The sequence below is a fragment of the Mauremys mutica genome, chromosome 8, assembly GCF_020497125.1.
Source record: "Mauremys mutica isolate MM-2020 ecotype Southern chromosome 8, ASM2049712v1, whole genome shotgun sequence".
NCBI lineage: Eukaryota > Metazoa > Chordata > Testudines > Geoemydidae > Mauremys > Mauremys mutica.
The window spans coordinates 5825864-5897952 of record NC_059079.1 but is presented as its reverse complement, the minus strand read 5'-3'; the positions used below and the strand labels follow the sequence as shown (position 1 = coordinate 5897952).

Sequence of the window (72089 nt, the reverse complement as noted above, 5' to 3'; positions counted from 1 at the left end):
TTGGGCTGTATTAGTAGGAGCATTGCCAGCAGATCGAGGGAAGTGATTATTCCCCTCTATTCAGCACTGGTGAGGCCACATCTGGAGTATTGCGTTGAGTTTTGGGCCCCCCACTACAGAAAGGATGTGGACAAATTGGAGAGAGTCCAGCAGAGGGTAACAAAAATGATTAGGGGGCTGGAGCACATGATTTGCGAGGAGCTGCTGAGGGAACTGGGGTTATTTAGTCTGCAGAAGAGAAGAGTGAGAGGGGATTTGATAGCAGCCTTCAACTACCTGAAGGGGGGTTCCAAAGAGGATGGAGCTCAGCTGTTCTCAGTGGTGGCAGATGACAGAACAAGAAGCAATGGTCTCAAGTTGCAGTGGGGGAGGTCTAGGTTGGATATTAGGAAAAACTTTTTCACTAGGAGAGTGGTGAAGCACTGGAATGGGTTCCCTAGGGAGGTGGTGGAATCTCCATCTGTAGAGGTTTTTAAGGCCCACTTGACAAAGCCCTGGCTGGGATGATTTAGTTGGTGTTAGTCCTGCTTTGAGTAGGGGGTTGGACTAGATGACCTCCTGAGGTCTCTTCCAACCCTAATCTTCTATGATTCTATGACAGCAGAGAAAGATCTGGGGTCCATCCATACTAGCAAAGTGGCCCGTTGCTGCTGCTGGGTGGTAGCAAAGGTTCCCCCTTATCTGGCAAGGAAACCAATTTAACTGCTAGTGAAGACAGGACAAAACTATTTCCAACACATTACAGAAGGGGAGGCTGAGGCATGGTGGGCTGGGTGAGCTAACATCCATTCTCACAAGGGCTACCTGCATCTGCCCCCGGACTCTAGCACTAATGAGCTTTCCTTGGATTATCATTGACCGGTGGTGTACTTGACAGGTACTTGTCCAGAGTACCCAGTCATATAAAATTCCCTGACAGCGAATAGATAAGAGAAGGTTGCACTAAGGTAGGGCTTCCCAAACTCTTCCATTCTGGGACTTTCCTCCCATTTAGAAATATGCAGAAGAAGTTGCAGCCTCCAGAACGCGTGCATGACAGTGACGCTTGCTGGTTTCAATGGAGGTAGTTCTGATCCATGGAATGAGAGGAGAACCAGACCTGGTGATGTTCCACTACAGAACAGAACCAAAACTATAACTAAATCTAATTGGTGTAAGAACAGGTTAAAAAAAAAACCTACTAAACAAAGCCTTGGGGCAAATATACCCTCTTTTTGCAGAAAAGTCCCTGTATTACAAGGACTACTAAAAAATTATCATCTATTCAATGCTGACCTTTTAATTTTCAATCCCAAAGGTACTTTCCTCTTCAACTGAAACTTTTGCAGCTGACAAGCTAATTTCACTGGTGGAGAGATCTGTGCTTATTTTCCACCTGCGACATCTATCACAGAATGGTTCCGTATGCTGCTCTTTTGGTAGGCGTGTTCGCTGAAGAAGGTGACACGTTAATGTGAGAAATGAGCTTCTCTTTGAGAAAGTGAAAAGTTCTGATGTTTTTTGTAACCGCTGAAGAAAACGATCTTTTTTTTTTTATTTAAATGACAGTAATTTGGCCCCATCTTTATTATTCCTTTGTTTCCTTCCTCCAACTCTTATCAAAGTTTATATTTAAAGGCTACATTAGAGTGTGCATTAATTATTCTCTCCGTTTCAAGCTGATAGATGACTTTTCTGAGCCTGAGTCTGCAAAGCGCAGAATACTTATTATTTATGATGATTTTATTATTTGTATTGCTGTAGCTCCTAGGATCCCCAGTCATGGACCACGACCCCATTGTGTTAGGTGCTGTACAAACACAGAACAAAAAGACAGTCCCTGCTCCAGCTGAACATAAGCTCCCAGTATTACACTGTGGCCAAAAGAGCTAATGAGATCCTGGGATGCATAAACAGAGGAGTCTTGAGTAGGAGCAGAGAGGTTATTTTACCTCTATATTTGGCACGAGTGCAACAGCTGCAGGAATCTCGTGTCCATTTCTGGCTCTTCCTTCTAACAGAGAAATATAACATGATCCAGTGGCTGGAAGTTGAAGCTAGACAAATTCAGATTGGAAATTGCGTGTACATTTTTAACAGTGAGCGTAATTAACCATTGGAACAATTTACCAAGGGTCATGGTGGATTCGCCATCACCTGACAATTTTTTTTGATCAAGATCAGATGTTTTTCTAAAAGATCTGCTCTAGGAAGTTCTCGGGCCTGTGTTGTACAGGAGGTCAGACTAGCTGATCACAATTGTCCCTTGTGGCCTTCGAATCTATGAAGCTGTGAAAGACCTTAATTCCCATTACCTTCAGCGAGGCCTTAGCTTCTCACAGAGTTAAGCCAATGGGAACATCTATGGTTATTTAAGATGGGATTTAGGAGAAAGGGGAAAAGTACCCAACCCACACAATTCAACAGTTGGGAAGGGATGTGAAATTAGGGTTTCCACCTCATGGGGATTGGGAAGAACTTTCCCCTATGGGAAGGTTTTTCCATCATTTTCCACTATGGGGGTTCTTTCACCTTCCTCTGAAGCACTTGGTCCTAGTCATTGGATGCCCACTCATCTGGTCCAGTATGGCAGTTCCTACATACCCATCTATGCCTATTTGTTATATCAATTGAATTACCTGATATTTTCTCTCTCAGGGGACTATATACCCACCCTTGCAGAGGGATGGATCTAATAGTTTGTTTTTTTTTCATGTATCCTCCCCCTACTCCTCATTAGAGGAGGGGGCTACGATGATACACGATGGCTCAAATTCACCACGGGCCATTAACTTCAATGAACTTCTACCTGCTTATATAAGGACATAAAACTGCCATACTGGATCAGATCCATGGTCCATCTTCTCCAGTATCCTCTGTCCATGAGACAAATTTGGCCTTACATACACTGTTTGGGACTACATCCCAACGATCTAGTGGCCGGGCATATAGGTTCCTTACTTTCTTTTCTCTTGGTTATTGGGCAAACATAGTGCAGAACCACCTTCCCTGTTGTATGGCTATTCAGGATGGCTGGGTAAGAACGGAAAGGCTTTTGTGGAGAAGTTTCTGGGTTCCTGATGCTGTGACTTTTCATTTTACCTCTTAATGGTTGTGTACTTATTTCTTAAAGGCCACTTTCAGTGCAGTCCCAGTATTCTTCTCAAGTATCACAGGGGTAGCCGTGTTAGTCTGGATCTGTAAAAAGCAACAGAGAGTCCTGTGGCACCTTACAGACTAACAGACTAACAGCATACTGTTGCTTTTTACAGTATTCTTTTCGTGACCTGTAAGTAATGTAAAATGCCCTTGCTGGGACATGTGGTGATCACTGTTCTGTAGAAGTAGCAGCTGTTCCAGCTTCTCTCTTGGGTAGCTCTTGCCTGATCTCCTCAATTCATGTGCACTACACCTGTGTTAGATTTAACAAATAATAGAGTCAATAAAAAAAGGAACTTAGCATCACCAGGCTCTGCATTCAAAGGTGTCACCACTTAAAAATTAGCCTCCCACTTCTGTTCTAAGCAACTATTGTAAACGTCTTTCTTTGACATGGCTCCTGTCCCTTGAGCTCCCAAATTCATTAAAACCATCACCCTCAGCGTAATGCTGTCTCTTTCCAACACCCAAAAGGAAGTCTGTAGAGCATTACAAGCAATCCACTTCACTCCAACCATGCAATGAAGCATGCTTGTTGCATATCCTCAGGAATAATGATATATTACATGTATATAGCACCTCTCATGTCAAAGGATCCATTTCACAAACTACCAATGAATTTCAGACTCTATTGAACTAAAGTACGGTTTTGCCAAGTCAAGAGGGCCCGAATTTCAAACTAATATATATATCCAGCATCACTGAAATGCAGCCACCTCTGGGATGGAGGCGGTAGCTCATTGGGGAGGAACATACAATGCACAAAGTGAGAGAGTGGAAAAATGTTGGCCAAGGATGCTAGGGCAAACCGCTGCTCTTATGGAAAATGCCACAGGGAACCTAAGGTAGTTGGACACTCTCTTCTAATTCATTTTAGTGGGAATGGAATGTCCAAATCCCTTACACAGCTTTGACAATCTCAGCTCTACTATTCATGCCAAGGAGATAAGGTCTCAGCATTTTACGTCTCATTCTCTTCCTCCCAATATTTAGCAAGCAACAAAAAGGCGATGACCTAGAGACTCCTCCTGTGGAGAAAAACAAAATATTTCTATTACCTATTTAAAAGGAGCCACCAGGGGGACAATGAGCAGTCATATGTATATCCTTGCTCGTATAGCCTGGACTCGTTGGAGTAGAGCAGACGCTTTGAAGCCAGTGGCCATGGACTATTCCTGGGAATACAGAATTGTAGGATCAGGACTGTAGTTGTTCAGGTGGAATACCTAGGATGCAGTGCATGGAGACGGATAGTGGGAAGTGAAGGGAATCATGGAGGTATGTATGTGTTAACTGTGCGTCAGCTCATGGGGGAACATCTAAGGAACTAATGGAGGAATGGGAAGGAGGAAAAAATAATCGGACATGTGACTTAGTTTGTTTCTAGGTTCTTGTCTACGCGGCAAGTTACCACGCAGCAAGCCAGGGTGTGAATCTACAGCACGCCAGCTTGCTGTGCAGTAAGGTCTTGTGTGGACCCTGCTAGAACACACTGAAAGTCCCAGAGTGTAGCTTGGTTTATTACACCATAACTTTCACTGCACTGAAGCAGAGACCAACAGAACGTTACTGTGCCCTGCTGCACTGTAGATTCATACCCTGCTGTACCGCATAGTAACATGACATGCAGACAAGCCCAGAAACTGCCTTCAGTGTCTCAGGTTCCAATCCTGAAATCTTTACCGCAAACACCGGAATTGCTGTGGTCCCTCTAGCCCTGTATTGTGTCACCAGCTGACGAGTACAGGCTGCTTCAGAGAAAGATGCAACAATCCTGCAGTAGGCAGTTAGGAGATAAACACCTGTGAGGATGGTTCCTCCTGACCCCCATTTGAGGTCGACTCATGTCTTGGAGCAGAAGGGTTAATAGTCCTTCCAAAACTCTTGTTTATTTTGTTAAATATGTGCTATTAAAACCCCTGATATTATCTCTTATCAGAGGGGGTGATTGACCACTGGAGCCAAGGGAAGTCGTGGACTCTCTATCTTTTGATGTCTTCTGGTACCTTTCTGGAGGAGATGCTTTAGCCAAACATAAGTTACTAGGCTCCATACAGGGGCAACTGGGTGAAATGTGATGACCTGTGATGTGCAGAACATCAGACTAGAAGATTTTATGGTCTGTCCAGGCCCTGAACTGTAGGGATGACTTTATATGAATCCTATATTCTTGGACATCCCAATGTCCAATCCATTGTTTAATCCTATAGCTCTATATGAGTACTCTCTATTTTTGCAAATAATGCCATTCAAGCCAAGGCAGCGTTCATATGAAGAAGGTTTGGTCATTGGAGTGAGGTTAGCAGGATTAGACCCTAAGCATGGCCAGTCTGTCCCAGGGTAGCCGGTCTCTGTGGAGAGACTGAGCCTGGTGACCCTGGGCTGGAGCAGGTGAGCCGACTCCAGCTAATTAAAGAGGGCTGCGCTACACCTGGGCCTATAAAGGGCTGCTCGTAGGTAACTGAGAGGGAGGACTGAGATAACTGAGCCCTAGGGAGCACAGTCATGGTGGAGTGGAGCTGACTCCTGTGGTGAGTAACGGGAGCAGGGGCTCAAGGAAGCAAGCCCCTGGCTGCAGCTCCAGGAGGGGAGCAGAGGTGAGGAGCTGGGTGACCCTGAAGCCTGGGGACCAGGTATTGAGTTAAGACTGTGTTCTGTTCATTAACCATTGTAAAGGAATAAACCTCCTTGACTGAAGCTGGACATGACAGCACATGTGTGGAGCTGGGGGGCCGCAGCAGCCCCCGGGGACACAGTCCTGTTATGCAGTGGGAGTGAAATCCTGGCCTTGCTGAAGTCAATGTCGATTTTTTCATTGACTTCAGCAGAGCCCAGCTTGGGCCCTTGGAATTAAGATATTCAAGGCAGCACTGCTGAGCTTGGACAAGCCACCAAGGAAAACCAATTTGTTTTCCGCGTGTCTAGCTTCTCCTAGCAATGCCATTGTGGAGTGGGGAGCAAGTCATTGTGCATTTATCATTTCCTTACAAATTGGCTGTGTACCCTCCCGTTCCATCTGTCGAAGCTCTTACTCTGGGAGGGAGTGTGAATTTCTCTGAACTTGTGGCTATTTTTAATGTAATCAGCGGTATGTTTAAGCTCTCGGCCCCTTCTGTTATCCATGGATAACTGACTCTCCCCCGTCTTAGAAATCATAGGAATGATTAGATTAATAAAGGCCTCTTGTATGCAGTGGTGGTGTAGCTGTGTCAGTCCCAGGACATTCGAGAGACCAGGTGGGTGAGATGATATCACCTCATCCACCTTGTCTCTCTAAAGACCTTTTGAACCATCTAATCCATCTCACTGCTATTGCAGGATTGCTGCCTGCAATATTTTTTCTAGTGCCCAGTCTAGTTTTAAATATCCAAAGCACAAGCTCTTCCACCAGTTCCCATGGGGGAGACTATTACATAACTTAATAAAACTCATCATCAGGAAACTTGGTTCTCTTGAGATTCAACCTAAAACTTCTCTTCTTCCATATCATCTCATTATTCCTCGCTACACCACGTTCCATAACCATATACAATTGTTCTCCCTTCTTGGTGTCCTTATACCTTCCAGTCATGTGCAGTGATAGAGCTGATCAAGTAATGGATTTTTTCACTGAGGGTTGTACTGAAAAATATGAAAATGTATTTGATTCAGTTTGAACAGAAACTGTTCTTTCCCCCCAGTTTTTCTTGCCAAAACCAAAATTTATTTTTGTTTTTTCTTAATTTCAGATTTTTTGGGGGTGTTTTTGTGTGTGTGTGTGTGTGTGTGTGTGTGTGTGTGTGTGTGGTTGTTTTTTAATTAGGTAAATTCCAAAACGAACCACCATTTCAAAATGAAATGCCAAAACATTTTGTTTTGGAACTGTCAAAATGGAACATTGTTTTTCTTTACTGAAACTATTCACCAAATTCAACCCAAATTTGCAAATAGTTCCAGTGCCCTGGAATATGCTTTTTTTGGCAAATGTACTATTTGCTGAAAAAAAAATCACCCAGCTCTAATCAGTGATAATGAGTCACTCGATTGCCAGATCAAAGTTGCTCACTGATAACCAATAAGGAAGCTTGCTTCTAAGGGAAACAGCTCACCTTCTGAGGGCTTTTCCCCTTGAGAGAGACTCTTCTTTGATGGAAAGGTGTGCACCGGGGTATACTAGACGTGAACTGCATCTGGGCTGTGATGAAAGCCAGAGGCCTTCCTTGTTTCTCAGTATGCAAAAAGAGTTAACTTTTATTAGCACCTGCAGAGGAGGTTTATAGAGTGGAATGGTGATGGGGACTGAAGGCTAGTTCAGTGGAAATACAGGGAAGCCTATAAGAACAGGTAGCTGGCAAGTACAAGGTTGGAAGCTGTATAATATGTAAAGTACAACATCCTGTAGCAACAGACCTGGATTGCACTCTGGGGAGATTGTCCCCATTGCTGAATGAGAGATTTCTTTTTTGCAGCTGAACAGGTAACTTCACTTCACCTTCAAAGAGTTTCTGGAAAAAACACCATGGTTCCTCTTCAGAATATAGTGAATTCCAACATTCAAGCCATATTTAAAAAAAAAAGTTACAAACCACTGGAGACATGTTTGATTTTCTTATTTCACCATGAGCATGTGTAAGGAGAAGTAAGCCTGCAAAGAAATTTCAGGGCCAAAAGGATTGAAACCCATTACACAGCCAGAGTCTCAAGTTGCTGAATGCTTCCCAGCAAATCTAAGATCAAACTTTGCTGTGGAGCATAATAATGGTATTTACGTGAGTTGTATTTGGAATGTGAGATAAAGCTCCATAAATAGGGAGAAAGCAAAGAAAAATTACACATGATTAGCACAGAACAAGCTCCTGTCAAGTCTAGCAGTACGGAGCTGACACATGCTAGGCAATCAATCATAAATTTAGCTCTGAAGAAGCTGCCTACCCCATGAAGCAGGAGAGATGGTGAATTGACAAGAATTTTTTGTCATTCCCTTTAGAAAGACAAGGCGAATCTCCTACCCTCTGAATATTACATGTCGTCTTAATACATTGGGGCTTTCTTCCGGCTAAAGGCTTGTTAAAATGTGGGTGCAATGAAGGGCTGAAAGGCTCAAGAATCTGGGATGAATTGTTCATCTGTAATTTGCCCGTTCAAATTCAGGTCAGTGATGATTGCAAGTTTCCACCATCTAGTAGTTGTTTGGTGGCTTATGTGTCTGATGCTGGCAGATCAGGTGTCAGCTCAGGCCAAGGCTTCCAGGCCTTAACTGAACACGGACCATCACAAAGCTGGAAACCAGTCTGGCTCAGTGTGTTCATAATGCTAAAACAGGTACTAGATTTATAAAAATGTGTTTAGACTTTATGAAATGCTTGTTGATTGCTCCATGCGTCACTCACTTATATCGGTATCCCATGTTACAAGGTAATATTGAAATGTTTGCTCTGTAACTATACATTACCAGTCGGGAGAGAAGCATTACCAAGTGGGAAAAATATTAGTTTGCCACAGGAGGTGTTATTGCCTGGCTAACAGAAGAAGGCACCAGACAAACCATGGTGGAACGTCAGAAGACAAAAAACTTCGATTGCTGCCCCTCAAGACCCATGAAGAGGAGATTTTCACATGGATTTAACCCATGAACGCTGGGGGAAGGGAATAAAAATCCCCAACAAGAAGCAACTGTATCTTTTATGCTGCTTGGAGTCTGAGGGCAGATCTACACTTAAAACGCTGCATCAGCGCAGCTGCGCCCTGTAGTGCTAACGTGAAGATGCTCCTATGTCCACACCCCGAACGACATCGTTATACTGATATAGCTCTGTGGTGTATGTTATATCCTTGGGGCAGCCGGTGTAGGAAACAATCACTTGAGGCCAGAGAGCAGGCAGCTAACCAAAACCTCCATTTTATTTACATATATACAGAGAGCTCCTCAGCCGGTTGAAACCGGTTGAGCTAACCCATAATAATCTAACTCAGTTGCCATAGCAACAAAACCATGACAACCAAATACACAACATATTCCTCCCCCCCTAATAAGAACATCCCCTAAATAAAACACACACTAGACTAGAGAAGGAGGGTAGACTGCCTCCATTCCCGGCTAAACCCTGGGGATTATTTTGCCCCATAACCGTGGGTTTGCCCTAGCTAAAGATCCAGCCGATGAGGAGGCCTTCTGTCTCTAGGTGGATTACGGCGAACTACTGGTGTTATTGCACCCGAAAGCACTAGGGGCTCAGGGTCCGCAGCACGAACAGGTGAGGAGGTGCTATCAGCTCGTGCTGGGCAAAGGGGTATCTCAGCTGCCGGCGGTAATGGAGGAGAACAGTCAGAAACAGGTGACTTGTGATTCGATCCCTCACCAGAAGAGGTGAAGTCAGACCCCTCAACTGCAGATAGGTCCTGAGGACTGGCATGACCTGGCAACAGCTGATCTACATGTCGCCGCCAGGTAAGATTCTCTGCAGTCCGGACTGTGTAGGAAACAGGTCCTGTTTGAGTGATGACTGTGGCCGGAACCCATTTAGCTCTGGAAGTATAATTCCGAGCCAAAACTGGCTGTCCCGGGCTAAAGGTTCGGTCTTTTGCTCTGGGTGCCCGTCTGATGACTTGATATTGCTGCTGATGTTGCACAATTTGTCGGGGTTCAGAAGGTTTCAGCAGATCAAAGCAAGTGCGCAGCTGTCGTCCCATCATTAGAAAGGCCGGAGATGCGTGGGTCGTAGCATGAGGTGTGTTTCTGTAGGAAAGTAAAAAGGTATCCAGACGCTTTTGAATGGAGTGTTGTCCCCTTGCTGATTTCAAAGCGTTTTTCATTGTCTGCACAAATCTTTCAGCTAATCCGTTGGTGGACGGATGATATGGTGCTGACGTGATGTGGTGTATCCCATTTGCTTTCATAAAATTTTGAAACTCCTGAGAAACGAACTGCGGTCCGTTGTCGCTCACAAGTTGTTCTGGCAGACCAAAACGACTAAAGAGTCCTCGTAGTTTTTTGGATAGTACTCTCTGCAGAAGTGGACTGCATTATAGAGACTTCTGGCCATTTAGAATGGGCATCTACTGCCACCAAGAACATGCTTCCTTCAAGGGGGCCAGCAAAGTCAACATGAATACGTTGCCACGGGTTTTCAGGCCAGTCCCATGGGTGTAGGGGTGCCCACTGGGGTGCATTCCTCACACCCTGACATGACATACAAGCTTTTGCCTTCTCTTCAATAGCGCTGTCCAGTCCAGGCCACCAAAAATAGCTTCGTGCAATTTCCTTCATGCGCACTATTCCACAGTGACCGGAATGTAGCTGTTCTAACATCTGTGATCTCAGTGGTGGTGGAATAATGACACGTCTCCCCCACAACAAACAACCAGATTGGACCGATAACTCCGTCCGCTTGGACATGTAGGGAACAAGGTCGGATGAGACCGGAGAGGTTTGTCGAGATGTTCCATGCATCACCAGGTCCATAACGTGGGACAATACTGGGTCAACGCGAGTTGCCTTCTTTATCTGAGTAGCAGTGATGGGTGTATTCTCTACCTGTTCAAAGTAGAAGATTTCCTTGTGGGCACTATCTTGGTGTTTGACCGGCAAAGGCAACCTTGAGAGGCCATCTGCATTGCCGTGTAGAGTGGATTTCCGATATTTGATTTCATATGTATGTGCTGAAAGTAACAATGCCCAACGTTGCATACGACTAGCAGCTAATGGGGGAATGCCTGTGTAAGGTCCAAAAATTGATGTCAGAGGTCGATGGTCTGTGAGAAGAGTAAATTTTCGCCCAAACAGGTACTGATGAAACTTCCGAATTCCAAAAACAATTCCTAATGCCTCACGTTCGATTTGGGCGTAGTTAGTTTCTGCTTTGCTTAGAGTGCATGAAGCAAAAGCAATAGGTCTCTCTTCTCCTGAAGGCATAATATGTGACACGACTGCTCCCACTCCATAAGGGGAGGCATCGCAGGCCAATTGCAGTGGTAAGGATGGATCAAAGTGCGTTAGAACTTCAGAATTTAGCAATGCATCCTTAGCTTTGTTAAACGCAACATCACAGGCTTCAGTCCACTTCCAGGCCTTGTTCTGCCCAAGGAGCTCATGAAGTGGTTTTAGCAGTGTGGCTAACTGTGAGATGAACTTTCCATAATAGTTCAGGAGTCCTAGAAACGAGCGCAGCTGGCTTACATTTCGAGGTGGGGGAGCCTCCACAATAGCTTTAACTTTTGCAGGGGCCTTATGAAGACCTGCAGAATCAATGATGTGTCCCAAATATTCAACAGAGGGCTTGAAGAATTCACACTTGTCTTTGCGAACTCGTAGGCCATACTCTTCCAGTCTTTGTAGGGTAGCCTCTAAATTCTTTAAGTGATCCTCTTCATTTCTTCCAGTGACCAGGATATCATCCAGATAGCACTGAACTCCTGACAAGCCACACAAGATCTGGTCCATAGCCCTCTGGAACAGGGCGGGAGCAGATGTTATTCCGAAGGGTAGACGACAGTATCGATAAAGCCCCTTATGAGTCACAATAGTCAACAGCTCTTGGGACTTTTCATCGACGTGCATCTGTAAATATGCTTGACTCAGATCAATCTTACTGAACTTTTGTCCCCCAGCCAGGCCTGCGAAGAGGTCATCGATGCGGGGAAGCGGGTATTGCTCTGCACACAACACTGGGTTGACAGTGACTTTAAAATCACCGCAAATCCGGAGAGAGCCATCTTTCTTCACGATTGGAACGATAGGAGTGGCCCATGAGCTATGGGTAACTGGTATTAGGACTCCATTGGTGACCAGGCGCTCCAGGTCTGCTTCAACTTTTGGCCTGATGGCATATGGCACAGTTCGGGCTTTCAGATATTTTGGTGGACTGCCAGGTTTAATGTTCAATGTCACAGTGATTCCCTTCATACTTCCCAAATCATCTCCAAAAACAGCAGCATGTTTCCTTAGTATAGGGGTTAGACTGGTTTCTTCTTTAGTCATCCGGTGCACTTCTGCCCAGTTCAGTTGAATCTTCCCAAGCCAAGACCTACCCATTAAGGCTGGGTAGTTACCTCTCACCACAAACAATGGCAATTTAGCCACCTGTCCATTGAGCTCCACCTTAACATCAATAGTGCCCAGCTTAGGCACAGCTTCTCCCGTATACGTCTTCAGAACAGTTTTTGTTGCCTTAAGCGGAAGATGCTGTAGCTTTTCTTTATACACAGTCTCGGAGATCAGTGAGACGGCTGCACCGGTGTCCAGTTCCATGCGTATACGTTTGCCATCCAATAACGGGGTTACCCAGTATTCATGTGAGCCCATTGCCAAAGACAAAACATGCAGTGGCACTTCCTCTTGCGATGAGGTGTCACCTTGATCATCCTGGGTCTGCTCTAGGGTATGCAGGGTTCCTCTTTTTGTCGGCCAGACCACAGGCCTCTTTTTCTTTTGTTTACAGGCACACTCAATGTGTCCCTTTTTGCCACAGTGTCGACACACCAGGTCCTTACACCAGCATTCTGATGCCTGGTGACCCGGCTTACCACAGCGGTAACATTCTTGACTCTGCACAGTTTTGTGGGTCGGTTCTTGTGACACTTTTTGCACCCTAGGGGGTGCACCGATGTATTGTGCCTCCCTTGTAGCCAGTTCCATGGAGACAGCAATATCAACAGCCTTCTGTAAGGTAAGCTGAGCCTCTGTCAGTAGGCGCTTCCGTATAGCTTCACTGCAGAGGCCACACACTAACCTGTCACGCAGGGCATCATGTAACATTTCTTTAAATTCACAGTGTTCTGCTAGCTTTTTTAAAATGGCTACAAATTGTACAACTGTTTCATCTTCCTTTTGGTCTCTTTTGTGGAACCTATATCTTTCAGCAATTACCAGTGGTTTTGGGGAGAAATGAGACCCCAGGATTTCCACAATGTCACTGTAAGATTTAGTCTCAGGCTTAACAGGGTGTAGTAAGCTGCGTAGCAGAGAGTAGGTTTTAGCCCCTACAACAGTTAAGAATATTGGCACCTTCTTCGCTTCTGTAATGTCATTTGCAATACCAAAAAGCTCAAAACGCTCAGTATACACATGCCACTGCTCTGTATTCTCATCAAAAGGCTCCAGGGGCCTGGTCAGAGTAGCCATGATTTTTAGTTTCACTTTCACAGTCAGTGCAAACAAGCAGCTTTTTTTCTTTGTTTGGTCTTTACCTTGACTTCTACTTCCTTCTGTTACTGGAGCAGCACCGGAATCCCATCCTCGTCGCCAGTGTTATATCCTTGGGGCAGCCGGTGTAGGAAACAATCACTTGAGGCCAGAGAGCAGGCAGCTAACCAAAACCTCCATTTTATTTACATATATACAGAGAGCTCCTCAGCCGGTTGAAACCGGTTGAGCTAACCCATAATAATCTAACTCAGTTGCCATAGCAACAAAACCATGACAACCAAATACACAACAGTGTAGACCTGGCCTGAGGGGAAAAGATTACTAACCATAAGTAAAAGATCCCCAGTTCTTGGCCTGGCTTCGCCCTGTGGGACATATACAGCTTGCTTATTATAGAAGTCTCTACTACCTTTTGAAACTTAGGACTGTAACTCATTTGTTTGTATAGGTTTTTTTGCTATAACCTTGTAAATAACTCTTATTTCTTTTCCTTTAATAAATTAACTAAAGGTTTATTAATTTAGGATTGGTTACAAGTGGGGTTTTGTTTTAGTTTTTGTTTTTGTTTTTTTGGTGTAAGATCTGAAGTGCAATTGACCTGGGGTAAGTGATTGGTCTTTGGGGATTGTTGTGACCATTGTTGTGATTTAGGTGGCAAGATAGACTGGAGTACCAAAGGGGGCTGCCTGGGACTCCATGTTAAGGCTGTTACAGAACTTGAGGAGTTCACACCTGATGATCGGTTGGGGGAACTCTGAGTATGAAATGCACAACCAGTTTGGGGTTTGTGCCCTGCTTCTTAACAGCCTGACCTGAGGTTGGTATTCAGGCTCTTAAGCCACTGTAGGACAGCCTGGCAATGTGAAATAAGTTCATGATCTCAGTCCAGGCTGTACTAGATAGGAATTTCCATCACGGTAACCAGCATGGTTAGCACTAATTAATACTTCTTTTGAGAGTCTTAGCAGAAAGGCCAAGGCTGAACGGGTCACAGACACTCAACTTTTCACAGCAGCCTTGCTGGTGGTAACCTCCATAACAGCACGGGTCCCTGAGAGTACATTGCCCAGTTCTCCACCACATTCTGCACCATCTCTCCATTGAACACAGAGCCCAATTCAAGGTCTCTGTGCCGATGGCTCTTCCCATGGAGGGCTTTGACTAGTGGAGGAGATGTTTATACTGTAGCCGGGTTTGTGAATGGCAGCTCATATAGACATACCTGTGAGAGCTGTACTCTAGCTAGCTTGTTAAAAATATAAGTAAGGATGCCACTGTGCAGGCTTCAATAGCAGCTTCACAAGTGGGTGCATACAGAGCCTGTAGTCCAGTTGTAGTCCACTGGGAAAATGAAATTGTAGACCCATAGCATAAGGCTTTAGAAAGCAGGAAACAGAACTTTCACAGACTTATCTAGATGGTGAAACTCTCCCATGAGAGAAGAATGAGCATGGTCCTCATTGCCTCCAGAACTAAAGAGCTCAAACTGTTTACACTTAAATCCATATTTAGTCTCCTAAACAAATGGCCTAATTTTTTGAGCTCCATAGAGTCAGTGCTCTTGAAAACCAGGCCAAACCTGTCTGGGTGTCTTATTATGGATGTAAGTGCCTGGTTTTAGGCAGCCAGAGGTTTGAAAATTCTGGCCATCCATTTTTTTTGTATTCATTCTAATCATAATAGATTGGCCAATGTGCTGTGATCCAATCAGACTGCTGAAATGCTAGTAAAATCCAAATCTAATTTTACTAATGTTCTCATCTTTGTTTAGAAGCCGGTGGTTCCTCACATGGAGGATCTGTTTCTTCTTGCTGCTGTCCACGGCATGGTTTAAAACCCAACAGCTACCTGCAAAGCCATTAACAGAGTGAATAAAAAGGAATGGCCCTGTGAAAAATTAGTTATTTTAGTGTGCTCGGTAGATGGCACCTTAGCCAATGAACATAATTGTTCTTTCTGGTGCCATTTTATAAGATTAATTCCTGGAATATCAACACATAATGATTTCCTGGAAGCAGAATCCCCTTTTTAGGAGGGAACGTGCTTTGAAAAGCTACTGAAAGCAAAAAATAAAGCCCAAAGAAGACACCAAAGAACAGTTCCTTTCTTTTATTTGTTAGAAAGGGTTAGAGCAGGGGTTCTCAAACTTCATTGCACTGCGACCCCCTTCTGACAACAAAAATTACTACAGGACCCCACGAGGGTCTGAGCCTGCCCGAAGCCTGAGCCCGCCCGTGCCCCGCCATCCCGGGTGTGGGAGAGGAAAGCCAACGCCCCACCTCCCCCTGTAACCTGAGCCCTGACGCCCAGGGCTGAAGCCCTCGGGCTTGGGCTTGGGCCCTGAGCCCCAGCAAGTCTAAGCCAGCCCTGGCGACCCCAATAAAACAGGGCCCCAGCCCACTTTGGGGTCCCGACCCACAGTTTGAGAACTGCTGGGTTAGACTGATGCCATGTCCACCCTACAGGTGCTGCAGTGTTGTAGCTATGTTGCTGAAGTGCCGGAGGATAGACACGTCCTACAGCGATGGATGGGATTTTCCCTTTTGATGCAGGTAATCCACCTCCACGAATGGCGGTAGCTAGGTCCAAACTCTACCATTGACCTATCTGCTTCTACACTGAATTTCTTACACCCCTGAGCAACATGGCTAGGTCGATCTAAATTTTAAGCGTAGACCAGGCCTGAAACTAGTTTTGCCTTGTGTAAGGGGCGGCTGTGCAGCTGGGTCATGCCAGAAGGCGCTCTGGGAAGGAATTGTGCCTGAGGGACAATCCCCTCCTTGCTGCTGGAAAAGGAAGGCTCACCTCCTCAAATGTGTTTTGGTTCCTAAGTCCTACTGACTTCAGTGGAAGCTAGGAGCTGAACTACCTTTGAAGATCTGGGCTGAAGTAACGTACTGGGGTCCCTTTATATTGATTGCAGTGTATAAGTACCTTCACGGGGAGAAAATACTGGCCGCTAACAGGCTCTTTAATCTAATGGAGAAAGGCAGAACTGGGAGTTAAAGCCAGACAAATTCAAAGAGAAATAAAGCACTGCTATTTAACGGAGAGGTACAAAGTACCCAGGGATCTGGTGGATTCTCTCAAGGTTTTTGAATCAAGACTGGACACCTTTTTGGAAGTATGCTTGAGCCACATTTTGGGGCTCAGTGCCGTAGTAACCATCTGAAATTCTCTGGCCTGGGCTATCTACACAGCAGCTCAGATTAGATGATCTAATGGTCTCTTCTGGCCTTAACCTCTATGACCAGGGTGTAGCTTACTTCCCCCTTGTGCCAGCTCCATGATGCTCGTTGGGCCTGGGGGGGATTAAATGTCTCCACCCACTCCCCCATCCACATACCTAGGGGAGCCAAAGGAATAACTGGTGTGCAGCCCCTGAACGCTTGGGGCGTTCCCCTGTGTCTGAGCTGCAATGGGGCGAGTGCCAGGGTACCTACACAGGACAGTGGTGTGGGGTCTTGCTTTCTTGTATGGCTCCATTAGGTTGTGTAACAACCTGGCACAAACTATTTAAAGGAGGGGGGTAAATAAACAAGAAATCTACTATATATACCTGGAAGGAATGTACTATTGTCTCCTGCTAATCCTTCAAAATAATGAGGCACAATCCACCCAATAAAGAGGGGCCAGCACAAACCCTATGCACCCCAAAGAGCCATTTAAGTCCTGATTGATTCCTGTGCAAAGGGCACCACAAAGCCTATTCATTGTTTAAGCTTCAACTGTTGAACCTGTAGCATAGGGGTGAATTTCACTCTGATTCCCATTCAGGTGACAGGATATCTGAAGTGCTGACTGTATAATGTCTGCAAAAAGAACGAGTACCTGTGGCACCTTAGAGACTAACACATTTATTTGAGCACAAGCTTTCGTGGGCTAAAACCTACTTCATCAGATGCATGGAGTGGAAAATAGAGTAGGAAGATATATATTCACAGAGGACATGAAAAAATGGGTGTTGCCATACTAACTATAACGAGGGTAATCATGCTAATTTCCCTGCCCCCCACCGCCGTACTGTTACTTACACCTTCTTGTCAACGGTTGGAAATGGGCCATCCTGATTATCAGTACAAAGGTTTTTTTTCTCCTGCTGATAATAGCCCACCATAACTGATTACCCTCATTATAGTTAGTATGGCAACACCCATTTTTTCCATGTCCTCTGTGTATATATATCAGGGGTCGGCAACCTTTCAGAAGTGCTGTGCCGAGTCTTCATTTATTCACCCTAATTTAAGGTTTTGCTTGCCAGTAATACCTTTTAACCGTTTTAGAAGGTCTCTTTCTACAAGTCTATAATATATAACTAGACTATTGATGTATGTAAAGTAAATAAGGTTTTAAAAATGTTTAAGAAGCTTCATTTAAAATTAAATTAAAATGCAGAGCCCCCCGGACTGGTGGTCAGGACCCGGACAGTGTGAGTGCCGCTGAAAATCAGCTCGTGTGGCCCTTCGGCACATGTGCCATAGGTTGCCTACCCCTGATATATATCTTCCTACTGTATTTTCCACTTCATGCATCCGATGAAGTGGGTTTTAGCCCACGAAAGCTTATGCTCAAATAAATTTGTTAGTCTCTAAGGTGCCACACATACTCCTCGTTCCTTTTGCTGATACAGACTAACACAGCTACCACTCTGAAACCTGTATAATGTCTGTGGAACGCTATGTGGAATGCATGACCACAGTTTTCCTGTGTGACTGTGAGAAAGGCACTTAACCTCTGTCAAATGGGAATGTTTTCCTCCTTACAAGAGCATAGGTGCTGACTCCATGGGTGCTCTGGGGCTGGAGCACCCATGGGGAAAAATTAGTGGGTGCTCTGCACCCACTGGCAACCAAGCTTCCCTCGCTCCCCAGCTCGCCTCCTCCCCACCCCTAAGCGTGCCGCGTACCCGCTCCTCCACCTACCTCCCAGCACTTCCCCTGGCCACCGCCAAACAGCTGTTTGCACACTCTGGGGGGTGGGGGGGGGTGAGGGCAGGAACGTGGTGTGCTCGCGGGAGGAGGTGGGGAAGAGGGGGGGCCGGGGTGGGGATTTGGGAAAGGAGTTGGAATAGGGGCAGGGCAGGGGTGGGAAGAAGTGGGGCAGGGCTGCATGGAAGGGGTGTAGTGGGGGCAGGGCCAGGGGCAGAGTGGGGGGTCGAGCACCCAGGGGAAAGCGGGGAAGTCGGCGCCTATTTACAAGAGTGTTGAGAGGCTTAATGTGTTAATGGTCCTGAGATCATTGGATGGTGGGTGTTTTAAGGCAGCCAAGTAGCGTTACTTGGCAGTTGCTTCTTGTTGCTCCTTACTTTAATCTACTTGTATGTTTCTTTTCAATTCATATGGGCGTTAGCTCTACAAAGTTTGTGTTTAGTTGCTTTACCCCTCTAAAGGGCAGATTTTGTAGTCGCTGAAACAGATGACCTTTGTAAATATCAACCTGAGTGAACAGTAGCAGAGCTCTTTAGCTCCAGTGCTATTTGTCCACAAGTCTCCAACTCCCCTGATCGTTCCTATATCGGGAACTACTCACCATGGATAACTGTCTTCCCTCAGGCCTTTTTAACTGCAGAGAGGTGGACTGGAGCTTCTTAATTTAGAACTGGGTCACTGCAGAGCTCAACTGCATTGAAACAGGACTTGCTTACTGGCTGCATAAACACAGTATGTCCTCTTCTGATTCTTGTGATATATATTTGATACTTATATCTGTTAGTCTTTAAGGTGCCACCGGACTCCTTGTTGTTTTTGTGGCTACAGACTAACACGGCAACCCCCTGATATTTGATACTGGTTTTTATCATTTAATGATGCTCCTGTGTGCGGATCTGGAGACTTCATATTTCATCTGTTCTGCAGGAAAATAACATCTTTTTCATTTGTCAGGAATTCCCTGTTGTTCAATGGAATTCACCCTGTAATGTAGAAGATCCCCATCAGGCAGGTAGAATTTCAGTGGAGAAATGTAAACTATATTCTTTTGTAGACCAGCTAACACAATATGGCTTGATCCTTGTTTTATTATTTTAAAATGTAAGCTCATAACAACAAAGTCCTTATCCCACAGTATTTATACAATAAATTCAAAAGCAGTTTGCTTAATTTCTTCTGCCTTGGTCACTGCCGTTGTGATTCTCATGTCCTATGGCTGCAATGATCACAAACGAAGAGTTCATCTTGGTCTTTGAATGGCAAAAAGGACCCCAGGACGGGGGACCGAAGCCAATCTGGGGAGATGAGGAGGGATCTTCGGGAAATTAAGAAGTTTGGCAAATTAGAAGAGTGTAACATAGGAAAACTTTGTCTAATAAAATGTCTGTGATTATATTAGCAATGGGTTAAGAAGGTGAGGTTTGGTCGCTGATTAGTCACTGGCTACTGTTCAGGGTTGAGAACATAAGAATGGCCCTACTGGGTCAGACCAAGGGTCCATCTAGCCCAGTATCCTCTCATCTGACAGTGGCCAGCTGCCAGGTACCCCAGAGGGAATTAACAGAACAGATAATCATTCCCTGTTGCCCATTCCCAGCTTCTGGCAAACAGAGGCTAGGGACACAATTCCTGCCCAGGAGGCAGCAGAAGGTGCAGGTTTTCGATTTGTAACCTACAGCACTGAAATGTCATGGTGTCCTTCTGAGATTCTGGCCCAGATTGAGATTTCACTCATCACTGTGTGTCTCGGTTCCCCTAGATCTACCCTTGCTCAATCCCTCTTTCATGCTGAGATGAGAGGCCTAGAAAAGTGCGCCCCTATGGTATGCAAGGGGTGCAGATGTTGACATCTTGCCCCCATTCCCATGCAGTGTTGCTGCTCTGGTTGCATTGCAGTCAAGGTCCTACATGCCATAGGAAGGGACAGGAGGCAAAGGAAGGGGTAGAATTTGGTCCACTAGCAGTAAATCTAGAACAAAAGCATTCTCGTCACCATTGGTGGAGATGGCATTGCACCAAGAAACTGGGGGACTAGAGTGGTCTTGTTCTCCTCAGAGAAGTTACTCTGCCTTCAGAGACTTAGATGCACTATGTAGCTTATGGAGATTTAATAATGGTAGCGATCAGATGCAGAACACAAAAGATGGAGAGCTTGTGACAAAACACAAAAGATTTGTCAGTTGGCCACAATTGCAGCTTGCCTCATAGTTTTAGACTGAACCCAAGGACAGATGTAGCTTGCAAATGAGGATACACTGTGCTAATTTTATATTTAATGTTACTTTATTTTTCTTCTTGTTCTTAATCTGATCTACTTGGAGGGATATTTGGTCTACATGATTTCTGGAGACATAACACAACTCCCACTGACTTTAGCCATACAGCTGTAAAGGCAAAGATGTGGAAGACTTGTGCTTTGTGTTATCGGACAGACTGCTGACATATGCAAGCACCTTCCTGGATCCTGAGGCTGAACTGGAAATCGCTAAAAAACCTGTGGTTTATGTAGCACACCAGCTGGGAGTATGTGAAATGAGAGAAAACAGATAAAGGAGATATGCTTCAAAATATCAGCTGTGTGATGCGTAGGGGATGCCACATGCATAAATATAACACAGTACTAACTTTCTGTGAAAGTACTTGAGCCAAATAGATGTTCTTGAATAAAAGATTTCCATGAGATAAATGTCCTTGTTATGCTCTATTGTGTAACCAGAATAAACATTCACTAAAGTTTAGACTAAAGTATGAAAAGTTAAATTGATGCTTGCATTTTCAGAACCTGACTGGACATTTTCTGACACTTTAAGCAGCATATCCTGAATTTTGTTTTCTTGTTTCTTGAAGGTTGCAGGCATTTGTCTGCAGATGAGACTTTTGGACACTAGAAGCCACACTAGTGCCTGCCACGCAGATGACTAGAGCCCTCATCTCCCTCCCCAGAGCTGGAACTAGAGCCCTGGAGTCGGTGACGGTGGCTGAAGAAGAATCTGGGGACAGCAGCACCAGTGCTGGAATTTAGGAGCCTAAATACCTTTGAGGATCTGGGTCAAGGTATCAGGTTCAATACTGGTCTCAGGTTTCCTCACTTCTGCGCTGCAACAGGCTGCCTCATTATTTATTTGTACTGTCCTAGCACCTGGAAGCCCCAGTCACAGTCCAGCACCCCATTGTGCTAGGTTCTGTACAAACATAGAACCAAAAGACAATTCCTGCCCATAGGAGTTTACAATCTAAGTCTAAGACAAGAGATGATAGGTGGATACAAACACTGACAAAGGAGTACAAAGAAACTATATGGTCAAGATGACAGGCAGGGGTCTCTGCACGGCAGCAGCCTCACCATTTTTTTTTAGGCTTCACAACAAAGAAGAGTTTTAAGTAGGGTTTTGAAGGAGAATAATGAGTTGGTTTTGTGGATGCTTACGGGGCACTCTTGACAAGTACGAAGGGCAGTATGGGAGACAGCACAAAGGTGCTTCTTTCAAAATGTAACAAGTGGGCCATGGAGGCTTGCATCATTGGCCAAACTGACCTCTGGATACTAAGTAGGAAAGCGTATGTAAGGTGGAGAGTGAAGACACAAGTAGCTTATGTTTGATGTGATACAGAAAAGGGAGCCAATGGTGGGCTGCAATGAGGGGTGGGGACATAGTCAAAATGATAGGCTAAGAGCCCCTTGCCCCCAGCATCCACTACAGCAGTGGTCCCCAACCTTTTTGTCTGGCAGGTGCCAGACGAAGGACCACTGCGGCGGTGGTGCACCCACCAAAATGCCGCCGAATTTCGGGAGCGACGCCTCTCAATGACATCACTTGTCGACGGCAAGCGTCGTCATTGAGAGGCGTCCCCACCGAAATGCCGCTGAAATTCGGCGGCATTTCGGCGGGTGCTCTCCCGGGGGCCAGGATGCAGGCGCATTAAGATGCCCCCGCGGGCGCCCTGGCACCCGCGGGCACCGTGTTGGGGACCACTGTACTACAGCCTCCTCCAGGAGCTACCTGTTGCTAGATGCCCCAGAAATTCTTCCCCACCCTCAAGAAAGAGCTACAGCACTTCCTACCTACAGATGCCAGGGGATGCTTTGAAGGCCAAAAGTCTAACTGGGTTCAAAAAAGAACTAGATGAGGTCATGGAGACTAGGTCCCTCAATGGCTATTAGATGGTCAGGGCTGCAAGCAGGGCTGTCCTTACCCATACACGAAGTATGCAGCTGTGTAGGGCACGAGGAAACTTGGGGCACCAAATTTCCCGGTGCCCTGCGCAGATGCATACTGCTCCAGCCCCTGCCCCAGCTCTTCCCCAGACTCCCTGCCCCTGCCCTGCCTCTTCCCACCCCTGCTCTGCCCCCACTCCACCCTTTCCCCAAAGCCCCCGCCCTGCTCCATCTCTTCCCGCCCCAGCCACACCCCTGCTCTGCCCCAGCCCTGCCTCTTCCCACCCCTGAAGACTGCATCAGGGCTGGGCCTGCACGCACCGGTGACGGGAAGTACAGGGACCTGGCCCCAGCTGGTGAGTGCTGGGGGGGAGAAGGAACCTCCCCCCCACGGAGGCCTGGGGCTACATCCTCCCACGTGGAGGTGTGCCCCACCCCCCAGGCGGACTGCGTAGGGCCCCAGAATAGCTAGGGACGGCCCTGGCTGCAAGACCATGCTGTAGGTGTCTCTAAACCTCTGAGTGCCAGAAGCTGGGACTGGACGACAGAGGACGGATCACTCGATAACTGCCCGGTTCTGTTCATTCCCTCTGGGGCACCTGGCATTGGCCCCTGCTGGCAGACAGGCTGCAGGGCTAGACGGGCTGTTGGCCTGACCCCCGCGTGGCTGTTACGTACTCGCTAGCAGAACTACCTCCCCCTGCCAACTGTCCCCAGCGACCCCTGAGCCCCCACCTCCAGCCCCAACCACGGCCTGACCCCATGGGCGGGCAGGGCAGGGCAGGGCAGGGCAGGGCAGGGCGCGCTCCCCAGTGGCTTCGGGTGAGCGGACAAGCCCCTGCCAAGCTGCCCGGCGACTGGTTAAAGGACACGACCCAGGCGGGGCAGAGCCGTCGTGCAGCCTTGGGGCCCCAGCCGCGCTGCCCGTGGGGAGCCCCCCCCCCATGGCTCTGTGCTTGATGGACCCCCACTGTCCCTCACTGGCCAGCCCGGCGGGGCTTGAGCAGCGCCCAGGGCCCTGTCACCCCACTAAGCCCCACAGCCTGGGGGAGGGCGTGGCCTGTGGCTTCGACTGGCTCCTCCCCCAGCCTCTTTTCCCTCCCGGAAGCACTGCGCTTGCGCGCAGCTTCCGCTCTCCCCTTCCTCAGAACGCCTTGACTTGAGCAATTCTCTCTCCGCCCGCGCCGCCGCCGCCGCCAGCGATTGCGCCTGCGCACGATTTCCCCGCCGGTCCGCGGTGCGCTTGCGCACACCTCTACCCCCCCTTCTCCGACTTCCGCCAGTGGTCTCCGTCCGCCGTGCGCCTGCGCTAAGCTGCTTCCCTCCCATCCTCCTCTGCGGCGGTGTCCTGGCCTTAGCGGCGCCCCTCCCCCCGCTGAGGTGACTGAGAGGGACGTGCTCCGGCAACGATGGAGGTAAGGGGCGGGGCTCCGGAGCCCCTCACAGCCTGGGGCCCCCTCCCCCCTCACAGCCTGGGGCCCCCTCCCCCATCCCTTGTCCCCCATGGGCCGCGGGGCGCCCATGTGTGGGGACTGGGGTCCCCTCCCCCACCCCTTATCCCCCCGGGGTCCCCTCCCCCACCCCGTATCCCCCCTAGACTGGGTGCCCTAGTGTGGGGGCTGGGGTCCCCTCCCCCACCCCTTATCCCCCGGGGTCCCCTCCCCCACCCCGTATCCCCCCTAGACTGGGGTGCCCTAGTGTGGGGGCTGGGGTCCTGTCCCCCACCCCTTATCCCCCCGGGGTCCCCTCCCCCACCCCGGCTCCTCCCTCGACGGGGTGCCCTAGTGTGGGAGCTTGGCCCCCTCCCCCACCCCTTATCCCCCCTAGACTGGGGCGCCCTAGTGTGGGGGCTGGGGTCCCCTCCCCCACCCCTTATCCCCCCGGGGTCCCCTCCCCCACCCCTTATCCCCCCCTAGACTGGGGTGCCCTAGTGTGGGAGCTGGGGTCCCGTCCCCCACCCCTTATCCCTCATGGCCCCTGGGGTTTCCTCCCCCACCCTTTATCCCCCCACAAACCGGGGCACCCCAGTTTGGGGGCTGGGACAATCAGTGGAACTGGAATGGGAGTAAGGAGGGAGTGGGTTTGGCTTTCACTGCCGCTGCAGAGGTTACAACAGCCTGGCCGCTGGCTGTTGTTGGGCTTGGCCACTAGTGTCCAGGGTGAGGAACAGAGCTAACAACTGTTCTTGGGAATATTGGACTCTACTAGCAAAGTTAAGGTTTGGGTTTTTCTTCTGATCTTGGAGAATTTCAGCTTTTGTTCTAAGATAAACATCAGGGCTTCACTTAAAGTACGTTGTGCACCCCTTTCTTCCCCCCCCCCCCCAAGAGTATTCAGAACTATTGCAACTTTTGAAGGTGTGGTTTGCATCCACTGCTATAAACCTGCATCCCAGTATTATCACTTCAGAAGCAATACAATAAAACGGTAGTTATGCTGTTCAGCAATATAGCTGAACATTTGGGAGCTGAGTACTATGTGAAGGAGTTTCAAGTCTTGGAGCCTCACCTTTGCAAGATAAAACACCATGGAAGACTCATATTGCTTAGTGTATAATTACTCCATAAGAGCATCAAACTCAGGGAATTCTGTACTTTATATAGCGAGAGACATGCTGTGATCAAATTGATGTTTCCTATTAAGAATATATTTGGGACAGGTGGGGGGAGATGGGGAAATATACCTGTCCCTGTGTTTCACTGTTAAATATTTACTGTGTTTTTTAGATATTTTAATTGGGGCTGTCTAGCAATTAAAAATATTAATCATGATTAATCACATGATTAATCGTGCCATTAAACAATAGTAGAATACCATTTATTTAAATATTTTTGGATGTTTTCTACATTTTCAAATATGTTGATTTCAATTACAACACAGATTACAAAGTGTACAGTGCTCACTTTATATATATTTTTGATTACAAATATTTGCACTCTAAGAAACAGAATTTTTTTCAGTTCACCTAGTACAGTACTGTAGTGCAATCTGTTTATCATGAAAGTTGAGCTTACAAATGTAGAATTATGTACAAAAAATAACTGCATTCAAAACAAAACAATGTAAAACTTTAGAGCCTACAAGTCCACTCAGTCCTACTTCTTGTTCAGCCAGTCCCTCAGACAAACAAGTTTGTTTACATTTGTAGGAGCTAATGCTGCCCGTTTTCTTGTTTAGAATGTCACCTGAAAGTGAGAACAGGCATTCACATAGCACTGTTATAGCTGGTGTCGCAAGATATTTGTGCCAGATATTCTAAAGATTCATATGTCTGTTTATGCGTCAACCACCTTCCAGAGGACATCTGGCCCGTAAATATCTAGCAACGCCGGTTACAAAAGTGAATGCCTGTTCTCACTTTAAGATGATATTGTAAATAAGAAGTGGGCATCATTGTCTCCCATATATGCAAACAAACTATTTTGTCTTAGCGATTGGCTGAACAAGGAGGAGGACTGAGTGGACTTGCGAGTGCTAAAGTTTTACATTGTTTTGTTTTTGAGTGCAGTTATGTAACCAAAAAAAAAATTACATTTGTAAATTGCACTTTCACAATAGAGATTGCACTACAGTACTTGTATGAGGTGAATTGAAAAATACTGTTTCTTTTGTTGTTTTTACAGTGCAAATATTTGTAATAACAAAATATAACAGAATATAAAGCATACAGGGATCACTTTATATATTTTTATTTATTTATATATATGTGTGTGTGTGTGTATATGTATATGTATATATATGTATATGTATATATATATATATATATATATATATATATATATATATATATATATATATGCTATAATTGAAATCAATGTATTTGAAAACATAGAAAAACATCCAAAATATTTATAATAAATTTCAGTTGGTATTCTGTTATTGTTTAACAGTGTGATTAAAACTGCAATTAATTTCAGTTCATTTTTTGAGTTAATCGTGCAAGTTAACTGCGATTAATCGACAGCCCTAATTTTAATCCTTGCTACTTGGAATTCAGTATTTACTATATTTTTCTTCTATCTTAAAATTAAGACTTGCAAACCCTCTGAAACATGTTGAAAGGCTGTTTAGTTTCAATGCAGGTATCTCTTAGAATTTTTACCAGATAATTTGTTCTTTTAAAGCAGTATAAGACGATTCACAGCAAATGCACGACAGAAACAGTATACTGTTAACAACTCCTGCATGGAAGTATGCTACTATCTCAAAAGGCTGTTCAGTAGCCAAAACTTAGCTCTAGCCACTCTGATGCTAGGAGCTCTTGTACATGTAATTTAAAACAATAGTGATTAAAATATTTTTATATTTCTGCTCAATTAAATGGCCTTAAAAGCTTTTTTTCAAATAAAGAAACTACATGTAGAAGCTCATCTGAGTTTTTCAGTGTATGTTCTGATGACTGAGGAAGTAAGGAGTGCACTTTGACATTCTTCAAAAATAAGTTCTTCTTTATCCCTTCTAGATGCCGGATATTGTGAGGCAAAATAAAATTGCGGAACTGAAGAACTTCCTCTGTTCTTCTAAGGTAAAGCATATAGAGTATTAACATCACTCTTACTGCTGACAAGTTTCCCATTATGTTTGATCCATGCGCCTTCACACTTGCACGCATTCTGAAGTTGTATATTTTCAGTTTTGGGGAAAAACTTGTTCCAGTATGCAGACAGTTTAAGAACTCTTAATTTTAAAAGCAATATTTTAGCTAACTTTAAAAGCATTCTTAAGCTTTCTTCTGTCAACCTAGCTACCGCCTCTGGGGGAGATGGATTAACTGCGGTGAGCCCGTCTTGTCACTGTAGTGAGTGGCTATTCCGAAATGCTACAGCAGTGCCACTGTAATGGTTTAAGTGTAGACCTAGCCAGAGCCTGTGCCTTACTGGAAAAATATTTTGGGCATTGCTGTCATTCTGATTGTCTGTGGAAAGAATTCTGTAAATGAAAACAAGTTGTTGTAATATGAGAACTGGCTCAAAGGTAGCAAGTGTGTTTGTACACGTGATGTGGGCTACAGCTCAGATTAACTCTAATTTTAACTGAGTAAAGACTTTGAAAAATACAAATTACAGAAAAGGCATCATTAGTATCAGTATTGCAAAGTTTGAGTTGGCTCGCTAGTAAATTTAGACTTAATTTTTAAAAAAATACATGTCAGTACCATTTTGACTTTCTCCCAGTTCCAGATCCCTTGGGGGCTTATAAAAAAAAAAAATGTTGGTGATTAAACTGCAAATAATTGGAACAAAATTTATGAAATCTTGCTGGTTGGCCTTAAACTGAAAATTTTCAGCTCAGATACTAAATTAATACTCAGTTTTAAATATTAACTAGATTATTGATTAGTCATTATGACTCCATAGCTGAAAATTAGTTATGACAAAGGTAACGTGGTGTTACCTTGGTTACAAATTGTCAAATGTAAATGGCTATTTGGTATTGGTATTTTATTTCAATACAAGTATTACTATCTATCTTTACTAGATTGTATACAAGCAAAACAAAGCTAGTAGTGGCTTTTACCTAAAATATCCAGTACTGTATTTTGAAAACTACACTATTTTAAACTCCAGGATTGTCAGAGAGGGACATTACATATTGTTTCAGAATTACTCTGCTGAAAATAATGGTAATTCTATTAATGTGTTACTTTCAGGAACCTGTGTAATTTCTTGTCACTATGGTAAACTGAAATTGTTTCATCTACAGCAAGTCTAAACTCTCAGTGAATATTTTAGTCACTACTTACTGCTAAACTAAACCTCTTCGTTTTTGTAAAGAACACTGAACTTTCATAATGTAAAAGTATTGGAATATACAAATGATAGCATTTGTTTTTAAAAGAAGGGTCTAATTATGGTAAGGGAGAATTCCTTTACACCATAGAAAAGATCATTATTGCTTGATTGAGGCAGCATACCCTAAAGCATTCAAGTTGGAGCTTAACATGGTTCGTTCTTTCTAAATAATCAGAATTAAAAGTACAGGAAGGTAATACAAGGAAAAATCACTTTCTAGCACTTAGTAATTTACAACCAATAAATATTTTAACTGTAGATAGGGCTGTCTACACTACCGCTTTTGTCAATGTAATTTATGTCACTCTGTGTTGTGAAAAAAACACCCCTCTGTGCATCACGAGTTACACTGACAAACGCCGCCGGAGTGGACAATGCCATGTAGGCAGGAGAGCTTCTCCCATAGCTACCACCACTCGTGAAGGTGGTCTTATTATGTCAATGGGAGAGCTCTCTCCTGTCGGCATAGATAAGCTACACATGCGATCTCACAGCTGTGCCACTGTAAGATCGCTAGTATAGACATGGCCTAAGGAAGGAAGTATGTTGTATAGCTTAACTTCCAGTAAGAAATATCATATCTGATTCGAGGGAGTCTCTTAAGAGCAGGAAATAAACTACTAATAGGTGCATGAGATTTTAAAAAGCAACCAAAAATCCAAAGTCCACTTCCTAGAAAGCTTCCATCTCTGGTTATATTTGAGTAACAGGAAATTAGCTGAGCAAATAGGAGTTCGATGATTCATTCTGAGATCATGAAGAGCGTTCCCTAAGCAATCAAATGGAGAAAAAAATCATAATGCTAGTCTTTCATAAGTGGCTGTCAAAACTTACTTACCCTGTATATTTTTTTCTGTAATTTAAAACAGTTCAACAACTTTCTGATTTGAGGATCAGAGAAATTGACTTGCTTAAGTCAAATTAAGTACTATTACTGTTATCTTGTCTTTTGGAACTCAAGAGGAGTTATTTCAAACATAACTTTGCAACTTAATTCGTACAGAAACATGATGAAGAGTGCTTATTTCCCTTGATCAATAGCATTAAGTAGCCTTTCCTGTTAGTCCAATATATTTACTTCTCTGAAGGAAACTGGCAAGGAAATGATCCTCAATGCATTGAGCAACTGATATACCAGGGAACCCTTGCATGAGACTGACCCTCTCATATTCATTTTCTGCTGAATGAAACACTGGTTGCTGTTATACCTTCTCATCCCTAATATTGATTTGCCTTTGAGTACAGCCAGGTCACTGGTTTTCCCATTCCCCCCCCCCCCAAATAAATAAACTTAATAGTTTTCAGTCTTATTTTTAAGTTGCCTCAAGTCTTGCTTCTTACCCTTGCTAACTGATTTATTGTATTACTTTGTGCAAGTCACTTAACCTTACTTTGTTTGCCTCTTCACCTGGCCAATAGGAATAATTACACTTGCCTACCTGGCTGATATTCTGAGAACACTTTTAAAAAGCTGTATAAATGACTATGTCAATATAGATATATTTCCGTTACAAAAAAATCAGTGGCAATAAATTTTGTGGTAAAAGTACATGACCTGCTCCCAAGAGGAAATTTAAACTTTAAAAGCAACAAATATTTTTGTCCTATATTCCACTGTGTTCTCTAACAGCGTTCCAATAGTTATCATGGAGAAGTAATAACAGATTTGAGATGGGAGGAATCCGTTTTAAAAATCAATCTGTGCTAGCCTGAAAAGTGTGAGATTGACCCATTGTGAGAGGACTTGACTCTCCATGCCACAGAAACCCCATCGTTACCTTGCAAGAGAGGTGGGTAGCTGAGCAGCGATAGGGTTGGCCTCTCCATTCAGTGTACACTTGGAAGATGGGCGATCAAAGGCAGTGTGGAGGCCATTGCAGAGGAAGTGCAGAAGTCAGGCCACTGGACTCGTTCTTATGCTGATTAAGTATAGTAATTCCTCGCTTAATGTTGTAGTTATGTTCCTGAAAAATGTGACTTTAAGTGAATCGATGTTAAGTGAATCCAATTTCCCTGTAAGAATTAATGTAAATGGGGGGTGGTGGTGGTGGTGGTGGGGGGGGGGGGTAGGTTCTATGGAAATTTTTTTCACCAGACAAAAAACTATATTATATATGTATACACAATATAAGTTTTAAACAAAATTACTGTACACAGCAATGATGATTGTGAAGCTTGGTTGAGATGGTGAAGTCAGAGGGTGGAAGAGGATGGGATATTTCCCAGGGAATGCCTTACTGCTAAATGATGAACTAGCACTCAGCTGAGCCCTCAAGGGTTAACACACTGTTGTAGAGTGTGAGGCTACATTAACAAGGCAGCAGGAATGGAGGGAGGGGAGACAGCATGGCAGACAGAGAGACGCACCCTGTTTGTGTGGGGGGAGAGAGAGATGTGCATTGCCCCTTTAAGTATGCTGACACCACACTCTAAGTAAATTGCCTTTAAAAAGATCAGGAAGTTGAGACAGCAGCTGTGTCCAGCTCTCTTGGTCCTGTTGTGTCTCCCCCCTGCTCTATATGGAGAAGGGATGTGTGTGGGGGGGGGGGCAGCGGGACACCCTGACATTAGCCCTCCTCTTTTCTCCTCCCCTGCACAGCAAGCAGGAGGCTCCCCCAGCAGCTAGAAGGCAGGAGCAGCACAGGGCTGTGGTGGGAGGGACAGCTGAACTGCCAGCAATTGATTGCCTGCTGGGCAGTTGATGCACAGGAAACTTAGGGGAGCGGGGAGCCGATGGGGGTGGGGGGCTGCCGGTCCACCCTGGTTCCAACCCCCCACCAGCTAGCTGCAACGGGCTGCTCTTCCTTCAAGCAGTGGACAAAGCAGGCAGCTGCCAAACAGGGAGCATTGCACAACTTTAAATGAACATGTTCCCTAATTGATCAGCAACATAACAAGGAAGGAGGTTAACTAGGACGACTTTAAGTGAGGAGTTGCTGTAGCTCAAAACCTCCTGCAGCTAGGGTCACTAGACTTCATTAATGGCTATGGCTGGGCTGGATTGCAGCTGGCCATGGTAGACTTTTCACAGAGTCAGATTACTTAGACTTCATGTAGATTTTCAGAATTTCATCCCAAAATATATTAGTCTTACATTTTGTCAGGAATGTATGTGGTATGGGATATTTTTCTGGCTCATTTTTCATCATGCTGTTTAGGTCACCAAAGTCCAACACTAACTATGATAGCAGAGGCACTCCCTACACCACCCACAGGCAATTTTAATTACTAGAGTGATTTACCAAATTATTAATATAGATAAGTGAACAGTAGAAATGCCTTTTCTCTGACAGAATTCAAAACGTATCTTCCCTCCTTCTGTGTCTCTTTGAATTGGAGCAAGAGACATGATTTAACACAGTGCTGTAATGAATAATGTGATTTCTAATAGGTTTCTTTCACTCTGAACCAGTTCACCTCTCTACATTTGGCAGCCTGTAATGCACTTAAGCGTTTTCACAAGTGTTTGTAATAAAGTAGCATTGCTCTTCTGTGACTTCACCTAGTTAGCGTGTTCCAGCAAGATCAACACCTGCTAAGCGAGTCCTATTTGGCTGACACTTGCAATTGTGGCTTATGTAGGTAACTTTCTGGGAAGTGAGGGTCTTGGCTGAAATTCTATTGTCCAATGTATTGTTGTGCTTATTTAACTACTTACCTCAGTAGGCTGAGAGCGTATTGTTCCAGGTATTTGTTCTCTGCATTGGCTTTTGATTTATTTCCAGGTGAAATTCAGAACATTGGTTATAATCTATGAAACTCCAAAGAGTCTGGCTCCAGATGACTATTCATATTCCTCTATTTCTCTCAATGCCTTGCCATGACAGTTGTTATTTGGGGATATTTTACTGTTGGTTGCTAGGGATAAATTGTTGCGCATTGGTGACCCTGCTTTTCAACAGAAGATCCCTAGCTGTAGAAATTGCTTACTCACTGTCATGGTCTGTCAGAGCCTTCAAGATTGGTTACAAGGCATGTCTTTACATAGTCATTTTGGAGGCTCTTGCGCCTGTCACCGGGGCATTTTCAAATGGGAGGTGGAGTGTGTGATTCTCCTTAATAAATACCCCTTGATGCTGTGGCAATTGGAATATAATGTTAGGACTCCACTTAATTGTTTTATCAGTAATGTAAGGAATGTGCTGAGAGTGCAGGACTGATCCTCAACTGGTGTAAATTGTTGTAGCTCCATTGAAGATAATAGAGCTATGGCAGTTTTGTATCAGCTGAGGCTCTGCCCCAGAGTATGCAAAGGTTGTCTTTCTGACTCTTTCTAATTTGTACATGTCTATGGAAAGTGAGAAGTTGTACTCCTAATCTAAAAAGGATAGTAAATTTCCTTGGGGGAAGTTGGCTTTGTGCTTGAGGACTGGCCCAAGACTTGGGAGATCTGTGTGCAATTCATTTAAGCTCACTGTGCATTAGCTCCCCATCTGTAAACTGGGAATACAGCCTCTTTCTGCCTTGCTTATTTTTGGATTGCAAGGTCTCCTCCTGCTGTGTGTCTGTACAGAATCTAGAACAACAGGACCCCGATCTTTGGAGCTTTTAGGCACTATTGTAATATAAATAACAAAGATAAATGATTTGTGACTCTGAATATGCTTTTGTTTCTTTTTAGTTACAAAATAATACTACTTCAGCAAGTCCTGTTTTTGAAGCAAATGGTAATCAGCCTGTCTACCCAAACTCCCTTCTTCCAGTGAAGTCAGTCCAACACAGACCAGGTATCCACTTTTTATCTCTCAAATTCTTATACTGGTGTCCATCGCTGTAGTACCCAACTTCCCCCCAGGAGTTAGAGCTAATTATATATCCCTGTCTTTCCAACCCAGGTGTTTAGAATTAAGGCTTTTTTTGTTTGGGTTTTTTGCATGTGTGAGAGAGGAGTACTTACTTGTGGGGAAGCTATGTCAACAGTTAGGTTTCACTGTGTCCAGAACTTAATGCACAACTATGGTCATTTTAATCTTTTCTGGTGATGTGTTCTGCGTTCTTGTTCCCGCCTCTCTGAAATTCTGCCTTCGGCACCCATGAGTGCCGTTCTTCTTGTCAATGGATTCATTGATCCAGTGGAATGGAGGTGTTGTAGGAGGCCATAGTTGTGGAAGGAGAAGGCTTTTCTCTTGTATCCAGGACCTATCCCATGGAGGACTTTATTGTATGTATTTAACATTGGCTCTAATACTAAGTAAGTTTACCTGTGTGTAGGTAATTACTAGGGATGTAAAAGGTTAACCGGTAAGCATCAGTCTTATCGGTTAACACACCTTAACCGTTAACCCCGGGCCGGCCAGCCAGCCTGCCATCCCTAGCACTTACTAGAGCAGCAGTACTTGAGGCTTAGGCAGAATTACTGCTACAAAATGTATTCTGCCCTTAGCTTTCTCCATTGTCCCTTGATAATACAAGGAGGAGAGCTTCACCTCTTTGGCTCCAATGAGAGCTGCAATGCCTAGACCCAACAGAAGGGAAAATGAGAATTTGAACCACAGCTTCTCTCAGATTCTCTCATCTCTTGTCAGTGGGCATAGTATGTCTTTGTTTTCACTGTTGACAGAAGGCCTGAGAGTGCTCCAGCTGAAGTCAGTGGAAGAATTCCCATTGATTTCAGTGGAAGCAGGAGCTAGTCTATACTGTAGACGGGGTTTTAAAAAGTCCTCTTACTGGTGAGTAAGAAATTTTTGTGGTTGAATGTTAGCTTCTGCTGAAACTAAATAAATTCTAGCCTTTGTGACTAAGTGTTGTGTAGGTGTTTCAAGTCTAGCCTGTATGTAGGAGTGGCCCAGTATGTCATACCAGTGGTCCAGCTATTTCAGCATCCTGGCATTGACTGTGGCCAATACCAGCTACTTCATTGGAACCCTCCAGTAGGCAGCTGTGGGATATCCTGCCCCCAGAAGTTTCCTTTTAACCTTGATAGAGGCTGACATATGCTCTGAAGCATGTGTCTGAATGTCGCCTCATATTATGAGAGTAAGTAAATCTGGAACTTGTGTTCACCCTATCTATTCTGCTATTTTTTGTATATTTATTATTTGTCTACTTTCTAAGGTAAACAATCCAACTCTTTTCAATCTCTCTTCGTATACATTTGTCCATGCTCCTTATCATTCTCGTCAACAATCTATGAACCCTCTCTAGTTCTGCTGTATCCTTTTTGAGATGAGTCTGCAAGAAGAGAACACCGTAATGTGGAGGAGGGCATTCCTTCGACCTGTTATTTTCTATCCCATTCCATTTGCATCCTAACATTTTGGGTTTATTTGTTTTTTGATTACTGCTGCACATTGAGCAGAGGTCTTTATTGAGCTATCTGCAGTGATGCTGAGAGTTCTTTCTAAATTAACTAGCAACTCAGGAATTATTAACTACTAACTCAGTGTAAGTTATTCCCTCTAAGGCATATAACTTTGCATTTATCAACAGTGAATTGCATCTCCCATTACGTTGTCCTCTCATCTAGCTTGGTTAGGTCCCTCTGAAGTGCCTCATTCATCTGATGTTGACTAGTCTGGGTTTTGTTAGTGGTGAAGCACTGAAGTGACGAAATTCACAGTTGCCAAATCATTAATAAGTTATATAGTAAACACCAGGCCTAGTATAGAACTTTTTTTTGGCACCCTGAGGTTAATTTCTTGCTGCGATAAAAACTAATTTCTTCTGTTTTTCATTTCTTAAACAGTATATAAACAATCTAGGGAAACTCATTCAAATGCCCAATAGGCAATTCTTTATGTACCTGACTGGAAAATGGCTGGTTATTTTTACTCACCCATTACTCTTTCAAGAGGTCAAATATTCTGCTAAAAATGACAGTTAAAAAAACGAGTGAATGAATACACTCAGTGTATTAACTTAGCATTCGTGTTCTACACCAGCGGTTCTCAAACTTCCTTGCACCATGACCCCCTTCTGACAACAAAAATTACTACACACCCCCCCCCCAGAGGGGGGGACCGAAGACTGAGCCCCACCGCCCTGGGCGGGGAAGGGGCCAAAGCTGAAGTCCCAGGACTTCTGCACTGGATAGGGGGCATGTAACCTTAGCCCTGGGCAGTGGGGCTTGGGCCCTAGCAAGTCTGAAGCCCAGAGCCAACACCAGCCTTGGCGACCCCATTAAAATGGGGTTGCAACCCACTGTTTGAGAACCCCTGTTCTAGACCCTCTAATACCAGGCCCAGGATCAACTGCTGGGAAGATGGGGGGAGTCATGTCTGTAGGAGAAGGTTAAACCTCTGAAACCGTAATATAAAATTACCATTAATTGGGTGACAGAGTTGACTGTTCCCATTAAACTATCCAGATTTCAAGTGTAAAGGCTTGTTCTTGTTAACACTTACTCCAAAGAACACTCCATTAAGGAGGTGAGGCCTCAGAACAAGTTGCTGGGATAAAGGAGTTTTCTCATATCATTCAAGTTGCTACTGAAGCCTAAGCATAGAAGTGGTTTATCAAACGAGTGACTAATGAGAACAAAACTGCACTGAGCTTCCTCCTTTCTTAAAGTTTCAACAGAAAAGGAAACTAGGTGTCGTCATACAGCGGTATCCTTATCAGATCACAGGCAGAACAAAAAGCTAATTAACACATCTTGCGTCCCTGTTTGTGCACAAATTTAGTACAGAACGCAAGTTGGAAATGTCAACTTTTCACTAATTCAACTTACATTTAAATGACTAGTTTACTTTCTGGTGTGAGGAACCGTCTCTTTGAAGCTTACGTTTTAGTCTCATTGCGGTGTATCTAAAGTAACATTGATCAGAAGATGAGAGACTGAAAGATGATTGTGGCTTTGAGTGATGCATTAAGTATTTCAATGAGTGGCATTAAAGGGACACAGATTTTTCACCAATTTCCAAATCACTCTAGTCTGAAAATTTTGTACACAACATATGGCAGTTATAAGTGACTCCCATAATTGCCATCACTGAAAGGTGTTGGCAGGAAAAATGCTTTTCTCTGTGGTTCATCTTATTTTGTGCCTTTGACAGCACTTTGTGTAGTCTGTCTTACTCTTAACTTGCATAGCTTCTTATTCTGAAAAGACCTTTACAAACATCACTGGAGAGCAGAAAAACCCTTATTTAAAAATCAGTAATAATTCAAAAGATGTTATTTAGTGGGTGCTTCATTAGAAACTGGAGCCTTTTTAAAAATTGGTTAATTAAGAAAAAAAGATTTAAGTTGACAATATCCCCTTAACATCTACTTTGCTTCCTTTTGCCAGTATGCTCAGAATATTACCTTCTACAGGGATTTCTGTTTTCTGTGGCACAACACAGCAGTATGTTATGTTTATTAAAAAAAAAAAAAAAGTAAAACAGTGAATTATTTGCATTTCATTCTTTAGGAATCCTACCTACAAGAATTCTGGAAAATGGTTGACAAGGTTATGGCAAAACAGTGCTTAACCGTTTGAACACTGATTTTAGCTAGCATGGTATCTGTCAGCATGGATAGTCGTCATTAGAGGCATGGAAAAGCTTACACGTGCAGAGATATTGAAAAGATTAGGCCTGTTTAGAGAGGAGACTAATAAAAGGGGACATGATACAAAAGGGAAATCTGATGCTCCTAGTTACCCATTCTCATAGTACAAGCACAAGAGGCTGGGTTGTTTTTTGTACACAATGCAAATTAATGGCAGAGAGTGAGTGAGGTTATTGAGTCCAAACAAGGGCACAATAAGTAGGTAACGAGGACTAGACGCTGATAAGGATAAAACCCACAGTTACATAACATGAGAACAAAATATATAACGGGTATGAACACTTGTGTTTCAGGGCATAAGCAAACCATTGATCTGTGTTCAGAAAGAAACATCCCCTATGGACAGGTTATTGTGTAATGGTTTGTTATGGCTTGCACATTTCTGTGAAGCATGTCAACTCTCAGAGCTGGGGAATGAGCTGAAATGGAACAGTAGGCTGATTTGGTATGCTAATTGTCTTGTTTACAAGTCTAGTCTACGTTCCTCCATTTTTCCCACCAGTCTGAGAATCTGTGCCTTCCTGTTCCTTGACTCTCCCAATTGCTGCTATGGGAACTCCTTTTCTTTTTAAACAGAAGGACTTGGAAAAAGTATAAAAAATGTTGTAGCTCTCTGCGAACACCTGTGTACTTGCACTGAATCCTGCTAATCCCCAGGATTTTTGTTAGGTGATGGTAGCATGCAGGTGGCTCTTGCAGCAGTCTGAGCAGTGCTGCTTGCAGGGCTGACTTTGTATACACCATGGTAGCAGGAATAGGAGCTACTTTCACAGTAGATGCATGATAATTGCTTGTATTTCTACCTTGTATTTCTGTCCTACTTATCAAACTAGCACTACTTCGTGTGTGTGTTTAATTAGCATCCAAATTCTTTTTTGCTTTCTTCTGATTTTGGTGGAGAGATGTCCGCCTATAATGATGAAGAAAAGCAGTGAACATTTAGGATAGTTTAAGAGCACACATGTAATCCATATTGATTTCCTCCTAACATAGGGTAGGTTTGTTTAAGCTGCCTTTGTTCTGCCACACAGAGATGCTCAGCAGTCAGCCTCTCACCATAGTAGATAACGGCAAAAAGAAAAAGAAAAAAAGGAGGACCAGAGCCACAGACCATCTCCCAGGGAAGTTTGAAGGTTGGTGTCAATTTGCAGTGTCTCTGATTTATAATGTCTGTGTCTTCTTGGCCCCTTTCAATTTTCGAAGCAAAATAATTGCTGTTCGCCAGTGCAATGAAAATTAACACTGCTTCATCTTTTATTTCTTCCATCACTTGTTTTCTTCAGTGCCTTTATTCCTTATAGTGAGCTCTTTGCCTCTGTATTTCCATTGTAAATTTGTTTTTAGAATAGGCAAGGTGCAGAATATCTAAACAAGTGTTTGGTTTTTTAGAATATTTGCATACAAACTGTTTCTATTAAGTAACATGTACCTGCAAACGTAAACCATTTTAGAACAGCTCAATGTAACTGAACTGATCAATTAAAAAAAACAAAAAACCTGCAGAAAATAGCACCGAGTGAAAACCAAAAACTTGAGGTAGTTACCCTAAATATCATTTTAGCTTTAATATTTAAACTTCAGGAGGTATTTATTCTATAGATTTCTAAACCTAGAGCATTTTCTGATTAAGAAATGATGAAACATTTTCCTCTTTGAAAACTAAGGGCTGATTTTCTAATCTTTGAATCCCTAATTAGGTAAGATATTGAGAACATAGGAAAAGTAGTTGAGATTCCAGCAGTCATTGAGTTAGAAACACTTTCTAATATTAATAGGATTGCAGTTTCACTCCTACAAGGAAATCCATTCCTGTGTTGTTTTGGCGGCGATCAGAACAGATAAAAATTGAAGTGTAAGTAAAGCTGATGCATCTAAGTGAAAATGCTGCGTAAATGCAACTTCCGCAGTTTATTACTAAGGGGAGTTCTCATAGTTGCCATCGTATTAAGGCTTTTCATCAAAACAGTAGCTTGTCTTTACAATTCACCAAAATACTTCTGCTAATGTTTGCTTTGTGCTGGTTTTTCTGGCAGACTTGTACAAGCTGACTGCTGAGCTCCTTGGTGAGGGAGCATATGCCAAGGTTCAAGGTGCTGTTAGTCTGCAAAATGGGCAAGAATATGCAGTAAAAGTAAGTATAGGATCCAAGGAGGGAGTGTTTTTATTTGTGTCTGCATATCTTATTCCTCATACTGACTCAGTGATAGAGTACCTGCAATAATTGAGTAAGGAAAATGGAGGGCTCCTTATTTAAAAAAACAAACAAACCAAAACTCAAAACGGTCCTTTCTGGTGATAAGTAGCATTGATAGACATTCTGTACCATGCCCTCTGGAATGAACTGAAATATTTTAGCAGTGAACAGAGTTCACACAAAATAATATACTATATAATGGTTAGACTTCCCTGACTTTTCCTTTCCATCCTATTTTGAATGGAATTCTAACAGCTGGTGTTTTAATTTATAAAAGTGGAGGCAAAAGGTCTATCGGAAGCATTTTTCTTCAACTTGTTTGAATAGCTTGTCATCTGCCACGTTGCTCCTATCTTTCTGATTGGCGAGTAGTCCAAGAGGGCCTATTAAATAGCTATGAGCTTTCGACAGAACAGCTCAGTATACAGAGTGCACCCACTAACCACTATAGCAGGGGTCAGCAATCTTTCAGAAGTGGTGTGCCGAGTCTTCATTTATTCACTCTAATTTAAGGTTTCGTTTGCCAGTAATCATTTTAACATTTTTAGGTAGTCTCTTTCTATAAGTCTATAATATATAACTAAACTATTGTTGTATGTAAAGTAAATAAGGTTTTTAAAGTGCTTATTTAAAATTAAATTAAAATGCAGAGCCCCCTGGACCGGTGGCCAGGACCCAGGCAGTGTGAGTGCCACTGATAATCAGCTTGCGTGCTGCCTTCGGCACCCATGCCATAGGTTGCCTACCCTTGCATTATAGTTACGTTTACTGCTGTTTCCCATTCAAAGTGTAGGAAATACCTTGGTAAAGGTAAATACAGTGATGCAACAAACTCTTTAATGGCACCAACTTTGGAATTATAGAGTATTTGCGACCAGCTTTTAAAAAGAAACATTTTGTGCCTGTAGTTTTGAGGCAGCGATTAATTGCAAGTATAAATGATAATATCTAGACATCTATCTCACTACCTGATTGTCTAAACACTATATCACTTGTGACACAATACTGGAGAGACAAAAATGGAAGCTGTTTTGAAGCCTCTTTAAAAATCTGGCCCTATAGATACTGAAAGCCTTTATCATTTGATTTGTTGAGGTTAAAAACTGAGACTAGAGCATTAACAATTTTATGAATAAACTACATTAAGGTATATACTTCACCGGTAATATTGGCTTCTGAGCTTTCCTTTTTTATGGGTGAATTTTGTGCTTGTGAAAGTGAGAAACTATAATATTGGATATATAGCCAGTGATAGAACCTGTAGCTGCTTCACAAGCTTCCAGCCCACACATCTATCACTTAATTGCAACTTTTTTGTAACACCCTTGCTTTTCCAGTCCTCACCCTTTTGTTTTTTCCCCTGAGCAGTGCCTGAAGTGCAGAATTGTATTGCAGCTTCCTGGTATTGACAAAGATTTGCTCAGACCTGTGAACGCATCACACTTGGCGAAGTTATTGAATTAACTAACCAACTCTTATCTTGCAGTGAAGTCAAAACTGTGTCATTAGATGCCTGTAATAACCAATTCTTCATTTCTGATTGCTAGATTTGAGTCATGCCATAAAACTCTTTCTTGTAAAAACTCTAAAGGATTTCCTTTTCTGGCCATGTAAATTTAAAATGTGGTAATTTGGGTTTTGAATGTCCCTTTTTCTCCTCTTTTCCAGTTCTTAGATTGCCATCATTACTATAGTATCTGCATGCCTTCCAGTGCTGCATTAAGTGCTGTGACTAACACCTTCACATGTGAAACTAGACAAGCCATGGATGTTTCCCTGGGACAGGGCATGACTGGGATTTGAACCCAGTACCTCTGAACCCAAAGCCACAACTGTACATGTGGGCCACAGAGCCATTTTTAAATATGGATTCCAATTCTTTTAACAGATAATTGAGAAAAATACCGGACACAGTCGGAGTCGTGTTTTTCGTGAAGTAGAAACATTGTATCAATGTCAGGGTAACAAGTAAGTATTGCTTATTTTCGTCTTTAGAAGGTGTCTCTCAGAACTGGTGATGTAGGAAGGGACAGAAGTGCATTTTTCTCCTTCATATCAATTTTAATTTAGCCTTAATGTTTTGGGTGTGTAACTCACATGCCTACTACATTTTATTTGAAAGTTTAAGAAAATATTGGGGGAAAAAAATGAAATTTTAAAACTTATTGGCAGCCAGATCAGCATGGAGGTAATATGCTTGAATGTTAAATGGATTTCATTCCAATACTTTTTTTTTTGAAAGTCCCATATTTGTCTGAAAAGACCTTAGATACCATTATCTCAGTATTTGCAGTGTTCCTTATTATTTATTTGTTCTGCAGCAAGATTACAGCTCCACTGTGGCAGGCTTTGTACAAACACATTTAACCATGGAAATACTGGAGGGATGGAGATAATGTTGAGTTATCAAAGGCAATTGAAAGAATGACCACCTCATTAAGCTTCATTTTCATACTGCCTGGTGTTACAACTGCTTTTGTAAGGCCATTTCTAAAACAACTGGTAGAACTTGTTAGATTCTTTGAGGGATGTATCGTATCTCCATTTCTGGTATGCACCTAACAATTCATGTGCATCCAATACGTAAGTGATTAAAAAATGAAACTTTAATGACAGCGTGCAAAGTATGAATTTCATATTTACTTAAATGCAGACTGACCTTGTATGTTGTAATTCTTAAAGCAACAAGGGATGTTTATACTTTCTGCCGCAATGAACACAGCCTAGCTAAGCAACGCTTAGTTGTGACCTGTTGGTTATCACACTGAGCCCAAAGTCTACCAGACAGATGTTGCTGTCTCCTTCAAACAGTGTTAAGTTCCACTCTATGACTTATAGGGAAGAAGAATGGCGAGTAATTATTTTTGTTTTTGCCTTCAGGACAGGCATGCTGTTCCAAATTATTAACTGAAAACTATTACAGCTCATTTTTCTCTGTTACCATTCAGCTGTTTTCTTTTTATAACCCTGCCTAGTAAACTGCTTTATTTTTCAGTTATGTGAAATTTAAGTAGTGGAATCTGACCCGTGTAAGGTGAACATACATTTATTTTTTTTTAATCCCACAGACTACAAAAATAACCTGTTTCCCAATTAGTATTCTCATTTTTTGGTTACTTCTAGCACTTCATATTTTTAGCATATAAAGAAATATTTAACACACTTTTTCCATTGTTTGCTTGTTTTATTTTCTCTTTAAGGAACATTTTGGAGTTAATAGAATTTTTTGAAGATGACACAAGGTATTACCTTGTCTTTGAGAAATTGCGAGGAGGTACTGTACATCGTATTTGTTAATTTTTATTAAGAGTTAGCATGAGCTGTCATTTCTTCAGTGTCTTAAAGAGATCTCTTTTTAAAACAGGATGAAGGATTTATTTTAAATGCATGATAAGGTGCATATTGATGTAGCTGATCATACATTTACAAATCTTCTGCTTTATAGTTAAATAATGAAATGTTCAACTTTGTTAGGCTGGAAGATTTGGAGTATAATTATCAAGTCAAATAGTATCAATAGAGAAAGGGGGGAAATGGGATGAAATTTCAGAAATGGTTTGCATGATCTTAGCAGATACAGACACCTCCGGATGTCACATTGTCACGCTGTCACATTATCACAGCACTCTCTGTGGCAGCATTTTACCTCCTAATAATATGATGTAGATGTTCAATCATTTATTATTTCTGGAAAGCCATGGGGAGCTGTTGCAAATAATACCTTGCTTCTGGCTTATGACACTCAGTTGTAACAGCTTGCTTATGAATCTTTTGAGGGCTTGTCCAATTAAGCATGCTTGGCCACTGGTTTTCAGCAACATGGAAACTGATGGGTTAGTAAGGAGGGTGTCTTAACCACCTCGCAAGGGAGTGGGCTTTCTGCCACTGCTAGTCGGGCAAAAGTAGTGCTTAACAGGAGACAGTGCTAGGGGTATCGGTGTTCATCCATGGTTTTTCTTTAGCAAAACACTAGATACAAATTTTCCATTGAAACATCAGTAGTAATGGCATATTTCAAAAAGTAACATGCTTCTCTTGTCCTTTTAAAATGCTGGCTGTTAACATCCCCAAACTCTGATATTGAATTGTGTCTTTTGCAGGAATTGCAGTCTTCCCATACGAGTTTAGTTAAATAAGGCTTATCTCAAATAGAAGCTGGGAACAGTCTTACATTAAGTTCATGCTTTGAAAGCATGAGTTCCCTTTCTGTCTGCCTCCCTCCTTTCATGCTCTTCCCAAATAACTTGTAACCCATTTTATCAGAGTGTAATAAAGGGGCTGGGTGTATAGCTCCTGTATCAGTTGGGTTTGTGGGGGTGTACTTACGAGTTATAAGAGGGGCTCTCTCCTTCAGCCCACCTTCCCAGCTGAGGTTGGGCTCTGAACTCGGTGTCTATGTGTAAGTTTTATATCTGTGTATTGAAACTAGTTCCATTGAAACACACTTGAAATAATGTGAGTTAGGGGTGAAGCTCTAATTTCCTATGCCTGACATGCAACACTACATATACTCTATCAGATACTGGTTTTGTCCTCAGCAGTGTGTCTGGCACCTCTGACTATAATTTGGTTTATGTGCAAGGTTGTATTCAGCTCTCACATCACTTTGCAAATATATTTGTATGGGACTTCATTGCCTGAGCTATGTGACTGTGCAGTTAGCCAGAGGGTTGCATAACTTGCACTTTCCCATTGCAGTCATGCCTTACTGTGACCGGGTAATTGGTTAAACAGACCGTCAACTATCGCTAATCTCTTTGCCTGAGAGCTTGTAAACAAAATGTCTAAATTGCTTGTTTAAATTAGGTGTTTTTTTGCTTAATTTATATGATTAACCCACTTGAATGTGGAACAAGATTGAATTTAGAGTACATATCATTCATTTGTTCATTCCAGAGCATCCGAAAGGTCTTCTCTCTCCATTCCCAAAAGTCCCTTTTGAACAAATGATACAGTATACATAACAAATTTTATCAGTGATGATGCTGATGACACACAAATGGGGAAATTGTAAAAATGAAGAGGACAGGTCACTGATATGGAATGACCTGGATCTCTTGGTAAACTGCGCGCAAGCAAACAGATGTGTGTTTTAGTACGTCTAAATGTAAATGTATACATCTAAGAACAAAATATGGAGGCCATACTTACAGGATGGGGGACTCTATCCACCACAGCCCCCAAATCTTTTTCAGGGTCGCTAATCAGCTGCGCATGAACTCCCAGTGTGTTGCAGTGGCCAAAAGAACTAATGCAATCCTGGGAAGAATAAACGAGAATCTCACAAAGGAGTAGAAAGGTTATTTTTATGTCTGTTTTTGGCACTAGTATGGGTTTTAGTATAAACTAATACTATGCAAAAGTGGCAACAGCTGCCTAATGGATAAATATGGGGGAACATCACCCTCCACATAGTACAGTATGTGAGGTTTTCTTCCTGGGCATCTACCAATTCAAAATAATAGGACTGAAGTAGCTCAGTGTATAAACATCCACTGCCTCAAGGATTTCATATCAGCAGGCAGCAATTTGTCCTTGGTCCTCACTACCTGACCTTTCTGGTAAATATAACAATCGTGCTGAGTCCGTGGTGGGGAAAAAAGAAAAGGAGGTTAGGGCCATTTAGAGTGGTAGGAGTCTTTTGGGCAACATTAACTGTAAGCCTTGAAAGATTTTATGTTGAAGGAAAATCTGCACCTATTTGCAGAAAAGTCTTTATCCTGTATTAAAGGGACACTAATATTGTCTGAAAGTTGATCTGCGTTCACTAGTGTTGTCTGAATGGAATCCTGAACAAGACCTAGCACAGAGTAGGACATTCTGCCCAAATATGTCAGGATCTCACCTTGACTTTAGAGGAAGTTTTAAATGCACATCAAAAGAAGAGGTTGGGTTTTGTTTTTGGCACTGAGGGACAAAAGTGTGTCTCTTGATCCTACAGCAATTTATTCGTCAGTCAGGCGTAGGTTACACAAAATTAGATGACATCCAGGTCATTCTTTACCACAGCAGATATAGTCCCACTGTGCTGTAGCAAACATTCAGCAGCAGCCCAGGTGCTAGGCCATGGTTAGCTCTGTTTTTGAAATTCACTACCAGGCCAGTGCTATTTTACACACACAGCATATTTGCATATCTGCAGCAATACCCACTTTCTACCAAATCAGGGTCTATTGTGCACTTTCAGTTCATTATAATATGCTAGATTTTCACTCTTGCAAAACTGCGTACAGGACTGGTTCCAGGCACCAGCGCAGCAAGCAGGTGCTTGGGGCGGTCAAAGGAAAGGGGCGGCACGTCTGGCTCTTTGGCGGCAATTTGGCAGCGGGTCCCTCAGTCTCTCTCGGAGGGAAGGACCTGCTGCCGAATTGCTGCCAAAGAATGAAGTGGCGGCAGTAGAGCTGCTGCCGATCACGGCTTTTTTTTTTTTGCTTTTTTTTTTTGGCCACTTGGGGCAGCAAAAACGCTGGAGCCAGCCCTGACTGTGTATCAAGTATGCCTTCTTGTATCCTTTTTCTGTCATTCTGAGTTTTGTCCAAATGTGCTAGTTACCAGCAAGCTAATCCAAAGAATAATCAAAGACATGAAGGATTCTAAAGTTTCTATTCCTAGTTACATTGACGTTTTCCATAAAAATATAAAGTAATACCGAATGAAACAAAACCCATGTAACATGTTAACTGAGCAAATGTGAAATCCTATTCTAATTACGAATAGTCTTCTAAATTTTAGCACTGTTCACACTGGGATCAGACCTGTGCTAGTTACAAAGAGGTTGACGCTAACACAACTCCAGTCCCAATATATGCAGGGCCTTTGGGGTTTATACTGGCAGTATTTGCATTCAGTAGCTCTGCTTCAAATAGTCTTCTCTTCTTCTGTTGGCCTGTCACTTTCACAGGTTCCATCCTAGCCCACATACAAAAGCGAAAGCACTTCAATGAACGGGAAGCCAGCCGGGTGGTAAGAGACATTGCGTCTGCTCTGGATTTTCTGCATACAAAAGGTAAAAAAACCAAAACCCTTCTATGTGCTCCTAATTGAGGTTCTACATGCCAGACAAATTACGAAGTTTAATCCATAAATATTCAGAACTAAGCATTAACTTTGCTAACCTTCCAGTCATGTCAAATTTTCCTTCATCTTCCCAAATATTTTCTAGTACGAGTTGTGTTTAAGTGGGTATCTCCTGTTGGAAGATTTAAATCACCAGCCACGGAGAGTTAATATTGAAAGTTAGGTCTGTTTTTGTTTGGTGCTTAAACCAGCATGTGATGGCTATTGGAACAGAACTACTTTTACTTTTTACAGTCTCCTTTCAGTCTGACCTGGATTCTTTTCACAGTATTTATTGAGAATAGCTCTATTCAGTTACAGCAGCTTATTTTTACAGTAAGATCTTTTCTCCAGCCTAAAGACTCCAACCATGCTAGTAGCTGCAAGCAAGCGAATCCTCATGCCTGGCTGAAGACGAACTTTGTGCAAGAGCAAAAATATGTGCACGTCTTTTTGTGGAAAATCATCTCACTGCAGAATTTGTTCCCTGTCCTTTTTACAATTTGGGTGGATTCTCAAGCTCTAAATTTAAATATGTTGTATGTGTTTTGCACAGCTTTAATATATTGACACAACTCCATGGGCACAATTAAAACAGTTACCATTTGGCTGTTTGGTGGTCTTATCTGAATTAAGTTACTTTGTTGATTGACACCTGCTCTCATCACTGCACTATCAGAGTGTTTGAATTAGATTGAATGTAACCAGACATTAAATCTCTCTGTCTGCAATGGACTGTATAAAGGTATTTACTGCTTGCCCTTGTTCCACCGTACAAATCAGGATTGCAGATGTTCTATAGATTTAGGATTCTGTGTGTCAAGATATTGAGCACTCTGGTCCCAGTTCAGCAAAGCACTTAAGCATGTGCTTATCTTTAAGTCCCAGAGCTACTCATGTGCTTAAGTCTTTTGTTGGAGTGGGGCCATAGTGCTCAGCACCTTGCTGGATTAAGCCCATAAAAGGTAAAGAATCTATATAATAAAATTCCAAGATTGTTACTCTGAAGCCTAAAATGTCTGAGTCCACGTGAAGGGTTTGAAGCAGCTACAAGCATGGTTGAAAGTTTTTGTTCAGAATTTCATCATGTTCAATCATCAGTGGGATTTGTGGTCTGATGTCCAGTTAATAAGTTCTTAGCCATTTTTAGCTGTTTATATACATGTGACTTTAGAAATTGTACCTGGACAACAGCATGGGCTTTCGGCTACTAATGTAATGTTAAGCAATTGAAGAACAAATAAAATGGCAGACTTAAGGTATATAGAATATTGTATATCTCTATGCACTTTAATACAGAAGTCAAATTGGGGGGTGGAATACAGAGAAGATCTTAAGCTAGCTAACCAGCTGATGGAACTGATTTATGGAGAAAGATGTTTTGCTAATCTTAATAGCGTGGCTATATGATGACTAAGGTGAGGCAACGATCTACAAGTGTAAATGTTGCGGGAGAGATTCTAATGGAGTGATGACAGTTTATAGCAGCTGAGGATCTGCCCCTTGTGTCGTGTGGTTTGAGAGTTATGGCTTAGAGTGATGCCACAGGAAGTTCAGGCAGAGTATGTAGGGAAAGTACAGAAATTGTGAAGGTTATAGTAAAAGCATATGTTAACCTATATATGGGTTACTGTCTTGTCCATGGTAGTAACTGTTCAAGACATACCACAGATGTCAGCATGTTGCGCTTTCCTTACATTTGCCCAGACGTGGAGAGGTGAGCGTGTCTAGCAAAAGTAGATTAATTTATTTAAAAAAAAATGGTTTGCATTTAATATTGAGGCACTTAGTGCTGGGAAATGTCACTAGTAAAATCCACGATGGCTTAGTTCCCCACTCAGCTCATTCCTTGCTCTGGTAATTACTGTCAATCATTAGCTTTCCTTTGGAAAGGGGAGACAAGGGAAGCGTTTGCAAAATGGCTTCATAAACAGTGACTCAACTTTTTGTTTGGCCTGGTTTGGATTTTGTCATTTGGTGAAGAACAGTACAGCACGAACATTGCTGCAGAATCACCTGCAGTAATATCTCCTTTGATTTCCCATTTACTTTATGGTTCTACTGTGTGGCATTAAAATAATTAGTAAGTGGCTCACACAACATTAAAGTAAACAGGAAATTAAAGCAGTGTTATCACACATCATTTTGTCCTGGTGCTAATGCTGCTAGTGACTTCTTAACTCAAATGTTCCTTATCAACAAGACAACTAATCTTCCAGTTAGTGATATTCTAAAACTTAAGGGAATGATAGTTTCCCCGAACACTCACATGGCACACTTGGGAAGAAACCCCATGGCTAGCTAACAAACCATTGTATAAATATTTAAAAGGCGGCTGCTTTCCTTCCAAGGCACTGTGGAGTAATTACAAAGTGAATTTGTTACATAATGGACCCAAAAATGCAAATGAGAATCTGCAACCCACAAAACCTTAACACACAGCAGGGAAATACATTGTAGGAGCTGAGGACAAATATTGGGATACTAGCTAGAAATCCCAGACATGTTGTCTTAAGACAATCTTGATCACAACACTGTTCCACACACAAAGGCGGGTTGCACCAGTATTAACACTTTGAAGAATCCTTTTGGTTAGAAATATAACTATTTTTGTTGGTAAACTGCAGGAAATGGCTTAATGTCCTAAACTAATAGGCTTTGACTCTTCTCCTACCTGGTTATCTATAAAGCACCCTTACTTTCTCATACTTCAAAATAGTAAATAGCATGTGTGTCAAAGCTTAGCAACTTTTGAAAAATTATGTTGCTGAGACGGTCATTAAACTGCAAACAGGTTAGTTGTGCAGTTCAGTGATTTACTTCTGGCAGTTCATTTGCTATAACCTCCCTTCTTAGGTTTAATGTTGGATTTAATTTTTGGTAACTGGCTGATCAGGTGCATGAAGCAAGTGCTTCAGTGCTGTAAAACCACCTTCATGTGTTTTTTGTATGGATGGGTGTTTCAGGTGCCTTCTTAAGACTCAGTTGTTCTGTGGTGCCCTCAAGAAATCAGTTAACAATCAAATAAACTTCCAAATTATTCCCTTTTCTGGGTTTCTGGATGCTTCCGATTATCTGGGTTTTGGTATAACGGGGTCAGCACCTACCTCTTGTGGGCGCCCCCTTTTCCCTGGCCTGCAAACACAGCTCTTTTCACGGGGGAGGGGGGTAGGCACCCACCTCTCGTGGATGGCCCCTTTTCTCTCAGTTAGGTATGAGCCTGGTTTTCTTTGTTGGTCTTACATCAGGGCATTGCCTGCCTCTCACAAGCACTCCCCCGGGTGATGTTTCTCTTGGCAGGTCTTCAGCAACTTAGCCCTCCGGCCGAGCCACATATGCTGTCCCCCCTTCCGGGGTATACAGTCCCAAGTTCTTATTTCGGCCCTGGTATGGGGCCGTAGCTCTTAGGCTTCTTCCCAGAGGCACTGCCTTCTTCAGCCACGCAGTCGGTACCTGCAGCTGGTGGTGTTTCAGCAGGCCTCCCTGGGCTCAGTCTTCAACCAGACCAGCGGGGCCCATCTGGGTACCTCGCTGGCCTGGCCAGGTTCTGTGCTCAGTCCCCCTGGGCTTCAGCCCACCCTCATTTACCTTCCACTGATCCTGCTGCTCTTCATGCCAGCCAGGCACCCTGGTCTTCAGCAGCCTTCCCTGGGTTTCAGTCCTGTCTGCAGTGAGCTGTCCACGGTACTGCTGCTGCCCTTTCAGCCAACCAGTCATCCAGTCTTCACTTCTCGAGCTCCACCCAGCAACTGAACTTCTCTGCTCTGCTGCTAGTCTTATACAGTGCCCTTCTCGCCCCCCGATTGGTCATTCCATCAGCCCCTCTGATTGGCTGCACGTATGTGTAAATATTTCTTACAGCTCATTGGTTTTAATAAGCCACTTAGTGCACACCAAAATAATGCACTGAGTAATTCCAAAGTGTTTCACAGCGGGACATGTACAGTGCCATCCAAATATACGCTGCTCATCATCTATTTATTGTCATTAAAGAACCTTAGGCAAGGTAGCTTTTTATATCAGACCTAGACTCAGAATAGCCCTATGAGGCAGCCTTGCAGTGAAGAAAGGTAGAATGAGATAAAAAATTAAGGGAATCTAACGCACATTTTATCAATGTCTTCTCATATGTTTTAGGCATTGCACATAGGGATCTGAAGCCTGAAAACATATTGTGTGAATCTCCAGAAAAGGTGCTCTTTTATTTTCTTAATACCTTGTTAAAGTTAAAATTTTCATGTCATGGGGACTGACACCTGTGTAATTATTTTGTTAGTTTCTGGGTTCCATAATCCCTCAACTCTTTTTCTTTTCTTTTTTTCCCCTCCCCCCTTCTTCCCATTTTCAGGTGTCACCAGTGAAAATATGTGACTTTGACCTTGGTAGTGGAGTGAAACTGAACAGTGCATGTACTCCAATAACTACTCCTGAATTAACTACTCCAGTATGTAAACCACTATTTCCTGCTCCATTACTTATACTGTAAAGCAACCACTGAGACCGCTAAAGGAAAGGTTATAAAGGGCTTACTGGAACTACTCTAAATATGGAGAGATCATACTAAACCAATTCCTGGTCTAGGGGCGCAGAGACTGTGGATTGCAGGCTTTCTCTGTTTAAGGGGTAAGGGAGGGAACTCCATGTAAATGATTGAGAGCCATCCAGTTATGCGCACAGCTACTAGCCTTTTGCAAACAAGAGAGATTTGTTATATTTGCAAGTTGTCTCTTGTCTGAAATTAAATTGTAAACTTTTGGGGGTGAGGAGCCATGTTTGTGTTTGTACGGCAGTTTGCATGACGGATGCCTGATTTTGACTGAAGTCTCTGGGCACTGTCCCCATATAAATAGTAAATAGAACAGAAATCAGTGTTCAAAACACTAAAATGTGCCCATTGCAATTCCAGTTATAATGAACTTCCAACTGGAGAGAAGCTCTGTTTGGGGAGGAAATCAAATCACCATAACTTAGCTCTGTTGCTTCTCTTTTAAAAATAATCCTTCTGTAAATAGGAAAGGAATAAAGAAACACATCACAGTAGAAGATGCACCCTTTGAGCACAGGTCTAGTAGCTAGGACTGTCCATCTCTAATATACTACCTCGGATTTTCCATCTGAGGAGGGAAAGGACAATAGTCACACCCATTACATAAGAACGGCCATACTGGGTCAGACCAAAGGTCCATCCAGCTCAGTATCTGTCTACTGACAGTGGCCAATGCCAGGTGCCCCAGAAGGAGTGAACCTAACAGGTAATGATCAAATGATCTGTCCCCTGCCATCCATCTCCACCCTCTGACAAACAGAGGCTAGGGACACCATTCCTTACCCAGCCTGCATGAACCTCCTATGAACATTCTGTGTCTTTCATTGTTTAACAGATTAAATATAGTTAGCATATGCAAAGGATATTTCTTGGGCAGCTGCAAAAACAGCTTAGGTGGCTTTCGGTCCATAAAAGGTTTGTTTCCTCAGTCCTGAGGGGATGCAATACAAAAATAAAAGGATGGAAAAAGTGCCCTGGTGGTCCATCTGCTACTGACTGTGAAGGAATTGTTTCAGCTTTTGATTCTGTTTGATTGCACATGTTTCTGCAAGCAGCTTTTTCACATGATTTATCCTTCTCAAATGCCATCACGAATCTTGCTGCGCCATCCAAAAGCCAGCGGTGTAGTTAGCCAATGATAGCAGTAACATACTGTGTGCATTAGTTGGTGCTTGTGTGCAGTCTATGAGACTTTGTGATTCACAGCCAGGAAAACAACTTGAATCATAATTTTGGGGATTCTCTAAAACATCTGACTAAAAGCTAGTGATCCTCTTAAGCCAACCAGCTTTTTTTGCATTCTAAATATTCTAAAGTATTTGTTAGAGTGTTTAATACACATATATCTTGACAGAGATCAGTCTCAGAACTTTTAAAATTTAGTGTATTTGTTTCTCTGGTAGTTCTGACTGTTGCCCAGCAACTGGTATAGTAGCTGATTATTTAGCTATTTGTCTGCCTTTTTGCTGGTCACTTCTAAGTGGTGTGAAATCTGTCATTACTAAAATTCCCCTTCCTCGTTTGTTTTTTGAATAAGGAGGCTTTTGCGTAGCTTTTATTTTTATGGGTATAGATTGGGTTTAAAACGCATTTTCAGTACGTATTTATACAATATTATTCAGTGTGTTTCCTAATATTTGGAATTGGTAGCTGAGCCTCGGAGGACTGAGCAATTAAATTATGTGCAGAAGACTGAATTTCAAGCTACATTACTGCTTTTCCGCTGTCTGTAGTTGTAACACACATTGCTACATAAACCCAGACAGTTTATTTTTGGCAGTGCAATGAAAGGATAATCTAACAGTGGAGCAGGAGTTAATTTTTACAATTTTTTATAGAAGACAGTCTACTTGTATTGCTAGATTTTTTTTTGTCATAAAGGCAATTAGTTAGATATGCATTGCATTCTGAAAAACCATAAACGTTAAACAAACTTTTTTCAAAAATTTTCAAGTGCTCTGTGCTCCTCTTACCCCTGCACACCTAGGAAAGCTAGAGCTGGATATCTCGCGTAGCATTTTGCATGGTGAGAGAACTTTCTAAACAGTAAGCCTCTCCGCAGCCCCATTTCATTCTTGAGGGATGTAAAAGCTGAATAGTTCTGACTTAACAAAGCTACGTTGCCCCTGTTGGAGCCATGATTAAAATCCAGTACATCTTGACTCCCGGTCCCATCTTTAGACCACTTCTTACAATCACCTGGCATTACTCTTAAGTATGTCATCTTTGATGAACATCTTATCCACTTTCATGGTCGCCTTTTTGCATGTTGTATTGGTTGCATTGATCGTTCATTACCACTCCCATTGAAAACAAATTTGAATTCTGTTTACTAGTGTGGTTCTGCGGAATACATGGCACCAGAGGTGGTTGAAGTCTTCACAGAGGAGGCCACATTCTACGACAAGCGCTGTGATCTGTGGAGTCTGGGTGTGATTTTGTATATCATGCTCAGTGGCTATCCCCCTTTTGTGGGGAACTGTGGCACAGACTGTGGCTGGGACAGGGGAGAAGTCTGCAGAGTCTGTCAGGTGACTGCATAATCTGAGATGTTTGGGAGAGATTTGTATAACCATGTGAACTTTACAGGGCTGGCTGGCACATGAGATTGGGCTGCAAAGCAAGCCGCTCTGGGTTTTTCCTATAACCCAACTAGTAATCCTCTGAGAGAATAAACTTTAATTCATAAGTGAGGAGGGTGAGGTAGAAATGTGAGGTATGGATGCTAATATACTGAGTGCCCCTCTTAAATTTGCAGTCTGAGAGTTGGCAACCCCTCTTCCTCTCATGGGCTAGGAGACTTGTATCTTGGAGTTTGGGCCTCTGGTTACGTTGTCACTAGCTGGGTTTAACATAAACTACCAAAGCCCTCCAGCTAAGAGTGAGAAGTTGGGACCTGCTGTTTCGAAGGGTATAGTGTTTTTTGGGTTTGGATCATTGTAAAGGGCAGGAACAAAACCTTTTCTCTTACTTGTAGTTAACATTTAGTGTAAATGAATATTCTTTTGGCAGAATAAGCTCTTTGAGAGTATCCAGGAAGGCAAGTATGAGTTTCCGGACAAGGACTGGTCTCATATATCCAATGATGCCAAAGATCTCATCTCAAAGTTGCTAGTTCGTGATGCCAAAGCAAGACTTGGTGCTGCTCAGGTTCTTCAGCATGTATGGCTGCAAGGGGTAAGTATCCTTTTAAATCATTGCAGATTGGCTTCTCCTGAGTCAGACAACAAGCCATCTTCTTCAGGCATGGCCACTGCCCATATCTGTATTGGTGTGTGCCTTGTTTAATCAAGTAAATAAAATCCAATGGTTTTATTCCTCCAGCTGCTGTATGCACCCTGGATATGTGATATTAATAGGAATCTATCTAGGTGCTAATGTAAGGCACTCTTTTTGCTCCCCAGCATTACTGGCCTGTGCATTTAAATAGCTTTCCCTGTGGCTGCCAGGCACTGGACTGGAGAAATTATTTTGGGGACATACGATCTCTAATACAGTGATTAAGAATCCTGGTAAATTCTAGGTGAGGGCTTTGAGGACCCTTAATATTTTGCATGATCTTGTATGTTAGTTTCCAGTTCAAGAGAGCATGTACATCATATTTGTACTAGATACAAATATAGCTTGTTCTGCTCTTGTAGTCATACTATATTTAGAGCTTCTCAGTTATTAAACTGCCTTAAAGTTGCGCAATTATTGAATTCCCTCTGGGATCTCTTTTAAAGACAGGGGAGTTGAGAAATGTGTTGAGTCCTATTAATGTCTTTGGAAAACAGAAAATCTGTCATTAAATATGAAGTGTTTTGGTTATAACAATGGGGGGTGGGCAGAGACTAGATTTCAGTTGGAAAATCTTGGGCAGCAAGTACAGTAAGGAAATTTACCTAACTTTGTAATTAAAATTTTATAGCAGGCTCCTGAAAGGGGATTACCCACGCCACAAGTTCTTCAAAGGTAACTGACCTTGTTAAGAATCTGTTGCTTTAGTTGAGAATAACATAACAAGACAGGCATTGGACTGGAACCCTCAGGGCAAGAGGCAACAAGGTAGAACAAAGCTAACATGGACCTGCACAGTAGAAGCAGAACTGAAAGCTGTCCAAACGCCATGGGAAGAATCCCAAAGTGCAGCAGGAGACCACCAAAGATGGAAGGCAGTGGTGAAGGCCCTGTGTTCCACATGGAATAAAAAGTCATGAGAGCAAGAGACATTTAGTTGAGATGACACTTACTGACTAAAGTCATCTCACCACCTGGGTTATGGGGGAGAGCGTTCGGGGAACAACTTGGGAGCACTCCTTTAGGGAGAGCACACTTATTTTGCACATATGGTTGCTATAATTTTTTTGTTGTGCTAATGCTTGGGATTTTTTTAATCTAATCTTGATTAGTTGTGGGAGAGGCAATAAAGGGCATTCCTCTGTGTTGAGATGCTTGGGGGGATTTGAAGGACGAGATGGTAGGTGTGGGGCACAGGAGGAAAGGTATGTAGGCGCACCTTGTCTGAGGAAGCTGTGTTTCAGTGATGGGTGAATGATTGCTGCACACACAGGGTCTGATCCTTCTCCCATTGAAGTCAGTGGGAATTGTGCCATTAATTCAAGAGGGAGTAAGATCAGGCCTCAGAGACAGAGTTTTGGTGAAAAATGCTGAGCGACGGGCCCTGTGACAGAAGGGTTTTGCAAGTCTGAACACCCAGGTCCTATTCCTAGCTCTGCCACTGGATCGCTGTGTGGCTTTGGGTGAGTCACTTAACTTCTTGGGGCTCGTTCCCCTCTGTAACAAGAGCATTGTACTTACCTCACTGAGGTTTATGTACAGTGTCTAGTTATAGAGAGGCTGAGGTCATAATAGCAGCAGGATTAATTTATTTCTAAAGTGCTTTCTAAGTCTGTCTTACTTCTGTGGCCCCCATTATTTTAGTATCAGTACGCTTCACAATCTTCTAATGTATTTCTCCGCACAATACCCCTGTCAGAGGGGAAACTCTTATCCACATTTTACAGAAGAGATACGAGGTACAGAGAGACTGTGACTCGCCCAAGGTATCACAAAGTCAGTGAGAGAAAAGGGACTTGAACCCAGGTTTCTGGAGTCCCAGACTTGTGCCCGAACCATGGGACCAGATCCACATTAGAATGTGAATCACTAGTCGTACTAACAAGTACAAGTATGAAAACAAAACCTGAAAGTGTCTTGCTTGCTAAACAAATATTTCCTTAAGAAGACTTGGCAGGTGCATAGTTGGGTCCTGTGGTTTCTGTGCACATGTTGTATAACCTGATTTTCCTTTTCCTGCAGAAGGAACAGCAGCACGAAAGACCTGACACTTTTTGCGGCAGAGGCCATTGCCCTTAACCGTCAGCTGTCGCAGCACGAGAATGAGCTGGACGAAGAGCAAGAGAACATGGCTCAGGCCGTGTGTTCCATGAAGCTTTCTCCCCCATCCAAATCCCGCTTAGCCAAACGCAGAGCAATGACCCAAGCCACCAAAAACGGTGACTTCCAACCAGTCGCTCATGCAGCCCTTTGACATGCTGACCCTGCTGTAGCTTCCAGTGGGATTGGTCAGCTTTACTTCATGTATTTTAAAGTCTAATAGACATTGAGGTTTAATGACTTAGTAGGAAGCTCATTGATAAAGGGGCTTGTACCTTTAAATGGATACATTTTGTAGGAATGTTTTTGCTTGACGGATTTGGTTGATTAGGACAATTTAATCGAAATTCTTTTTAAACTAAAGAAAGCAAGGTTGCTGCTTTGTTCCCAGAGATGATGAAACCACTAAGCTTCCCTTGTTTTCTCTTAAAAGAGCCCACTTTAAAATGTAGACTTGAGGACATTTGGAAAAGTTCTTCTCTTGCTTTGCATGTCAGAGCACAAAGGCTTTCTAACCCCAACTCAACCACCCTTCTGTAGGAAACCATGGTGCTGCTCCTTTGGGGTCTCTTGGTGCTGCTCCTTTCATCAGCTGGAGCTGCTGCTAATGACCTACTCCATACATTTCTTTCAACCCACCAAAAGGCCGTGAGTGCCCCTTGTCCTTCACACCTACTGACTCAGGAAGTGCAGAGGATTCTTAAGGTTGGACCCTGCAATTTGATGAGCACTCTCCACTCCCATTGGCTTCAGTTGGAGTTAAGCACATCCTGCAAGATGCTGAGGATGCTCAAGCATGTAACTGGCTCAGGGCCTTGGAAATGAACCAAATGCCGGGAAGTAGATTTTCATCTTTTGAGGAGGAGGTTTAGGCAAGCGTGTGGACCCAGAACACTGTTTTATTTCTATACCAGACACCTCTTTATATTCTCATAACTAGAATGTACTCAGACTTACCTCTGTTTTAATACATTAAATTCCACCTTTTCTTGCCAGTTACATTCTTAAATCTGAATCTGATACAGTAGTCTTTGCAGAGGAACTTTAAACAAATGTATGTTACACTAAGGATAATGATGTAGGGAATCTTTACCTCATGAGGAGCATGTCCCTAATTACTTTTTCCTGTATTATCCTGACTGTATTTCTTGATGTAGGAGGGTGAATGCACAGGTTCCAATCAAGTATTATTTTGGTGAGAAATCTGAGCTTTCCCAGCCAGTGGGAAGATACAGTGTGTGAGGGGGCACGGTCAGGCACTTGCAGCAGTCAAACCAGGTGGGTGAGGTTTAGATCAGAATGGTTTTGTTACTGCATTGTTACATGATGCAGACTGAGCCCAGGTAGTTCAAGAGCTGCTATGGAAGTGCGTTGGCCCAGATTTTCAAAAGTCACTAGCAATTCCAAGTATTCAACTTGAGGTACCTGAACCACACTTAGTTTTCAGAAAGCGCTCAGCACCCACACTGCGAAAGTTGGCCCCTTTAAGTTATCTCAGGCTGGGCACCCAAAAGTGCTAGTCATTTTTGAAAATTTACACTAGTGTGTCGTGGCAGGTGAAAAATATGCCTTCAAATTTCAAGATTAATCATCCCAGACAGCTAGAGAATGAACACAGGAAACCAATCCAGCAAACCAGTGGAAATGGAGAAATCTGAACTATAGCAGATTTCATCACCCAGTCTGTCAGAGAGTTTCACATTTGCCTTTTGAGAAGTAAGTGTGTGTGTATTTTTATATATAAATATTTTTATACAACATGCTGTATTGGTGACTAATAAGAAAATGTTATACTTTATTTAAACTATTTTATATATTGTCAGTGGTAAAGATTATGAATTGTGCTTAGCCTCGTTTTTTAAAATATGTTAAGTTATAGATTTAATACATTCCATCATTTACTATGTATTTCTGGTCTGATTTTGGAGACTGAAAACTCAGGAAACTATTTGCTTACCCCTCTCTGTGACACTCTTGTTAACTTGTGTACTGAAAATTAAACTTAATTTACCTTCTATATTGTCTTATTTCTTTATCCATCTCTGGTGTTGTAATAATCTCTTTACGGTAAAACTAATCTCTAGATTTTTAAGGCCAGTCTGACCTCCTGAGTAACTCAGGTCATAAATTTCACCTAGTGATCTCCTGTGTCAAGCCCAATACCTCTGCAGATGCTACTATCCAGTGGAGGTAGAAGGAGCCGCATTGTCAAGATGAGGGAAGGCCAGTTGAGCAGAGGCCATGGCATCTCCATGGATCTTGGAAGATCTGCTGGCTTACTGGCCCATTCTCCCTGCTCGTTCTGTAGGGAACAGTAGGAAATGAAGCCTACTATGCACATATTTACACACAAACATACAATGAGGAATTGCCTGTTTGAAAATCAGAGCTGCTGCTGCCCGTAGGTCCTGCTGAGAGGGCTGGAGGGAGAGATGCTTCAGTATCTCTTAGGGTAGCATCTGGCTCTTGTAAATGTAGGTCGTACTGTTGTTTTGATTTTAAAATGTGGTCACATTGTTTGATGTAAAGGCGTGCACCCTTACAATCGATGCAGACCATTATGGCTATTTGTACACCGTAAATGGGTAAAGACTACTGTGCATATAGAAGAGAATTTTAGCCTTCGGATACATAGAATCCAGAAGACATTTCTCAACCATCCCTTTAAATTTGAGACCATGCCCTTAAATGCAGGTGAACAATATATATTTGGCGTCAAAGCAAAACTTATGAAAAGATTCTGAACATCACCTGATGTCCTGTAGTCTCAAGTTCTAGTTGGCACATATTAAGATTTGGAGATGACGAATTTTAAGAGGAGGGATACAGCCATCTGAGCTAACTTTAGCTGGTTCTTTTTTTTTTAGGTGTTCAGCGGAAAAAACATTACCTTGTGAAACTGGTTGTAGATTCCCCCCATACAAAGTTAGAAGCTAAGTGAACCTCCTGAACTTGACCAACCTTTAAGGAACCTTCTTTACTCCATTAAGAACTTTTAAAGTTTTGAATGTTGTCCCAAAATCTTCATCTTGAATGTGGTTTTAAAAATGAATGAACAAACCTAGTTCAGATCCTACAGGGATAGATGATCACAAATTTGCCGTCTTATCTTTAAATGCACAGCAGTTCACTAGGCAGAGTACAGATTGCAACGCTGAGGGGTGTAGTGTCTTAAAAAAACTGGAGGAAGCAGATGAAAGATACTGTAGTGTTCAGTAAATCTTCTCAAGGAGCTCTGAACATGGCCAGAATTCAAAGCCAGACAGTCAGCATCTCTGATTCATCAACCTTGTTGAGTCCCTCCTTGGTGATCACCTTCATTTTAAAGTCAGCCCTCTGGTCATATCCTGTTCCAGGTACTTTATTAAAATGTGTGTTAGATGCATCTGTTTTTTGCATCCAGCAGGAAATACAGCAAAAGGGAGAGGGAGGTTCACTTTTTTTTGTCTTCATAAATAAGAGGAGTTATGCTCCAAGTACTACAATATCCATAAAGGGGGTAATAGTGCTTTTTAGCTCTGTTACCACTAAATGCTTTTACCCCTCTTACCTCCTGTGTCTTCATATTAGAATTAATGATTTCAAATATGTTAGGTCCTAGTGTTTTCTAAGGAGTTTGGTATATTTGGTATGTCTTTGCCATTTTTTCTATACAAGTAGAAAATTCACCCCTTTGCCAGCAGCTTAAATTCTTCAGTTTTCTTGCTTCCTGAAGATGGATAATGAAACACAAGATTAGGTACTGGCTGAGCTGCGTCCTTGGAGTATCAATGGTTTTGCCCTTGTCTTCACAAGCCATGCCTTTAAGGTGGCCTACTGGAAAGTGTCTCGATTTCTTTGCTGAATCACATCAGAGCCAGTGGGACAATATAAAAGAGGCTGAATCACCACTGAATCACTCAGGTTAGCAATTTAGAGAACTCCCTTGACCTGTTGCAACACATCAAGGTGCCATCTAAAGAGGATTCGTGTTTCTACAGATTGGTAAGAGTGACAGGCCCCACTCACCTTCAGGACCTGATGAATCATCCCCATGACTTTTACCTGAGCCAGTGAGCAGCATAACCATTTTTCTTGTAACACGTCCCTTCTTTCAAGGAATGTTTTACTTTAGTCGCACATTCTGCACACATCTTTGTGTCCCTTCACCTCACGTGATTATGAAGGTGAGATTATAGAAAATCATTTCTCTACAAGGAGGAATCGGATATCATTTAAACTTTCCTGCATTAACTTGGTCCCTCAATTTGGCTTTCTGTCGTATGTTGTTTCCCACATGTGGGCCTTGGCAGGTGAAATCTGACCGTCAGGATAAGCAGTGAGGCTGTTGGCAAGCATCAAAGATCTAACTAGAACCTAAGATCAGCCACACCAGGTCAGGTTCATGGTCCATCAATCCCAGGATCCTGTCTTCTGACAGTGGCCAAAGCCAGGTGCTTCAGAGGGAATGAAGAGAACAGGCAATCCTCAGGTGATGTGATATCCACTCCTGGTTTCAGGCAAACAGAGGCTAGGGACACTCACTAACCTGTTTCCTTTAGTAAACTGGTATTTAGTCATAAGCAAGGCATCCCGATAGCATTTAATTAACCCCTTACTGATGTTAAAAGAACAGTAATCAACCCTCATTAATCTCAAAGTACCGAATTACATTCTTTTAAATCTTGCAGAACAACATTTTGCAAGTCTGTACTCATGATATATCTTCAAGTGACCTTAATACAAATATTCATGCTCAATCTTGGCAAAGCTTTTTAGAAGGGTTTACTTTCCATATTGTGCGTTGCACAAAAGGGTGCTAATGTTCCTAGGTGTATGTTTTTCCCTCTTACTCCTATGTCAGAAATGGAAAGACACATGTTTATTTTTTCAGGAGCTGTGGGAGGGCTGGTTTTCAACGTAAGAGCAGCTTGGTTAATTTCCAAGGCTGATGATTTTCTTTGGACGGTTCCAGTGGCAGAAACAGGCTTCAAGTTTGACTTCCATGGAAACACACTGCCATGGCAACCAAAAGACCTGACAATGCTGAGGCAATGTATAATTGTACCAAGACATACTCATGGCTCCTGTTTCCCTTGCCGCTTGATTTCATTCGCCACAAAATATGTTTGTGGACTTGCTTAAACTACAGTGATGGGTACAGTAGAGAAGTGCACTTTCCTTGGAAGAAATAGTTTTGAAAGCAGCAGTATTCTGTTTTGGTTTTGTGAAAAACTATTGCAAGTTTAGAGGGGAGATGTTCTCAGTAAGCACATCTCTCTTCTGACAATAGGAGGAGACTACTTCATAAAGTGAACTCTTCATCTATACAATTTGCCAGTGGGCTTAATGGGAGTAGTAATGATGGGCTGCTTTATTAATCAGATTTTGTGCAAATTGCTGTAAATTGGTGGTAATGAACTCTGAGAGTAAGAGCTGGTTTGTCATCTAAGGGCTTGTGTACACTGGCGGTGGTGGGGAGAGTATGCATAGCTGCAGGCTGCGTCCACAATGCAGTGTATAGCTATGTGCGGCAGTGAAAGGCTCTGGCAGTGGGATGCGACCCTGCTAAAAATAGCAATGTACTCAGGGGAGTCACTGCTTGGATATGTAGAGTATGTACCCTAAGGTTCTGGCATGTTTTTACTCTATTCAGTGCCTCACCGTTTACACTGCTCTTCATACCGTGCTGGAGATATGTGCAGTGTATGTATTTCACTCACCACTTGTAAGTGTAGACACAGCAGAGAAGCACAGAATACCAGCACTATGACTGGTCCCTTCTGGTTTATGTATCTGAATTTTATACTACTGACCATCACCGTAATATCTGAACAACTTCCACATAAGATCAATAGCAGTTTGGACTGGAAAACAAATTCTATTTAGCAAAAAAAACCATTCAAGACTTCAAAATTTTTGCTCCCTCCTGATATTTAGTCATAAGCAAGGCATCCCCATAGACAGCATTTAATTAAATTCTAGGGGGAGGGACAGCTCAGTGGTTTGAGCATTGGCCTGCTAAACCCAGGGTTGTGAGTTCAATCCTTGGGGGGGGGCATTTAGGCATCTGGGGCAAAATCAGTACTTGGTCCTGCTAGCAAAGGCAGGGGATTGGACTCCAATAACCTTTCAGGGTCCCTTCCAGTTCTAGGAGATTGGTATATCTCCATTTATTTATATGGAATGAAAACAAGACCTTGGAAATTTGTCATGAAAACACACCTGAGCATAACCTGGTGGTTGGAGTACTCAGTTGGGATGTGGGAGACCCAATGTCCAACTCTGTTCTGAATCTGGATTTGGGTCTTCCACAGCCCAGGTGAGTGCCTTCACCACCAGGCTTTTGGCTGTTCTGGTGAGTGGCTGTCTGTCCCTCTCATTTTTTACCTAAAATTTTGAGCTTGCAAAATGTTTTGATAGAAAAGCCTTTCATCAAAAATTTATCAGCCAGTTCAAATAGCAAAAGCAAAGTCCATGGTGAAGTCTCAGACTCCCAGCTACAGGCTGCTTGGTGGGGAAAATGTTTGTCTCCTATTCCCCTTTGTCAACTCATGTTTCCGTTATTTATTTGTATTGCGATAGCCCTTGAAGCCAGGGCTGTCCTCTACTATATTCTCTTCTGCAGATTAAACAAGCCCAGTTCCCTCAGCCTCTCCTCGTAAGTCATGTGCCCCAGCCCCCTGCTCATCTTCATTGCCCTCTGTTGGACTCTCCAATTTGTCGACATCCTTTCTGTAGGGGGGGCCCAAAACTGGATACAATACTCCAGATGTGGCCTCACCAGTGCTGAATAGAGGGGAATAATCACTTCCCTCAGTCTGCTGGCAATGCTTCTACTAATGCAGCCCAATATGCCGTTAGCCTTCTTGGCAACAAGGGCACACTGCTGACTCATATCCAGCTTCTCATCCACTGTAACCCCCAGGTCCTTTTCTGCAGAACTGCTGCTTAGCCAGTCGGTCCCCAGCCTGTAGCAGGGGCATGGGATTCTTCCATCATAAGTGCAGGACTCTGCACTTGGCCTTGTTGAACCTCATCAGATTTCTTTTGGCCCAGTCCAATTTGTCTAGGTCACTCTGGACCCTATCCTTACCCTCCAGCATATCTACATCTCCCCCCCCCGCTTAGTGTCATCCGTGAACTTGCTGAGGGTGCAATTCATCCCATCATCCAGATTATTGTCAGCAGGTAGCTGTGAAACCCACTGGTAAAGTGTCTCCATCCCCCTCTAGTGGTAGAGCCACATATAAAATAAAAGCTTTCTACTGCTACCAGTTAGCTAGCTAGCACAAGTGGCTGAGGACTGTGTGTGGCACCAGAGATCTCAGCCTTGCTGATGACCCATGTCGGGGGTGAGGGGAGGGTAAGCATGGTTCTAGAGGTTGACTTTTTTCCCCACGACCGACTGTGGTGAAGGGCAGCTTTGCTCTGACCGTACAAAATACCATAAGAAAATCTAAGCACTCTGAAAAATAAAGCTTAGGTGTCTCAAACTAGATGCCTTAAATGAGTGGACACTTTTGACCCTTTGGGCTTTAATCTCTGTACCTCGGTTCCCCGTTTGCAAAAGGAGGCTAAAGATATCACCTCACCTCCCGTGGGTGTTGTGAACATAAATTCATTAGTGTTTTTAAGGTACTGAGAGACTACAATAAAGCATCATCGAAAAACTTCTAAGGAAATTAATAATTCTGTATTGAGTGCAGGTTGATGGGCTGTGGCTAATACAGGAGCCGCACATTGAATGATGAGGCAAAAAAGAAATACCAAATAGATTAAAAGAAACTTAAACAGCTGCTCACTCAGTAAGTACTTTCCTTCCTGTGCACTCTGGAGCCCTTGGTAATGAAAAATGCTATATAAATGTAAGATGGAATAATTAACGTCCCCTTTATGATTCAGTCAGGGCTCTCAAGGAGTTCCCTCTGGTACATGTGCCTGGCCTCAAGTCTTAGTAAGCAAAAAGGCTTTTCATTCCCCCCTTTTTTTAAATAAAAGCAGACTGAGCAGTGATGCTCAAGGTCTCAGGGTTCAGACTTCTAGCCAAACATGCAAGGGATTCTGGGATTTGTAGCTGTAGTGGGCGGTAACAGGAGCAGGAAGTACCAGGGACTGCTGCCCTTTGTGTGTATCAGATCATCTACTATCCCGTGGAAGAATCCCACTGGATTAGGGCCAGAGTTGGATCAGAAAAGCCCCCCCTCACCCTCCCAGAAGTAGCGGAAGGGGAGCAGCCAGCATTCATCTGAACAGTCAGAGGGGGTCGAGGCATATGGAAGCCCCATCCCAGAAGAGCCCAATGGTGAGTGAGGGTGGGGGGGGGGGAGGGCAGGGGGAGTGATGTATCTTCCACTGCTGAAACTCAGAAGCAGATAACTGATGTTTTCCAGGGCGACAGATGTGGCACCCTGGGTCCAAAGACTCCCCGAATTCAGTTGTTTGGAGCTGAAGTTCCCCTCTCAGGCCCATCTCTCCTCTGAAATAACAGATCTATAAAGAGCACGAGGAGTCTTGCAACATTATTTATTTGTATTAGAACATAAGAGAGACCGTACTGGGTCAAACCAAAGATCCAGCTAGCCCAGTATCCTGTCTACCGACAGTGGCCAATGCCAGGTGCCCCAGGGGAAGTGAACCTAACAGGCAATGATCAAGTGATCTCTCTCCTGCCATCCATCACCACCCTCTGACAAACAGAGGCTAGGGACACCATTTCTTACCATAGTCCCAGTCATGGCTCAGGACTTCGTTGCTCTAGGAGCTGTACGAACACAGAACAAAGAGATGGCGCATGCCCCAACCAGCTTACAATATAAGTCAACACACAGATGGATACAGACGGACAGTTGGGGGAATACAAGAAAACAATGTGACACTAACGATCAGCGTGATTGGCAGTCATATCGGAGCAGCAGCAGCAGCCGAAGAGGGGTCCATTTTTTGGTAGATATCACAGCAAAGGAAAGTTTCAAGAATAAAATATCACCATTTAATGCAAAGCTGTCTAAAAAATCTTTCACCCATGTACTTTAAAAGGACAATGCTGCATTGGAGGAACCATGCAGTAGCTACACAAACTTCTAATTGGATTTTGTTAAAGAAGAGAAAGAAATGATGCACCAATTGATTATCTAATCAATCAGACCTAAGTTCTTGAGGGGAAGAGACTGTCTTTGTTCTGTGTTTGCCCAGCATTTAGCACAACGGATCCCCTATCCATGACTCGGGTTCCCAGCTGCTACAGCAATACACGTTAAATACTAATCACAATTTAGCAAATAGAATCTTTGAGGTGGAAGGAAAATTTGTATTTTTTTCCTTTCCCCGCCCAAATTTCAAAAATTTTGTTGAAATTTTGAAACTCCAAACATTTTAACTAGAGCTACAAATGGTCTGAACAAAGGGGACATTTTCTGCCAAAATTTTCCCATTTGTTTTTTGAAAATCTGTAATAAGATTTTTTTAAATTTCCATCAGTCGCCCCTACTAATGTGGGACAGTTACTTCAGAGTCTACTAATGGTTCAGACGAGAATACAGAGTAAGCTGCATTCTGTCAAAGGTTCTGATTCTCCCCGCAATTGGAGGCTGAGGAAATCCTTGCCAAAAGCAATGAAAAGTGAAAGAGTAGCTTATGTTTATAATCCTTGTCGGGAAAACTCAGGCAAATTCCCATGGTTATGTGTCTCAGAATTTCAGGGCTGGCAGGTTATTATGCCAGTGAACAATTTAATTATTCATATAATGACAGCATGCAACTTGGGAAGAGATAAGCAGCATAGCAAAGGAACAACTCCCAAGGAGAGGACATGAATGTGAGAAAGGAAGAAGGATTCCGGGGTCATCTGAAAGCTCCATACAACCAAGTATCAAGGTAGGGCACTCTCTATTGTTAATTGTTCATATTTTTCCTCTTGCAGTTTCTTTGGCAGTTGGTTTATAGCTTACTAACTTTTTTTTTTCCTTTTGGATCTCTCTATATATTTTCTCTCATTTTTTAAGGCTCATTTCTGCTTCTAGATGAATGATTTGCACAATGATTTGTGCTTTTATATTTCCTGGCCATTGGATGAGATGACTATAAGCTTGATAACCTTTATAGCATGAAACCTCCGTTGCATATAAATAAGGCAAAACTTTCCTCACCATCTATACCCCATGGAATTCTTAGCAGGAGCACCCAATTATGTCCCGGTTACTTAATCTTTGTCAGACTATATTGTCTACAAAGGAGGAGGAGAGTCCAGTGGTTAGGGTGTTAGCATGGGACTTGGAAAATCAGGGTTCAATCCCCTGCTCTGCCAAACCCTTCCTGTGTGACCTTCAGCAAGTCACTTACTTAGTCTCTCCGTCCCTCAGCTGCCCATCTGTAAAATAGGGTAACAGCGCTGCCCATCTTTACAGGAGGGTTGTGAGAATTAAAGATTGTCAGGTGCTCAGAGATGATAGGAATGGGGACCACATAAGTACCTCAAATGGAGAACGGATACCAGGGAGTTGTATGAAAGCACAGGGCCTTTCCATGCAAATACCTGTTATCCATGCGTACTGGATGTTGGCTTTCCAATGACAGGCATCCACCTCTGCATCTTAGCAGCATTCTCTCCCATGAGTCTGTGTTATAGGCTCAGAGATTTCGTCTTGTGCAGCAGAGCCTATCACCAGAGCCCGGATCGGCACATCTTGGAGACAAGGGCATTGGCTCCGCCTTCAACCTTGTGTAATTGGATACTTCTGTGTACAGCTGGCATAAAATGTCCCCATTGGTGCAGAATTCACATTCTTTCCGGTAGTGTCCTGCAGCCACTTGGCACAACTGCAGGGTCCTGATCTAGTGAAGTCCTTAGGGCGTCTTTTAAGTTCAGAGCTTTTCTAGCTTGGGACCTATGTGAGTACACAACACAGGAGACACTCAGAGCCAGGGAGCAGCTCTCTCAGGCCTGCTTCTCGCTGAGTGCAGCCAGTGTGGGAACAGCCTCATTTTCATTTCTCTTTAAGGTCCACCCCCTGGCATAAAAGTCCCAGCAGTCTGTCAATATATTGCTTCAGTCATACATTTTTTGCATCCTCTTTTAAACATTGCTTACATTTTAAGTCTTATTCTAAATTACCCAAAGGATCTGCCGGTTAATGCATTTAAACCAATGAAAATACAAAGAACTTCACTGTAGCCTTGGCTTGGTTACAAAAATTAAGAATGATTTGGCCTCCCAGCGTTTTCTTCACATTAATGTCAGCTCTAAAGACTGCAGTGCTACTAGGACTGAATTATTAACAGCAGGCTCTGTCTGTTCACACACAGCCACTTAGCCTTGTATGTATTTATTTTGTGAATTTAACTCCATGGTGTATCTTCAAGGGATGATGCCAGTCTTTTCTAGTGGCATCAAAGTCAATGACTCCCCACCACCACCTACTTCAGGAAGGTTTTCTTTTCTTTCACTTTTCCTGCCAATGAATTATTGATTCTATCCACTGTAGTTCAAATACTTGAGATCTGTGTTTTCTAATGAGGGAAGCTATTGGCCAACTTTCAGCTTTCCAGTCATTTGATTGCAAACCAGCCTGGAATAACTCTGGAGGTACTAAACAAAATGTTGTTTTCTTAACTTAAGTGGGCAAGAAGAAAGTAAATGGAGCGAAAAACCTGACCTAACGTTCAGGAGTGAAATGTGTGTGAAAAGAGGTGCTTGCAACAGATGCATCTTGACAGCTTTGTACAAGAGCGTTCTCTGTTGCAAATGTCGTAATGTTTGAAAGGAAGAACGCCGGCTCTCCAAAGACGGACGCCACACTAGTTTAGAGCACAGGAATATAAAACTGGATATTTCTATTTCCAGCTCTCTCTAGCTATGTGAGTATAAAAAGCAGATTGTCTCCAGAGGGAGGGGTTTGTTTAATTAACTTTTGTTTTCTTCGGATTGAATGCACCCATGTAAGACAATTTTTTGGTTATTATTTCACCACTTCTTGCAAATTGGATAATCTCCTTTGATTAAGTGGATTAAGGCTATTTTAGGATGAGTTAGTTCAGAGAGAGGTTCATGTGGATGCATCTGTGTTTTGGATCAACTTTTCCACCTCTGGCAGTTCTCCCAATGTTATCCCACGCTGCATTTCTTCACACCTGGATTGACCTGTCTGTTTACCTCCACTGCTCTAGGGTCATGTTGCCCAGATTTCACCTCCTCATTTTAATGCTGGCAAGCAACCAGATGCACCCCATTTCTGGAGACTGTGTTACGGCAGCCATGCCTCATGCTTTTACATGGACCTGTGCAGTAATTATGGATTTCCATGAGATCTGGGGACAAGGGACAGTCTAGTCCTGTCTTACTGTCAGCCACCGGAATGCCTCATTCTCCATTGACTTGCATGTTGTGTAGTTATTTACACCTGTGCAAAGTAGTTGGGGAAAACCCCAGCTGAATGGGAGTGGTGATGTTAGATTCACTTCACGCTGGACTACACGGGGGGTAAGACGACGGAGAAGCAGGGCTGCTGAGTTTCAGGGTCAGAGTCTTCCAGGTGCTGAATACTCTCAAACCCCACTAAATCAAGGAGTTGTGTTTATTTGTTAGTATTGTCATTTTGTACACCCACAACACTTTGTGTGGTGGAGGAACAGACAGACACATTGAGGTTTGCAGCAAACCCACCTTCCTTTTGGTTCCAAGCACAGACCCCCTTCCCCTCCTCCCCCAAGTGCCTGTTAAAACTTCTGTACAGTGAAATTCAACAGGATTTCTAGGGCATGAGCATTTGAAAGTGAATCTCTCTAGAAGCTGGCTCTAAACCAAATTAATACCTAGCTCTTACTTCGCTGCAGATCTCAGACCATGTTACAAAGGAGCTCAGCATCATTATCCCCATTTTACAGCTGGGGAAACTGAGGCACAGGGCAGTGAGAATAACGCAAACAAAAAGAAACGAACCGTGAAAACATGAATTTAATTTTACAGCTTCTTTAAGATGCAACACTCTCTAAGGTGTGGCTTGCAATATAACAAAACGCATTTGTCTGTTAAAATATTGAGGATGCATCCTCGGCTCCTGTAAATCAGCAGGGCTCCATTGAAGGCAATTAAATGATGCTAATTTTATGCCAGCTTAAAATCTAGCTCATGATGTTTGACTTGAGAGTGGCCCATTAAAGATAATTATTTATATTGATTTACAGATTGTTCCCTCAGATTTTGCTTTTAAAAATGTGTTGTTATTGGTAGTTCAGTAGCATCTAGGAGCCTCAGTCATGGACCAGGACCCCCTGGCGCTAGGCACTGTACAAAGATCAAAAAGCCAGGTCCTGCTGCAAAGAGCTTATACGCCACTTTCCTGGTTTTGTGTGGCCTGGATTTGCTAATGGAAGCGAATTCATTGAGTTGCAGAAAACTGAGCTGAATTTCAGATCTGGATGAGATGTAGCAGTCCTGGCTCGAGAGAAGCATTTGTGAATTTGAAATGAAGGAAAGGTCCTGTTCACGTAGCTGGTATTAATGTACGTACCCTTAACAGACACAAAGCCGATGTGTAAATTGGCAGAGCTGACTGGACTTCCGTGGAGCTGGCCCAGCTTACAGCAGCTGACGATCTGGGTTGCTCTTTGGATAGATCTGATGTATCCAAAACTTAGGGAGGTGAATTTGACATGGACAAAAAAACCCTGGCAAAGCGAACAATTGTAAAATCTCATGCAGTGCTCCCCACAATGAAACCCTTCCCTTTGCTCATCCCTAGGGGAACGCTAGCTTGCAACTGTTGCTTTAAAAGGCAGCTTAGCTTCTAGCTGCATGAGGCTTTCAGCCACCTGGCCTCAGCACTGCCACCTTATTGTTCATAATCAGCCTGCAGGCTTCGTCTTGGCAGAGTCCTATGGTGCTCATTGCCTTCTTGACTCATCTTTGAGCCATTAGTGGAAGCAACACACATGCCCCTTTGGCTTGCATAAGGTTGGATTTACATGGCTGTTAAGGAGGAGGATTTAGATTGTCCAAGTATTATTAATTGCTCCTGCCATAGACCTTTAATGCCCTGCTTGCAGTCAGAGCAATGGTGGTGTCCTTCAGAGTAACAGCAGACAGCAATGTCTGTTTTGTATTCTCTGGCCTTGTCTGTTTTCTACAGGGATGTGAGTTTGTGGCATTTGACTGAAGTTACAGACACTCGGCACCTTTCTGAACGTGGGCCTGCTGCGAACGTTAGGACTGAATGAATGCATTTCCTTGAGCTTGCTGAAGATGAGCCAGTAGAAACTATGGTCTAGATACCCAGGTGGTGTAAATCAGCATAATTCATAACCTTTGATGGAGCTGCACTAATTTACACCAGCTGAGGATCTAGCCCCTGTTCTTCATTCTTGCTTTTGGAAACGTGACTCGGCAATATCTAAAAGCGTCTCCTCCACCAAGATGCTGCTTCTCCAGGTGCTAACATTCATCTCTGTTAGCATCAAACTAAACTAAGGCAGCAGCTTCAAATCAGAGCTTCACCTTGAAGGAACAATGTTCTTATCCGCCGTGAATTGGCCTGGCCCTTCCTCCGTGCGTGGGCTAGACATAATGGCCTCATTTTTGTAGCAGCAGGGGAAGGCGATCATGTGATGAGTAATCACCCCACTGTCTCCGAACTTTGAGCCGAGGACGGTTTCTTTTCTTCCCTTGCTAGCCATGCAGCTCTCTCGCCTGGCTCGTAGCTTTTAAGAGTTCGTGAACAGCAAAGCAAAAGAAAATAATAGTTTGTCCCCTTTGCGAAGTCTACATGTGACTCATTGTTCAGCCTGCTGTCAGCATCCCTTCCTGTGTCTGATCCACGGAGGATGTGAGTCTACTGTAGCCTCCAGCGAGGGTATTGAGGGTATCTGATGTTTTTAGCCCTGGAGGTCCAAGGCTCAGTCGCCAGGGATGACTAAAAGTGATGTTACACAAAGATGGCCTAATTAGGATTTTTTTTAAAATGCGTATTCTGAATCTAATTTAATATACTGGAAAGAAAGGTTCAATTTGCAGGGCACATTTCAAGAAGTTCAGTGGGTGATGCATGATTATGGGCACTGGAAGGGAAAGTTGATGGCAGAATAGCACAAGGCAGAAAAAGATCTGGGCTGGACAATGTGGTAGCTTGGGTGGTTCAAAAGGCCTGTTCATCCACCAAGAGATTAGCAGAGGATAGTACAGAATGGGCTACCATGCTGGCAAACATCCGGTAATGGAGATGCCACATAAAAAGATTAGAAATATTCAGAATTTTGAGCCCTAACTGTCTCCTTTCTGCTGGAGGACCTTGATGATAGGTATCAATTTCATGCTGGTATTGAACATCAGCAGTCCAGGCACCTAAATAAGATGGAATGTGGTTCAGATCTGCCATCTTACATTAAGGAACTCTTGCAGGATCAGACAGTCTCATGAGTGAGATGAATTATACAACCTCTTCATTGTGAGATAAGCCCTAGCAAAAAAATCTGTGGAGGCAGGGGCAGTTCAGATTTAGGATTCCAAATACAACTCCCCGCCTGCCACTCTGAAACCAATGAGGTTCAAATTCATGTCCCTAGTTTCGGCCTTTCTGTAATTAAAAACAACAACAAAAACCAACTCTGCCTCAAGAATCTTATGATTAAAATGAGATGGATAATGATCATTGACCACCTGGTGGGGAGGGAAAGGGGATAGACCAGATAAACCCTGGGAAAAGCCAGTAAAGATATTTCATGTAGAATAGATCATTGCCTCAATACAACATAGGAGAAGCCTTTGGGCTGTAATGCCACCCGCATCCACTTGATATCCAGCTGTCAATCCTCTCCAGCTGGGACAATTCCTTCACTTTCCCAGGTCCTCCCCTGAATGAGAAGGATCTCGCCCGCAGGAGGTGTGACTGTGGATGGCCGAGGAAGGAACTTGGGGAATAGAGCTGGGTGACATTTTTCTATTGAAACTTGTTTTGGTGAAACGTGCGGATTCGGATCGACCAAAACATTTAGTGAAATGTGCATCAAATTCACTGTATTGTTTGGGTTTGGGAAAAAACCCCCTAAAAAGACAAATTCCCCCGAAGTGGAAAAGTTACATTATGATGGTTTTGAAATGAAATGGTTTGTTTTTTTTGTTTTTGTTTTTTTAATATTCAAAATGACTTTTCATTTTGAAATTTTCAACCACTTTATTTTAAAAGCTCATTGAATAAAGAAGCTCTCTTCAAGGTTTCATGTTGGGTCACGTGAAATGTTTCTTTTGACGCAAAATGAATAGTTTTGTTTTTGGCTTTTTGATTTGCCAAAATGTAAGGAAAACTTGGTTTTGGA

At 43.1% G+C, this 72089-nt stretch overlaps 1 protein-coding gene across 3 annotated transcripts; it reads left to right on the top strand.

The window, feature by feature from the left end:
- The first annotated feature begins 23566 nt into the window (after nucleotides 1–23566).
- MKNK1 (MAPK interacting serine/threonine kinase 1) lies at nucleotides 23567–57811 on the top strand. Of its 3 annotated transcripts, XM_045028203.1 has the most exons (14): nucleotides 23578–23760; nucleotides 26808–26870; nucleotides 32759–32864; nucleotides 37662–37763; nucleotides 38664–38761; nucleotides 40713–40792; nucleotides 42025–42098; nucleotides 45726–45830; nucleotides 50018–50073; nucleotides 50229–50324; nucleotides 52763–52957; nucleotides 53439–53603; nucleotides 54337–54380; nucleotides 55728–57811. In XM_045028203.1, the coding sequence occupies exons 1-14, from the start codon at nucleotides 23755–23757 to the stop codon at nucleotides 55957–55959; spliced, it is 1422 nt and encodes a 473-aa protein (XP_044884138.1). In that variant the 5' UTR covers nucleotides 23578–23754; the 3' UTR covers nucleotides 55960–57811. The 3 variants fall into 3 exon arrangements, with proteins under 3 accessions (XP_044884141.1, XP_044884139.1, XP_044884138.1); XM_045028206.1 differs by lacking the exon at nucleotides 54337–54380 and having other exon boundaries at nucleotides 23567–23760; nucleotides 55728–55925; XM_045028204.1 differs by lacking the exon at nucleotides 32759–32864 and having other exon boundaries at nucleotides 23573–23760.
- Nucleotides 57812–72089: the final 14278 nt, after the last annotated feature.

Coding starts and splice junctions, on each gene's coding strand:
- MKNK1 (XM_045028203.1), top strand. Junction 37,764..38,663: donor TCTCCCAGGGAAGTTTGAAG/GTTGGTGTCAAT, acceptor TTTTTCTGGCAG/ACTTGTACAAGCTGACTGCT. Junction 45,831..50,017: donor GGATTTTCTGCATACAAAAG/GTAAAAAAACCA, acceptor CATATGTTTTAG/GCATTGCACATAGGGATCTG.